Source organism: Equus caballus, chromosome 20, assembly GCF_041296265.1.
Source record: "Equus caballus isolate H_3958 breed thoroughbred chromosome 20, TB-T2T, whole genome shotgun sequence".
NCBI classification, from domain to species: domain Eukaryota; kingdom Metazoa; phylum Chordata; class Mammalia; order Perissodactyla; family Equidae; genus Equus; species Equus caballus.
Window position 1 is genome coordinate 29,928,777 of NC_091703.1, and position 60,948 is coordinate 29,989,724.

General features: G+C 42.3%; 1 protein-coding gene, 2 long non-coding RNA genes and 4 other non-coding genes across 9 annotated transcripts; 3 read left to right on the forward strand and 4 right to left on the reverse strand.

The window, feature by feature from the left end:
- The first annotated feature begins 10,594 nt into the window (after positions 1 to 10,594).
- Positions 10,595 to 10,667, forward strand: TRNAR-CCG (transfer RNA arginine (anticodon CCG)). Its single transcript has one exon. It is a non-coding gene; the product is annotated as a tRNA-Arg (tRNA).
- A 4,474-nt stretch (positions 10,668 to 15,141) lies between these two features.
- Positions 15,142 to 15,244, reverse strand: LOC111769386 (U6 spliceosomal RNA). Its single transcript, XR_002802378.2, has one exon. It is a non-coding gene; the product is annotated as a U6 spliceosomal RNA (small nuclear RNA).
- A 1,846-nt stretch (positions 15,245 to 17,090) lies between these two features.
- Positions 17,091 to 27,321, reverse strand: LOC102149094 (uncharacterized). Of its 2 annotated transcripts, none has more exons than XR_289102.4 (5): positions 27,145 to 27,321; positions 25,455 to 25,599; positions 24,953 to 25,061; positions 21,521 to 21,665; positions 17,091 to 20,919 (listed from the first exon to the last, which is right to left on the reverse strand). It is a non-coding gene; the product is annotated as an uncharacterized lncRNA (long non-coding RNA). The 2 variants fall into 2 exon arrangements; XR_001379187.3 differs by having other exon boundaries at positions 24,933 to 25,061; positions 27,145 to 27,296.
- Positions 27,322 to 33,056: 5,735 nt separating this feature from the next.
- TRNAL-CAA (transfer RNA leucine (anticodon CAA)) lies at positions 33,057 to 33,162 on the reverse strand. The gene is made up of 2 exons: positions 33,125 to 33,162; positions 33,057 to 33,102 (listed from the first exon to the last, which is right to left on the reverse strand). It is a non-coding gene; the product is annotated as a tRNA-Leu (tRNA).
- A 683-nt stretch (positions 33,163 to 33,845) lies between these two features.
- Positions 33,846 to 46,346, forward strand: LOC111769177 (uncharacterized). The gene is made up of 4 exons (XR_002801967.2): positions 33,846 to 34,102; positions 36,987 to 37,224; positions 44,744 to 44,880; positions 46,052 to 46,346. It is a non-coding gene; the product is annotated as an uncharacterized lncRNA (long non-coding RNA).
- TRIM27 (tripartite motif containing 27) lies at positions 39,101 to 57,819 on the reverse strand. 2 transcript variants are annotated; one of them, XM_023624124.2, is made up of 9 exons: positions 57,045 to 57,810; positions 56,737 to 56,805; positions 55,756 to 55,851; positions 52,517 to 52,747; positions 45,966 to 45,988; positions 43,986 to 44,101; positions 43,825 to 43,857; positions 42,834 to 42,860; positions 39,101 to 40,766 (listed from the first exon to the last, which is right to left on the reverse strand). In XM_023624124.2, the coding sequence occupies exons 1-9, from the start codon at positions 57,462 to 57,464 to the stop codon at positions 40,171 to 40,173; spliced, it is 1,611 nt and encodes a 536-aa protein (XP_023479892.2). In that variant the 5' UTR covers positions 57,465 to 57,810; the 3' UTR covers positions 39,101 to 40,170. The 2 variants fall into 2 exon arrangements, with proteins under 2 accessions (XP_023479892.2, XP_023479893.1); XM_023624125.2 differs by lacking the exon at positions 56,737 to 56,805 and having other exon boundaries at positions 57,045 to 57,819.
- On the forward strand, positions 49,907 to 50,013 carry LOC111769387 (U6 spliceosomal RNA). Its single transcript, XR_002802379.2, has one exon. It is a non-coding gene; the product is annotated as a U6 spliceosomal RNA (small nuclear RNA).
- Positions 57,820 to 60,948: the final 3,129 nt, after the last annotated feature.

Below are 60,948 nucleotides of genomic sequence, written 5' to 3' on the forward strand. Positions count from 1 at the left end.
ACTTATCTAAGCAAACTAAAGCAAAGATTCAAAGGAGCTATTGAGTTAATCAGAAGTCATTCAAAGTTACAATACGGTTTCTTTTCTACAGTATGGCTTCCCTTATGTCAATCTTGTGTTGAGCTGGTATCAACAAGAGCTTTGCTTTCTGACAGACTCTTGTCAAGAGTCATTTGAGGCAAAGGTGACTTTGGGGGAAAAAAAAAAGACACCCCTTCCTTGTACTAGGTGCTGCTTAGTAAGTTAGTACCATTTAAACAAACCCCTCCTTGGGCTAGATACTGCTTAGCAAGATAAGCACATATAATATGCAGATTCAAATCTCAGCATTCTTAACTTGCTGGAGAAGAAAATTCCCAAAGCTGAGGTACTCCAAACTTGAAATAACTTCTCCACTTTGACAATTCTGTAACTGGTAGTGGCTCAACACAAGGTTGAAATAAGGGAAGCCAGATCATAGAAAAGAAACCATATTGTAACTCTGAATGACCTCTGATTAACTAACCCAGACATGCTCTGTAATTTTATGGCCACTCCCAGCTGCTGTAAGTTGATAACTTTGTTCTTTTGAGTTCCATAGGAATGTAATGACCCCTAGGCAGAGAGTCTAATCTGACAGCCATCATCAATGACAACTGAAAGATCAAGGTATAGGGCGTTGCTCTGATCTCTGATGCATATCCAGTAAAACAAGACTATGAGGAACTAAGACCAGATGTCTGCCCCCACCGGAGATCAGGCGGATGCCTCCACCCAGAGACTAGATGCCTCCCCCACCCGGAGACCAGCCGCCTATATAACTGGCCTGTAGTCTTTGTTCTCTAAGATGGTCCTTTTGGATGTTAGTTGGCCATCTTCCCCTTTGCTAGCAAGCTGTAATAAATCCCTTTCTCTCCTACCACCTTGCTTCTTGACTATTGGTATTTCTTGCAGCAGGCAGATGACCACCCTTTGGCAGTAACATAACCTCAACTCAGGGAGAAAGTAAGGGTTTTTTGTGGGGTTTTTTTGGTGAGGAAGATTGGCCCTGAGCTAACATCAGTTGCTAATCTCCCTCTTTTTACTTGAGGAAGACTGTTGCTGAACTAACATCTGTGCCAATTCCCCTCCACTTTGTATGTGGGATGCCGTCTCAGCATCGCTTGATGAGTGGCATGTAGATCTGTGCCCAGGATCCAAACCCATGAACCCTGGGCCACTGAAGTGGAGCATGTAAACTTAACCACTATGCCACCGAGCCAGCCCCAGAAAGTAAGTTTGAAATGATTTGTTTTCAGGGACCATGTGCTGCTCCTAATTATCTCCAATTCATTCACTCAGCAGTTTGGGAGTGCCTCACTGACTGTGAGTCAGCAGTTTTGGAGAGTCTCACTGAAGACCAGCTTGTTGGAGTGGTCTCCAGCATCTTTCAGCATCTCACACAGAATCTGAAACATACTCAGGATACAGCAATAATTTCCAGAAATCCTTGAGCAGCTGGTGAAAGAAAAGCAGCATGGTGACCTAAAATGAGGGCAGGCTTTGGAATAACATATGTATACTTCCAATGCCACTTAAACTGTTTTGCAGTTTAAAAAAAAAAAAAAAAAATCTAAGTTTCCCAATTCATTTTTATTTTTTTATTTATTTTATTTAGTTAATTTACTTTTTTGAGGAAGATTAGCCCTGAACTCACTACTGCCAATCCTTCTCTTTTTGCTGAGGAAGCCTGGCCCTGAGCTAACATCCATGCCCATCTTCCTCTACTTGCTATGTGGGACACCTACCACAACATGGTGTGCCAAGCAGTGCCATGTCCGCACCCAGGATCCCAACCGGCAAACCCCAGGCCACCAAAATGGAACGTGGGCACTTAATGGCTGCGCCACCAGGCCGGCCCCTCCCAATTCATTTTAAGAAACTAGTGTAACCTTGACTCCAAAACCTTCCAAAGCTGAATGAAAAAGAAACCAAAGACCAATCTCATTCAAGTGTACTATTGCAAAAATTATTAATAAAATATTGGCGTGTTAAATTAAACACCATATTGACCGAAACAAATTATTTTTCCAGGAGCATGAGAATGATTTATCATCAGAAAGAAAATCTATCATTAAGATGAATTAACAGCTTGAAGGAGAAAATAAAATGATCTCAGTAGATGTCAAAAGGAATTTGGAAAAATTCAAAATCCAGTATAGATTTTAAATTTATATGCTAGTAGAATTGTCACATCTATGTATCCCAAGGAACTCAAGGGTGGGTTTGGAAGCATTTAACTGTTTTTCCAAATTGTTCTTTTTCCTTTTGTTATGTTAAGGAGAAGCAATCACCAATCCCCCTGAACCAACCAAGCCTCACCACAGGAGCTGCACCTATGACCCTGGCCTTATTTTTAATGCTAGGATCTCTCCAGGAGGAGCTTAGGCCTTATTACCATAACCTGCAGTGTGTGTGGAAGCATGTTTTCCAACTGAGCCTGCGCAAGTGAATGCCTACCTCTCCCTTTCGAATATCCATCCCCCACCTGAAATAAAATGTCCCTGCTTCCCTTTGTTCACGGATGCCATGACTTTTGGAAATGACTCTGCATGCTCTCCTGTTTGCCACAAACATATCTTACTTTGTGAGACAATTACTTCTGGTGGAGAATCTATTAACTCACCAGGAGGCAAACCCACTTTGGTTCAGTAACAGAATCATGGAGTAATACACATTTAACTGGCTGGATAACGCTATCCTCTCCATTCTCTCTGTAAATATGCTGAAAGATACCCATAGCACCTGAATGCTTATGCATTCACACCCAAATCCTGTTCCCAAGAATTTAATTGTATACATACCAAGAGCTTATCATGTTTGTTCCAAAACCTACATTTTAGTTGTACTTGTTGCAAATTACACAGTTTAGTTATTTGTCAGGTAAACTGATAAACATAAGTACCCCTCAAAAAAGAATAGCTTTTTGCCAAGTAAAATTTTGAAATGACTTTACAAAAGCAAATTGATGAAAAAGTAGATGCTTTCAAACTAGGTGCAGGAGATATAACTGGAAAAGATACAAGGAATATGAAAGCATCTAAAAGGATGCTGCATTCTAACTAGAGAATGTGTAAACCTCACATCATCTTAAAACAGTGGGAGCTGGTGTGCTTTAGGGAAGAAACACACAATAGACCAATGCACAAGGGGAAAGCTGTCTCAGAAAGATCAACATCTCTGAGGTAATGCATCCCATGAAAGACCAAAGAATGAACTCAAGAACTCTGGTTCAAAAAGTTTAGTGTTGTCTCCTCTTGAAGGTAATTATCAACCTTCCAGTCTTGGCCACTAAATGGTCATGTAAAACTCTTTCCATCTTAGTTCTTTAGTCTGGCTCAAATTTTCTGAATTTGTTTACCAGAAAAGATGTTAATAAAATCTCTGACTCTAGCCAAATCTTAATCTTGCAATTTCTACTTAAAAGGTTTTGTTTCTACTGTTTGGCTTCATTTGATCAAACACCCTGTAGAGAGTAGAGTGCATTGGCATCACCTGAAACAAGAGGTACCTAGCTCACAGAAACAGAAGTCATATCTTCTCATATCTTCCACCCTCAAATAATCCTTAGCAATGATCCTTATGCGGAGCTGCTGGACAGAGTTTAAAGTGATTAAATTAAAATGATTTCCCTACTTAGAATTGTTCTGGGTAGCGGCTGCCCCGTGGCCAAGTGGTTAAGTTTGTGCATTCCGCTTCCGCGGCCCAGGGTTTCCCCGGTTGGAATCCTGGGCACGGACACGGCACCGCTCATCTGGCCATGCTGGGGCGGTGTCCCACGTACCACAACTGGAGGGACTCATAACTAAAAATGCACAACTGGGGCCGGCCGGCGGCACAGTGGTTAAGTTCACACGTTCTGCTTCTCGGTGGCCCGGGGTTCACCGGTTCAGATCCTGGGTGGGGACATGGCCCCACTTGGCACGCCATGCTGTGGTAGGCGTCCCACATATAAAAAAGTAGAGGAAGATGGGCACGGACGTTAGCTCAGGGCCAGGCCTCCTCAGCAAAAAGAGGAGGACTGGCAATATTTAGCTCAGGGCTAATCTTCCTCAAATAAATAAATAAATAAATAAAAATAAAATAAAAATGCACAACTATGTACTGGAGGGCTTTGGGGAGAAAAAGGAAAAATAAAATCTTTTAGAAAAAAAGAATTGTTCATGACTGACAAACATTAATGTACAATTGAAATTTCACAAGATCGTAACCTATCAATAACTCAATAAAAAAAAAAAAGAATTGTTTTGGGCAAAAAATCCACTGTTCCTGTTGCCAGCCCGTGTTGAGAAAGTGAATTCTCTGGAGCGCTGAGCCCGGGGCACCTCCGCAATGCTAATGTCCCACGCCAGCACACACGTTCACAGTCGCTACACCACCCAACAATTGTTGCTTGCTTGTGAATTCATCAACCAAAGAACGATCAGAACAATCCTTAAAATGTCTCCAATTTTTGAAGAAATTAAAATTTGAGGATGTGAAGGACAGAGAAAAAGTAAAAGAGAGTAAGGAAGGCACAGGCTAGGGAAAGAAGGTTGGCAGCTAGGCATGACCTCTCCCCTTCCAAGGACGGATGGAAATGACAGAAAAGACATGTATTCAGAAGAATGTAAACATAACTGCCCTTGAAAAGGAAAGAGGTTTTAGATAAAACGGGCCAAAAGGTAAAAGATCAGAATGAAAGAGTTAGGAGAGAAATAGCTATTCTATCTGTAGGGGATGTGAGGTAAGGATGCTCTTTCTCTCTGAGTATAGGCAGGGCACCTCTCACCTAAGGGTTTTATAAACTTTTTCAGGAGAGAAGGATGAGGGGAAAGTCAGAGTGACCTTCCTGCTTCTACTGCTTTCTCCAACTCCTTCAGCTTAAAGAATTCAATATGCCAAGGTGCCATATTTTGGGGTAGCATGTCCTGAACCCCATCAGTAGCTTAACCTTGATTCTAAAAGCTGTAAAGATTGCATTAAAATGCAGCAATTATTATTATTTTTTTTTTGGAGGAAGATTAGCCCTGAGCTAACTGCTGCTGCCAATCCTCCTATTTTTGCTGAGGAAGACTGGCCCTGAGCTCATATCCATGCCCATCTTCCTCCACTTTATATGTGGGACGTCTACCACAGCACGGCTTTTGCCATCGCGCCAGGGATCCCAACTGGCCAACCCCGGGCCGCTGAAGCAGAACATGCGCACGTAACCCCTCGCCACGGGGCCGGCCCCGAAAATGCAGCAATTATTAATAAAATACAATATCACCATGAACAAATAAGGGAGGAAATGTAAAAATCTAAAAGGATTCTTCACTCAGATTAAAAAAATCTTGAAGTTCTCACTCCTTTTAAGTAAATGGAAACTGGAATCTATACAAGACACATTGTATGTTTATTTAATGAAAGAAATATACAAGGAATTTCCCCTCTCCTTTTTAAAAAAATTGGCGGTGATTCAGTTAAAGCAAAATATTTGAGGTTATATCATTATTTTTAGTTCTCCATTTTTACTCACTCTTAAAAAAACCAATCAATAAAATACCTAGGAATAAATTTAACCAAGGAGATGAAAGACCTATACACTGAAAGCTATAAGACATTGATAAAAGAAAACGAAGAAGACACAGAAAAATGGAAAGATATGCCATGCTCATGGATTGGAAGAATTAATATTGTTAAAATGTCCATACTGGGCCAGCCCAGTGGCACAGCAATTAAATGTGCACATTCCGCTTCGGTGGCCTGGGGTTCACGGGTGTAGACATGGCACCACTTGGCAAGCCATGCTGTGGTAGGTGTCCCACACACAAAGTAGAGGAGGATGGTCACAGATGTTAGCTCAGGGCCAGTCTTCCTCAGCAAAAAAAGAGGAGGATTGGCGGCAGATATTAGCTCAGGGCTAATCTTCCTAAAAAAAAAAAAAAAAAGTCCATACTACCCAAAGCAATCTACAGAGTCAATGCAATTCCTATCAAAATTCCAATGGCATTTTTCACAGGAAAAAAAAACAAACAAACAACCCTAAAATTTGCATGGAAGCACAAAAGATCCTGAATAGCCAAAGCAATCCTGAGAAAGAAGAACAAAGCTAGAGGCATCACACTTCCTGATTTCAAACTATATTACAAAGCTATAGTAACCAAAACAGTATGGTACTGGCATGAAAATAGGCACAATGGAACAGAAAGAGGGACCAGAAATAAACCCACACATATATGGTCAATTAATTTACAACAGAGGAGCCAAAACTATATAATGGGTAAAGGATAGCTCTTGAATAAATGGTATTGGAAAAACAGAACAGGCACATGCAAAAGAATGAAACTGGACCACTATCTTACACCGTACACAAAAATTAACTCTAAATGGATTAAAGATTTGAACGTAGGACCTGAAGCCATAAAACTCCTTGAAGAAAACATAGCGGGTAAGCTCCTAGACATCACTTTTGGCAATAACGTTTTGGATTTGACAGAAAAAGCAAAGGCAACAAAGCAGAAGTAAACAAGTGGGACAAACTGAAAAGCTCCTGCTTAGCAAAGGAAACCATCAACAAAGTGAAAAGGCAACTTACAGAAAGGGAGAAAATATTGGCATATCGCATATCTGATAAGGGGTTAATATCCAAAATATATAAAGAACTTATATAACTTGACAGAAAAAGAAAATAGTCCAATTAAAAAACAGGCAGAGGCTCTGAACAGACATTTTTCCAAAGAAGACATATAAATAGTCAACACATTCATGAAAATGTGCTCATCATCAGGAAAAGAAAAAAAGGGCTCAACATCACTAATCATCAAGGAAATGCAAATCAAAATCACAATGAGATATTACCTCACACCTATTAAAATAACTATTATCAAAAAGACAAGAAATAGGCGTTGGTGAGGATGTGGAGAAAAGGGAACGCTTGTGCATTGTTGGTGGGAATGTAAATTGGTGCAGCCACAATGGAAACATTAAGTAGATTCTTCAAAAAATTAAAAATATAACTATCATATGATCTAGTAATTCCATTCCTAGGTATTTGTCTGAAGAAAATGAAATCACTATCTTGACAAGATATTTGCACCTCCATGTTTACTGCAGCATTATTCACAATAGCCAAGGTACAGAAACAAGCTAAGTGTCCATTGATGGATGAATGGATAAAGAATATGTGGTGTATATATTCAACAGAGTATTATTCAGCCATAAAAAAGAAGGAAATCCTGCCATTTATGACAACACAGATGAATCTTGAGGGCTAAGTGAAATAAGTCAGACAGAGAAAGACAAATATTATATGATCTCACTTGTATGTGGAACCTAAAAAGAAAACAAAAAAACCCCAAACTCATACATACTGAGAACAGGTTGGTGGATGCCAGAGGTCGGGGAGTGGGGAAGTCAAAATGGGTGAAGGTTGTCAAAAGGTACAAACTTCCAGTTATAAGATAACTAAGTCCTGAGGATGTAATATACAGCATGGTAACCAAAAAGAAAAAAAAATCAAAAGCTAACCCCATCAGATTGGAGAAGATTGCTTCTATGTTTCTATTATATCCTAAAACTAAAAAGCAAACATTTTCTTAATGAAATCAAGATCATCCATGTGAATCCAAAGCAAACATCATATTTAACAAATAATCTATAGTCAGTCTAGTCTTATCGAGTACAAGAACAATGAAGGGGAGAAAGAAATTAAAAGCACAAAATTGGGTTAGGGGACACCAGTTTTTATTTGCAAATGATGTGGATGTCAAGATCAAAATCCAAGAGAAGCCATTAAAGAGTTCAGACTTCAAAAGTTTCATGTTACCTCCTCTGGAGTGTAACCACCTATGTCCAAGGAGTGCTACTTAACTGTCATGCAAAATTTATTCCCAGCCTTAGCCCACCCACAAATTTCTGAATTTGTTTGCTAGAGTGTATTAAGATCCTGTTCTGTATTTTCACTCTTTGGCAAAGGATTATTAATAAAATCATGAATTCTAGCATGTTCTTTGTCTTTAAACTATATGTCAAAGTGGTTTCGCTTCCGCAATTTGGTCCATGACAGAACTGGAAGCAGCAGGTCTGTAGTTTGTTAAACTTTATCAGCCCTTCTCCTCTCCCCACCCCTTCAAAGAAACGCTCCCGGATTTGAAACCTAGGTTTCCGTGGAAAGCAGCATTCCCTGGCATGCCTAAGGACTGAGGGGCATGTCAGAGTCAACAACGATGCAGAAACTTTTGCAGCCATGTGATTTATCAGATTGAGATGAGCTAGAGAGATAGCTATAGATGTAAATATTATTACGTAGAATTGCTTTCCTTTTTTTCTTTCTTTTTATTTCCTTTTCTCCTCTCTGAAGTGTAAATTCTAAGATGAATCCTGAAGTTACTTTTAAGGTAGTGCAAATGTGTTGATTTCTATATATATGAATGGGGGAAGGGCTATCTGTTAAGCTGTCAAAGGAGGGGAGGGGTAGAGGAGAGAGAGAGAAAGAGACAAAGAAGTTAGGGTCCAATCGATTTAGAGAGAATGTGTGAAGATTCTTTTCTGTGAGGTTTGGGGTGCAAAGTGGGTGCAACCATTACCTGGGTCCCTGAAAACAGAAGATGCATTTACTCTTCTCCATTAAACCAGCCCTACCCAGGGCTCGAGGGCCTTTCCCTAATCATGACTAGCAGTTTGGGAAGCCCATCCACCAAAACATTGCCTCACGCAAAGAATTCATAAAATGTTCTTGATGAGCAAATTAGTTCAGTCGGCAGAGCACTGGACTGAAGGTTTAAAGTTTGGTGGTTGGATCTTGTGTTTAGTTGAAATTATTTTCCGTGGCCCTATTTTAAAAGAAATTTGATGAAAGGTCTCCACCCTTTGCATAAATAAATCTTTAAGAGTGACAATACATGGTGAACAGGAATTGTAAATCTTTCATGTTTTACCCAGGGGATATAAAGGAGTTCAGGAGATGTTACCCCAAAATATGGCATCTTGGCATATTGAATATTTTAAGCTGATGGAATTTGGAAAACAGCAGAAGCAGGAAGATCACTCTGACTTCCCTGGCACCCTTCTCCCTTGAAACAGGTCATAAAACCCTCAAGGGAGTAGTACCCACCCTATACCCAGAGACAAGGAGCGTCCTCATCTCAGAAGACAAAGGGACACCAAGAAGAATCCTAACAAACAGGCCTTGCTAAGCTTCTCCAGTTTACTACACTTATACTTTTTGACATATCATATTTTTCCATGACTGTCCACTCTTCATCAAACTCAATATAAAAATACTCAGGTTTAACTGTTTCTTAGGGTCTTCATTTTCCTGTGAAGGTTCCCACGTCACATAAAACTTGTATTAAATAAATTTGTATGATTTTCTCCTGTTCATCTGTCCTTGTCATTTTAATTTTCAGAAACAGCCAGAGATCCAAAGAGGGTCCAGGAAAACTTTTTCCTCCCTTAAAATTAGGATTATTTTTGTCCCTTTTTGTGCTCTGCAACAGTTTATGCAATCCTGTATTGGAAGGACAGGGAAGCACACTGTGTTGCTACTCCGAGTCTTGTGCTCATTCTGGGACATGCTCCACTCCACCCCATGGTCTCCCGATCATCAATGACCCCTAAATTCTAGCCCTGAGCTAGACGTCAAAGTCTGCAGTAGGCACTCCAAAAACGTTAACTGAAGGATTCCTAGACAATTTGAATTTTGAGTTAACCCCCAGAAGATACTATAAGAAGAAAATAGTGGAAAAAAATGGGAAAAGTTGCTGAGAAAGACTTTTTGTGGGACAGTGTAGGACGGCGGCAGAGAGAAGTTTTGCTTTGATTTGGTTTCTTTCAAATAACTCCTCATGTTCAAGGAACCAAAACCACTGAGTTAGCAGATGAGTGTTAAGTGCTGTACTTCTAGGCATGTGTTTTGCAGCTTTCCTGTTCCACCCATACATTCGGTGTCCACGAGGCTCTTTCAGAACACCCTATTCCTCTGTGGATTAACCCACAAATAAACCAATGGACATCTTCTTGTCAAGAATAAGTCAAACTTGAGAAGTCTCCAAGTCCAGCATGGAGTCACCAAGTTCAACAACGGCATCCAGTCGCTCTAATCTTTTTAAACCTACAGTATATATGAATTGAAAAACCTACTTTTTTCCAGGTTTAAGCCAACCTTGCACTTCCAGCAGAACCTTTTACAAAGCTTCTAGGCCGTCCCTGCCCTTCCACCAGCCCCGCCACCATTCCTTTCAGACTCCCACCCTCCCTGTGTACCATCTGTCTGCGCTCGCTCTCTCCTCTTTGCTCTTTTCCGTCCGCGTTGCAGCCTCAGCTCCCTATTTAGTCTCCCGCCCTATCCCTTTGATTAAATACCTCTCAAGGTAATTAATCAAAGACTTCGACAGGGTTCACATTGATGAACCATCTAACAGCTCCTAAATTCTATGTATTAGTTTTTGCAAATTTTAGAGGGTGTTGTAAATGGTTTGTAACTGTTGGTGAATTTTAATCTCAAACAGGAAACTATAAAGTTGGATCTTTAGAACTAGCGAGGGGAAAGCCCCTCTCCCCAACTTCTCTGCATACCCTTTGGAGGTTACGTGACAAAAGCTTCCCACCAACTGGCCGCGTGGCCTAATGGATAAGGCGTCTGATTCCGGATCAGAAGATTGAGGGTTCGAGTCCCTTCGTGGTCGTGGTTTTTTTCTTACTAGTCTGATTACCGCCAGCTTGGATAAAGTCCGGAAGATGCTTAAAATTTGATTTGCAGCGTTTTCCTTCTTGTTGCTGTGCTCTGGTTACCACCTCACACATAAAGGTAAAACTCTTATTTAACAAGTATACATGGGATGCCTGCTGTGTGACAAGTACTTTACAAAAGAAGGAGGTGGAAATAGCACGTGTCTTCAAAGAGCTTACTTTCTACTGGACCCGACTGATGAAATCAAGCAAACACAGAAACAAAATGATGAAGATTTGTCTCAAGACTTGTGAAAGAAATAAGCAATGGGCTGAGATCAAGAATAAGGGGTGGGGGCTTCTTTAGGCAGAGTATTCCTGACAGAAGAAATAATAGTGCTAACTCGCTGAGAACCTGAAGGCACTTTTTGATCTTCTCCAGATTTTCCTTAGTACCATAAATGTAACTGCCACTACATCCCAAATAGTGATCTCAGAGAGAAGCATAAAAGGCAGAAGCCACCAAAGGCTTTTATCCCGAACTGAACTGTCCTCTGGAGCAACTTCTATTAAAGTAGTCACGATAGGTTGGGTTTTAGCAAGAGAGTAAATGCGATAAATGGATCTCAAGAGTAGGCAGGTTCCTCAAAAAATTAAAAATAGAACTACCATACCATCCAGCAGTTCCATTTCTGAGTATATGTCCAAAAGAAGTGAAAGCAGGGTCTCAAACAGGTATTTGCACACCTATGGTCACAGAAGCATTACTCACAATAGCCAAGAAGTAGAAGAAACCTGAACATCCTTGGATGGATAAATGGATAAACAAAATGTATGTGTGTGTATAAATACAATGGAATATTATTCAGTCTTAAAAAGGAAAGAAATCCTGTCACATGCTGCAACATGGATAAACCTTGAAGGACATTATGCTAAGTGAAATAAGCCAGTCACAAAAAGACAAATACTATATAATTCCACTTATACAAAGTATCTAAAGTAGTCCAATTCCTAGAAACAGAGAGTAGCATGGTGGTTACCAGTCTGTGGGGGAGGGGGAAATGGGGAGTTTAATGAGTATAGTGTTTCAATTTTGCAAAACAAAGAGAGTTCTGGAGATCTGTTCCACAACTATATGAATATACTTAACAACTGAACAGTACACTCAAAAATAGTTAAGATGGCAAGTTTGATGGGTTTTCCGCCCACAATTAAAAGTATACAGGGGCAGGCCGGCAGGCAGCGGCGTAGAGGTTAAATTCCTTTGCTCAGCCTCTGCGCCCGGGTTGGTAGGTTCGATCCCTGGGTACAGAAATGGCACTGCTAGCCAGGCTATGCTGTGGCAGCATCCCACATAAAATCGAGGAAGATTGGCACAGATAGCTCAGCGCCAATCTTCCTCACACACACAAAAAGCATCAATAGGGGCCGGCCCGGTGGCACAGCAGCTAAGTCCGAAGCTACCACTTCCTGGCAGCCTGGGGTTCGCCAGTTCGGATCCCGGGTGCAGACATGGCACTGCTTGGCACGCCATGCTGTGGTAGGCGTCCCACATATAAAATAGAGGAAGATGGGCATGGATGTTAGCTCAGGGCCAGGCTTCCTCAGCAAAAAAGAGGAGGACTGGCAGTAGTTAGCTCAGGGCTAATCTTCCTCAAAAAAAAAAAAAAAAAAGCATAAATATTCATCTTTTAAAACAATCAGTTGGCCTTAAATGTATGGGTTTATTTCTAGACTCTCAATTTTATTACATTGGTTTATATGTCTATCCTTCCCCAGTACCATACTGCTTTGGTTACTATAGCTTTATACTAAGTTGTTTGTTTGTTTGTTTTCAGATTGGCACCTGAGCTAACAACTGTTGCCAATCTTCATTTTTTTTTAATTTCTTTTTCGCCACAAATCCCCTCAGTACATAGTTGTATATTTTAATTGTGGGTCCTTCTATTTGTGGCATGTGGGATGCTGCCTCAACATGGCCTGATAAGCGGTGCCATGTCTGTGCCCAGGCTCCAAACTGGCGAAACCCTGGGCCGCTAAAGCGGAGCAAGCGAACTTAACCACTCAGCCACGTGGCCAGCCCCTCGATATGAATTTGAGGAGTGGCTTCCCTGCAAAGGCTGTAGGAATTTTCGTAGGAATTATATTGTATCTGTAGATCACTTTGGGTAGTATTAACATCTTAGCATTTAATTAACAACTTAGTATTAAGACTTCCTATTTAGGAACATGGGATATCTTTCCATTTATTTGGGTCGTATTTATTTATTTATTTATTTATCTATTTATTCATTTATTTTTGAGGACGATTAGCTCTGAGCTAACTGCTGCCAATCCTTCTCTTTTTGCTGAGGAAGGCTGGCCCTGAGCTAACATCCATGCCCATCTTTCTCTACTTTCTATGTGGGACGCCTACCACAGCATGGCATGCCATAGCGGTACCATGTCCGCACCCGGCCAGCCCAGGCCGCCAAGCAGAACATGAACACTTAACAGCTGCGCCACCAGGCCGGCCCCTGGGTCCTCTTTAATATCTTGCAGCAATGTTTTATAGATTTCAGTGTACAAGTCTTTCACTTCCTTGGTTAAATTCACTCCCAGGTATTTTATTCTTTTAGATGCTATTATAATTGGAATTGTTTTCTTAATTTTCTTTTCGGATTCTTCATTGCTGGTGTATAGAAACACAAATGAGTTTTGTGTGTTGATCTTACTATACTCTGCAACTTTGCTGAGTTTCTTCATTAGCTCTAGTAGTTTTCTTGTGGATTCTTTGGGATTTTCTATATGTAGGATCGTGTCATCTGTGAACAGAGACAGCATTACTTCTTCCTTTCTAACTTAGATAACTTTTATTGATTTTTCTTGTCTAATTGTTCTGGCTAGAACATCCAGCACAATGTTGAACAGCAGTGGTGAAACAGGCATCTTTGTCTCATTCCTGATCTTAGAAGGAAAGTTTTTAGGTTTTCAACATTGAGGATGATGTCAGCTGTGGGTTTTTCATAAATGCTCTTTAACATGTTGAAGGAGGGCATGATTTTTTTTTTTTTTTTTTTTTGAGGAAGATTAGCCCTGAGCTAACATCTGCTGCCAATCCTCCTCTTTTTGCTGAGGAAGACTGTCCCTGAGCTAACATCCGTGCCCATCTTCCTCTACTTTCTATGTGGGACGCCTACCACAGCATGGCTTGCCAAGCAGTGCTACACCCAGGATCCAAACCGCTGAACCCCGGGCTGCCGAAGCAGGACATGCAAACTTAACCATGGCACCACTGGGCCAGCCCCGGGCATGATGTTTTAAGTGGTGAAGCACAGTCTATTTCTCACCTCATTGTCCATGAAAGGGGGGGAATATCTATAATAAAAATGGATAAAATGGGGGTAAAATTGGGAGTACTGTGGGGCCAGCTTGGTGGCATAGTGGTTAAGTTTGGCTGCTCTGCTTTGGTGGCCTGGGGTTTGCGGGCTTGGATCTCCAGCACAGACCTACACAGTGCTCATTAAACCATGCTGTGGGGGCCGGCTCCGTGGCCGAATGGTTAAGTTCGCATGCTCCACTGCGGCGGCCCAGGGTTCGGATCCTGGGCGCGGACATGGCACTGCTTGTCAGGCCACGTTGAGGTGGCGTCCAACATCCCACAACTAGAAGGACCTGCAACTAAAAATATACAACTATGTATGGGGGGGGGTATGGGAAGATAAAGCAGAAAAGAAAAAAGAAAAAAAGATTGGCAACAGTAGTTAGCTCAGGTGCCAATCTTTCAAAAAAAAAAAAAACCACGCTGTGGTGGCATCCCACGTACAAAATAGAGGAAGATTGGCACAGATGTTAGCTCAGGGACAATCTTCCTCACCAACGAAAAAGAGTATTGTGTGTTAATTCAATAAAATGTCACCCTTTCACATCAAACTTATAAAAAAGTTGAAGGACGCTAGAATAGATGAGTTAAATGAATTCTCTACTAAAGAATACTGGCCTAATGATGTTTCAGAGAGAAATCAGATTTGGAGACTTGCTCTACAGCTTTCCTAGGAGACTTCTGCTGGTGGACCACACGCATCTCATTCACATCCAATCATCAACAGAGATATCAGACCTGTGTTGTAGCGGTTATGGTTTGGTCACCCATCTTCTGAACCTACTTGCTATGCTGGGTATTCTGCATTTTTTAAAAAGTGTCTTCATTTTTTTTCAGCTGGAGCCATCGGTAATTTAGCTGAATTTTACCTTCACTTTTTTTTTAAACTTTTTATTAAGATTATAATAGTTTACAACCTTGTGAAATTTCAGTTGTACATTATTGTTAGTCATGTGCCCTCCCCCTACCTTCACTTTTTAAATCTTAGACATGCTTTACACTGAGGAGTACTGGTTTAGGTCAGTTTTAGGTCAGTTATATGAACTCAATTGCTAGGATGAGATTTACCATTCTAAGGATAGGTTAGTCAAACCCAAATTTATTACTTGATTTTTAAATTTTTTTCTTTTAGAACTATGGAATGCTTCACAAATTTGCGTATCATCCTTGCACATGGCCACACTAATTTCTGTATCATTCCAACTTTAGTGTATGTACTGCCGAAGTGAGCACTATTCTTCATTATTTTACTCACACTTAAAAGGTCAAAAAAGTCAGGTAATCACTTTCTATTACCCTCCAGTTTTTAGCTAGTACATATCCATGTGACCATGGCTAAGTCCATCAGACTCACTTACAAGCAAGTTGCTATTGTGTAAAGACCTAAGGAAAGGTACAGAATCCATCTCCTGGGAATTGAACGTTGGTGGTGAGAACGAAGTAACAACCTTCAGAGAGAACTATGACTATTTCTTTTGCAATCTATGGGTTGTCCTAAAGCCTGGTCTATCTGCTTTCTTTCTAGATTTTGATTCTGCCAAGAGGTCTATTCTTCCTAAAGGATGAGAAAGAAGTGAGATAGAGGTAAGGGTGACCGCACTATCAGCAGGTGACACTGGTTCTTAAATGCAAACGGAAAATGCATGGGATAAACGCTTTCACTTCCCTGTAAGGAAAGGAAAAAAATGCAGACCGTGCAATGAGTCTTCCACAATATTAGATATACTTATTTTTATTCTTTGATCACATACTTTTCAGTTCTGATATTTAAAATGTTTTTCTTTTGATACCTTAGAGCTTAATGATTAATAATAACAAAGGTGTAGTCTCAGACCAAACACTTTATATTCAATTAAAACATATAAAATCCCATTCAAAATAGCTGGTTGCAAAATAGTCTCAGATTATACAGAACAAAAGTCACTCAAAACAAGGGTTATTTGGTGGAAAAGTAAGTCCCTAGCTTTCTGTGTTTTGGGGGTCTTCTCATCAAAAAGAGAGATGATTGCTACTACTGTCAATATTTGGCTTTCCAATATCCACACACAATATTGTGTTTTTTTTGAGGAAGATTAGCCCTGAGCTAACACCTGCGGCCAATCCTCCTCTTTTTGCTGAGGAAGACTGGCCCTGAGCTAACATCCGTGCCCATCTTCCTCCACTTTATATGTAGGGTGCCTACCACAACATGACTTGCCAAGTGGTGCCATGTCCTCACCTAGGACCCGAACCAGCGAGCCCCAGGCCACCAAAGTGGAACGTGTGCACCCAACTGCTGCACCACCAGGCCGGCCCCCGACACAAACTATTTTAAATAAAATATTATATGTAATTATATTTTGCTGCCTACACAACCTTGGGCCTACAATTAGACTGTGAGCTTCTTTGGGGCAGGAAAATTTCATTTGCAATCACTTTGTATTGTATGAAATTGTAATTAAGCTGGGTAGGGGTCAGATTCCAAATAAGCAGGTTAGAATAAATTTCCAAAGATTCAGAATAAATAGGTTGCTAAGGGGACAACACTCTCCCAATGTGCTGGCTTTGTGGAGGTGAAGTGAGGGATAATCAGGTGCAGGAAGTGACAGTGAAAATCAAAGCTAAATAGGAATATTGTGATGCTAATGTAATTCCAGAAAGCACCAAGATGCAAGGGGTAGAGGAAAGAGAATTAAAAAAACCAAGAGAGCAGCCAAAATTCAAGACTACAGAGTTAGATGCAGTGCTTGCATATCCACATTTATTGGTACTCTTTTTCGGGTAGTATGCTTAGCGCTGATAATTGGAAGACGAATTGGAAGTTCCTCCTTCGAGGTGACTGACCTAGAGAGGGAGAGCCAAACAGACAACAGCACAGTGCAGGGCAACTGAAATTATGATAGTAGTACCCACAGGGGAGTATGTTAATAATTGACTAACAACAATCATACAATTAACAACCATCACTGAAGCACGCTTTAACATTCCACAATTATTACAAATCTTGACATCTATACAGACATAACGGTTCTACGTTTCAGGTGAATAAAACAAGTAATATTATCCCTTTACACTTGTTTCAAGATGAACTGAGACACAGTAAAAGTTTTAAGAGTTTATTTGAGCAAAAATCGATTTGAATCGGGCAGCACCAAACCTGAAGGGGTAAGGAGTGCTCCGCCAACAGGAGCTCAGGGAGTGACCTTCACGGAGAAAAGGCAAAAGCAAAGCAACGAAAGCATCGATTGGCTATAGTTTAAAGACTAGCTGGCTGTGATTGGTTGTCCTTAGGTTTCGATTTCATAACCTTGAGGCACTTACAGGCTTAGATTCTGGTTTGCTTATGTAGGCTGCTGCGTGAGGTGGCACCTACCTGCTATGTAAGTGGCTGTACAGCCACCTCAGTCGAATGGCCTCCCCATTTAATTTAACACACTACACGGTTTTCAAAGAAATATGTCACTTTTAATAAAGAAAGTACAGTTTAGTCTTATTTGCAACTTTAGCTTAATTTAATTAACAAACATTCTTTGCTTAGCTCCCTGGCTTGGAAATATTCCATATTTAGTTCACTGTTTTCCAAAAGGGATATTACTGGCATTTTGAATGGAACAATTCTTTCTTTATACTCTACTACAATACACTGTCCTCCATTTTATATAATATATAGCACAATATAGTATATTATACTATAATTTCTGTCTCTACTATATACTATAATGTATAGTATATAATATACTATACTGTTTATAATAATATACTACAGTGTTTATAATTTATGGGCCCCACCCATAAAATATAAGTGGCATGCCCCAGTCATTGTGACAATCAAAAATGTTCCCAAATATATTTCCAAATGTGGATTAGAAGGTAGCAATGCCCTGGCTTGAGAACCACTGCATATTAGCACAGATAAAGAATTAGCACAAAGTTTATTCATTGTTTGAATATATAAAGTATTTTAAGTTTCAAGTGATTTGCTCCATAGTTTCCTTTTAATTAAAAATTGATTCTGGGGGTTGGCCTGGTGGTGTAGTGGTTATGTTCAGCGTGCTTCACTTTGGCAGCCCTGGTTCGCGGGTTCAGATCCCAGGCGTGGACCTACACCATTCATCAAGCCATGCTATGGCAGTGACCCACATACAAAATACAGGAGCATGGGCACAGATGTTAGCCCAGGGCCAATCTTCCAAAGTTGATTCCTTTTTTTGAAAGGAGATTCATTCTTTTAAAAGAAGCATTTATTAGTTTGTTTCCACAGTAGTAAGTGAAGAAAGGCCATTTCACAAATAACACTGTATCATAGTTTTATACATAACAGAATAATTACATTAACAATGTACTTTAAGTACATGTACTTAAAGAATTGATGTTACCTTTTATTTAATTTAAGAGTATAACTTAAAAATAGTCCCATTTGGTCAGGGCTATGGTCCTCCAGTAGTATAAAATGTGGGAGAGAACAGTGCTCTCCCAGACATCAACTCATGGGTTACATATATACTTTCAGAAGATCAGAGACTCCTACTGTAGTCACCCCACTAATATTTCTAAATGTGTTTAAAATATTTTTATTTTCCCTTTATGCCACTTCTGGAAAGCAAATTTTTTTTTAATTTAATTTTTTTTTTGAGGAAGATTAGCCCTGAGGTAACCACTGCCAGTCCTCCTCTTTTTTGCTGAGGAAGCCTGGCCCTGAGCTAACATCCATGCCCATCTTCCTCTATTTTATATGTGGGACGCCTACCACAGCATGGCGTGCCAAGCGGTGCCATGTCTGCACCCGGGATCCGAACTGGTGAACCCCAGGCCGCTGAGAAGTGGAATGTGCACACTTAACTGCTGTGTCACCAGGCCGGCCCCTTGAGAGCAAATTTCAATAACTGTACTATATAACTTTGGGATCTATCACTTGAATTTATTTTAATTTAACTCATTTGAATAAACATTTATGGAACTCAAGTGCCAGGCACTATGCCAGGTACAAGCAAACAAAGATGAGGAACAGTCTGGCTGCCTTTCTCTAGATCTACTCCAACACCTTTAAATCTTTGTGGGAGTTTAGGGACAGGACTACACATAGTGGTCCAGGTTTTGAATAACGATAAGATCACAGAGAGAGGAAACAGAGAGCAGGGAATCATGAACATTACAAAGCACTATTTTCACAAGGGAAGTCTCAGAGTGAAAACCACTTCCAATATTTTACGGACCTTGAACATCAAAGTTTTCAAATATCTATAGGCTCAAATGAAGTGTTCCTCATTGTTGCCTAAGAGTCAGGTTGGAGCTTGGAATTGGTCACTGGGTAAGACTGACTCCTTCCTGAAAGAGTATAACGACTGAAATCTTACATTTATCTCTGCTAAACCAAATTTTAGCCAACCCATTGCTGACATGCACTTGACGGATTTGCTAATGTTAAGTGAGTGTGGTATAATAAGAAATATATTTGGTCTTTGTTCCCAGTTCCTAGTACAAAGCTCCTCAAACCCTTGGGATTCTCCAGTGACCACAGTGTCATTTGTCCGTTACAAGAGCCCCTTTTGATCTTACAGGAATGAGGTGACTTCAAGTACCCTCAGATAGCCTCAGAATAAGGCTGGTCCCCAGAAAGCAAAAATGACTGGAGGGTTGGAACTTTCAGCACCACCCACCTCTGAGAAGGGGATGTGGGGGTGCTCCAGATTAAGCTCTATAAAAACTTTTTTTTTTTTTTTTTTGAGTAAGATTAGCCCTGAGCTAACATCTGCCGCCAATCCTCCTCTTTTTGCTGAGGAAGACTGGCCTTGAGCTAACATCCATGCCCATCTTGCCATGTGGGATCCCTGCCACAGCATGGCTTGACAAGCAGTGCATAGGTCCACACCTGGAATCTGAACCGGCAAACCCCGGGCTGCCAAAGCAGAATGTGCAAACTTAACTGCTGGGCCCCTGGGCTGGCCCTGTGAAAACTCTCGAACAAGATTTCATGAGTTTCCAGGTTGGTGAAGCATCCACATGCCTGAAGGGTGGTGCACCCCAGTTCCACGGAAACAGAAGCTCCGGCGTTCAGGACACTTCTGGACCTCACCTCTATCTACCTCTTCATCTGGCTATTCATTTGCATCCTTCACAATATCCTTTATAATAAAGGGGTAAATGCAAGTAAATGTTCCTCTGAGGTCTGTGAGCTGCTCTAGCAAATGAATTGAACCCCGGGAGAGGGTCATGGGAATCTCCGATCCATAGCCGGTTGGTCAGAAGCACAGGTAACAACCTCAGATTGGTGTCTGAAGGCGGGGATAGGGAGGGGTGCAGTCTTGTGGGACTGAGTCTCTAACCTGTTGGATCTGACACTATCACCAGGTAAATAGTGTCAGGACTGAGTTAATTGCTTGGTGGTGTTGAAAAGAATACTCTAGAGTGAGGTAAGAAGCTATCATTGAAACATTTCACAATTATATTCATGGTATTTCCTCTGAACATCTCTAAAGGTCAATTACAAGGGAAATCTAAAGTTTTACACACATTCATCAGTTATGTCTTTTTCCCTCTCTGATATGTTTTTCTTTTTTAATGTCTAAAAAGGTTTGTGCTGTTGTGGAAAGCTTCCCCACATTCATCATAATTACAAGGTCTCTCTCCAATGTGGATTTTCCGATGTGAAATAAAACCTTTGCTCTCAGTAAAGCATTTCCCACATTCAGCACACTGATAAAGTCGCCCCTCCCTGCCCCCGTCTGAATTCTGGGATGTTTAAGGAGGTGTGAGTTCTCACTGAAGGCTTTCCCAAACTCCTTACACCTATAAGGTCTCTCTCTTGTGTGCAGCCTTTGATGTGATGTCAGACCTGCATTCTGACTTTTATCATATTCTTTACAGTGATAGGGTTTCTCTTCAGCGTGTATTCTCAGATGCTTAATAAAGTGCAGACTCTGAAGCAAAAGCTGGGGAAAAAAAAGAAGTGTGGACTCTGATTAGAAGCTTTCCCCACATACGATATTTGTAGGATTTTTCTCTTGTGTGTACCCTCTGGTGTTTAAGGTCAGAAGTTTAACTGAAGGACTTGTTGCACACATTATATTCATACGGGTTTTCTCCAGTATGAAGTCTCTGATGCTTACTAAGATCTGAGCTCTAGCTGAAGGTCAGACCATACTGATCACATTCATACAGTCTGACTAGGATAGGGACTCTATAATGCAGGGTCAGATTGGAGCTCACGGTGAAGACTCTCCCACACTCATCACATTTACAAGGTTTCTCCCCAGTGTGGATCTTCTGATGGAGACAAAGGTTGGCGCTCCCACTGAAGGCTTTCCCACAAACTTCAAATTTATAGGGTCTCTCCCTAGTACGAATTACTTCATGTCAAATAAAATTTGAAGTCTTAGTGAAGAACTTTCCACATTCATCACATTTATGACATCTCTGTCTCCTAAGTATTTTCTTTGGTATAACCTTCATGACTACTCTGTGATCTCCTTCTTGGGATGAAGATTTTCTCTCCCTCACCAATAAAGGGTTTTTAATGCCTTTCATACCTACCCTTAGGGTCACAAGTGTGTTCAGGTGTAGGCTTCTGGGGATCTTCACCTTTTCATCTTCCCAGGAACAGGGGGGTGACATGCTACTTCTTCAGAACTTTTCTTCTCTTGAGTCAGTTTTAAATTTCTAAACCTACACTCACCTTCTGAAACAAAACAACAACAAAAAAGTATTTAAATTTCACTGCTAATAGAGAAACATGATTTTCCAATAAGGGGAATAAATTCTATTTTCCTTTGTTCAACAGATTTGTAAAACCAGCTATAGATAAAGAATAAAACACATAGAAATTCACACTAAATTCTTTTTTTTTTTTTGAGGAAGATTAGCCCTGAGCTAACTACTGCCCATTCTCCTCTTTTTGCTGAGGAAGACTGGCCCTGAGCTAACATCCAGCATATATAATCTAGGTGACCTTCGCTTTAGTGATGACTTTTTAAATACAACATCAAAAGCATGAGCTGAGAAAGAAAAAGTTGATAAATTTATCAAAATTAACAACTTCTGCTCTGCAGAAGTCACTGCTAAGAGACCGAAAAGACAAGCAACAGCCTGGGAGAAAATCTTTACAAAACTCATTATCTAATAAAGGACTTGTATCCGAATTATACAAAAAACTCTTAAAACTCAACAATCAGAAAACAAACAACCCAATTTAAAAATCAGCATAAGATCTAAACAGACACTTCACCAAAGAAGATATACAGATGGCAAGTAAGCGCATGAAAAAGTGCTCAGCATTTTATACAATTTGAGAATTGCAAATTAAAAGGAGATACCACCACACATCTGTTAGAATGGCTAACATCCAAAACACTGACAATAGCAAATGCTGTCAAGGATGTGGAGCAAAAGGAACTCTCATTCACTGCTTGTACAAATGCAAAACGGCACAGCCACTTTGGAAGAGAGTTTGGAAGTTTCCTACAAAGTTAAATATAATCTTACCATATGATCTAGCAATTGCACTGCTAGATATCTATCCAAATAAGCTGAAAACACAAAACCTGAACATAACCATTTATAGCAGCTTTATTCACAATTGCCAAAACCGGGAAGCAACCAAGAAGTGCCGCAACAGAGGAATGGATAAACAAAGTGTGGCACATCCAGACAACGGAGCATTATTCAGCGAGAAAAAGAAATGAGCTATCAAGCCATGAAAAAGCATGGAGGAAACTTAAATGCATATTGCTAAGTGAAAGAAACCAGTCTGAAAAGGCTGTATGATTCCAACTATATGACATACTGAAAGGCAAAACTATAGACAGTAAAAAGATCAGTGTTGCCATGGGTTCAGATGAGAAGGGGAGAGAGTGAGGCCAGGGGATTTTTAGGGCAGAGAAACTATCCTGTGTGGTACTTTAATGGTGGATACATGACATTCTGCATTGGTCAAAACCAAGAGAATTCTAAGGCACAAAGTGTGAGCCCCAATGTAAACTGTGAACTTTAGTTAATAATGTATCAATATTGGCCTCATAACAAATATACCACAGTAATGCAAGATGTTACTAATAGGGGAAGCTGTACTGGGAAGAGGAGAAGGTTGCTATATGGAACTCTCTGTATTAACTGCTCAATTGTTCTGTAAACCTGTAACTGTTCTAAAATGTAAAGCTTATTAATTAAAAGGAAAAAAACTAATTGGAAACTCTGAGTATATGAATGGGGCTTTTTACCATGGCCTGCACATAGGATCACAATGGGGTGATCTGGCCAAGCTGTTTCATCATTGGTATCTACGTCTTTCACTTAGCATGGTCAGATTCCCCAGAGCAGGCTCTTCCAATCGCCCGCCTAGAGAATAAAGGCATCCTAGGAGCTGACTAAGGAAAGAGGGCTGGAGGGTAGACAGAGGAGGGGGGCAGTCTTAGCATTCATTGTGCATAAATTCACTTAATCCCATTTCAGTACTACACTCCTATCCTTTGCTGTGCCTAACATCTCTCAGTATAGGCATCCTCTCCAGAGAAAATCTCCAATATTCACCTGTGATGGAGAGGCAATCACACCCATCAATGTGGAACAGGCTGGAGACCTCAGAATCTAAGTGCTTCTTAAACAACTTAAAATCACCTCTCCTTCTTTTAGCTCCCACAGCACTCTCATTCCCAGAGATAACTCATGTTGCCTCTGGGGATTCCATCATATGAAACGAGTTTTCTCACTGACAGGGAGTTTGCAAAATCAATTAGCTTTAACCCGTCTGCCATCCTGCTTCCAAAACTTTGTTATTGCCTCTCTCTGTTTCCCTTGTCATTGTGGGTATATGCGTTTTAAAAATCTTTTTACTCTTGTTTGCCAGGGAATTAAATTAGTTGCTGCGGTCACTGTTGTCTTTACCCACATGTTCATACCTCTAGTAATAACAAATAGCATAATGTATGTTTTAAAAATTTACAGGAAGGGGGGCTGGCCCGGTGGTGCAGTGGTTAAGTGTGCACGTTTCACTTTGGTGGCCTGGGGTCCCCCGGTTCGGATCCTGGGTGCAGACATGGCACTGCTCATCAAGCCATGCTGTGGCAGGCGTCCCACATATAAGGTAGAGGAAGATGGGCATGGATGTTAGCTCAGGGCTAGTCTAGCTCAGCAAAAAGAGGAGGACTGGGAGATGTTAGCTCAGGGCTGATCTTCCTAAAAAAAATAAATAATTTACAGGAAGGATACAATACATTCAACTTCCTTTCTTCAGCTAACATTGTGCTTTTGCGCCTTATCCACGTCAATAGCTATAGACATAGTTTACTTCCTTCAACTGCCATATTACTTTCTATTGTATGACTAAAAATTTTATTTTTTCCCATATTTGACATAATTTTTTTTAATATTTTCAGTTTTCATTTTGTATACCAGCACTTGGAGCCCGGTCAGCCTTCCTATACATGCAACAGACATAGAAAAGTACGTGTAAGTGAAAGAACACAGAAAAAGCCAGAGTGAATAGGAAAGAGGTAGTAGGAACAGACAGTAAAAAAAAAGCCTCAAATTGCAGTTAATACAATATGATTTAGGCAAAAAGACAGAATAATTCCCACAGGATCATGAACATTCTATAACTGACTCAAAACCTTATCCTGAAGACAGTTACACGCATTTGTAATCAGACAAGCTGACCAAAACCTGGAATCTAGTCTGATCCCTGCTTTTCTCTTTAAAGTCGTTAAATATGAATGATTTTCTTTCCTCTTTAAGAGTCCTATTAGAGCAATAGGATTCCATCCAAGGGGAATTCAAACTCTGCAATTCCCACTGCCTTCTTAGGTTCCCTTCAGATCCCCTATTAGAGCAAAGCCCACAGCTACCACATATTCCAGTGGCTGCTGTAGAGACGGAGCCACTCAGCAACAGGATCACACTGAGAGCTTTTCTGCTTAGAGCAGACACTGAATGTTCTACTTCAACCACATACCGTAGTAATGCTGGACACACCTGACTCTATGGCTGGGCGAATGCGCTACCATGAACAGCACAAGCAGCATGGCTGTCACAGTCACTTGGTATCCCATGATCCAACATTCAGTATCTGTGATAGGTGGCCCTGAAAGAGAGCAGAATATTTTATCTATATAAGATATAAAATAATTGTAACCAAATTCTCCTGTATGACATATACTATGTGGGAATTTAAAAAGTAGAAAATCAGGGGCTGGCCCAGTGGCATAGCGGTTAAGTGCGCACGTTCCGTTTCAGCAGCCCAGGGTTCGCTCATTCAGATCTTGGCTATGGACCTATGCATCACTTGTCAAGCCATGCTGTGGCAGGCATCCCACATATAACAGAGGAAGATGAGTACAGATGTTAGCCCAGGGCCAATCTTCCTCACAATCAATCAATCAATCAATATTGCTTTCACTTCCAAGAACAGATAAAGGAAAATATCTGTTTTCCTCCCATTCTCTCCCTTCATACTGGATTGAACCCTGGTTCTTACCCTTCTCTTGTAAGGAATGGTTGGATTATGGAGATTCACTTTTTAACTGTGTTGCCAAGGACAGGAGCTTAAAACATGGTGACCTCTGTGCTGTTTCCATGGGTTCCGTCTCCCTCTAGGGTATTTTCTGGGTACTAACAGGAACCTAGGAAAAAGTGTGTAAAGATGGGCCCATGTGGGCATCAATATGAAAACTGGAGTAAAAAATCTTAGAGGTGAGAGAAAAATCTAAGAAAATCCTAACAGAGAGAAGCAAACATTTTCATTTCCAAAGATAAAGACAAAATGAGAAGCTAGTAGCTCTATACTTGTTTAGAGAAAACTGAAATTTGCCCACTCTCCAATTGTTGGATAGATGCCTCCCCACAGACCAGAGATCTAAACCCCTTTCCTGGGGTGAGCTCACATTCTCTCTCCCACCTGTTCTGGCTCAACCAGCTTTCTCTAACTCCCCCAGCAGAGTCACCACCTCTTCCCCACTCTCAGGATGCTGCTCCTGCACCCAGGCTTGCAGCTCCTCGGGTATGATGGTCAAGAGCTGCTCCAGTCTCAGCGGCTCCTGGATCTGCTCCTTAGTGTGTGTCTCGGGCTTCAGCCACTGGTGGCAGAGCTCCCAGAGCCAGAGCCCACTCAGAGCCTCACAGGACTCAGGTATCTCACGGGGCCCAGGGATCTCTCGATAACAAAACTGTCCGAAACGCCGGCAAAAGCCCTCCCTGGTCTGGGGTTGCTTCCTTTGAATGCTGGATTCCTGTTTCGCAACATGTTCTATCTTTCTCCACCGTCAGTATCACAAGCTCCACAGGCTCCCCTGGAACGTGGAGGGAGAAACCTCCAGCTTCGCTTGGCTTCATGGTCTGCTGGCTCGATATAAGCCCCACAAAGAAGGTATTGAACTCTCTCCGTTGAGAGATATTCCCCTTAAAGTTCTTTCCAATGTGGCAAGGAAGTAGGAAACTCAACTGGGACAGATATATTTTGATTTAGAAAACGGCATAAGAAATTACTGTTAGAAAAAAAAAGTAAGCTAAATTTACATGCTACCAAAAGACAATTTCCAGAATAGTTTGTCCATAAGCAAAGAGAGACTGTAAGAGAACACAGATCACAAACCCAGATGCCCAGATAATGAAAGATTCTTGCTTTTCTTGCTTCTCGAAGAAATTAGCTGCCCCTTCCTCTGTGATTCCACAGCATTTGTTTATCTCCTCCATGGTGCTTACCAGGTGATGCTGGTACTAATCGTTTATATGTCTGTCTCCACCAACAGGAGCTGATTTCCCCCCTTCTATATAACAATCTCACATTTATACACTCCCTTACAGTTTAAGAAGTGCTTTCACAGTTTCTTGATGTCCCATCAAAACAGGATGAAAGCTAAAAAAGCCAAATAATATGTACTTCCAAATAACTCTAGGGCTCCGAAAAAGAATAAACAGGAAAACCTTCTCCTGTTTAAACTCCTTTCATGTGACAGATCCTCCCAGACCCTGCGAAAGTGTGCAGCCCAGCGGTGAGGGTAGGTGGTCCGCCAGGACCCGAGTCTGACCCGCGCGGAGGAGCAGCAAGGAGACCCGAGTGTGACACGTGCCAGGGAGCCAGACCAGAAAAGGGGGCCCCGACAGGGCTTCCAATCAGCCCCCATGGCCACGCCCACCGCGGAGCCCAGGGACCCTCACTTCTGACTCACCTCATTCTTCTAGCCAGCGAATGGGACCGTCTCACCCAGAGTCCTAGGTTACGAAGGAAGAGGTAAAAGTTAACTTCTAACTGACCTTAAAGAGGCCTGTCCTAGAGCCAGCCTAGGGTACACATACCAAGGTTACTTCCGGGTCCTCTCTAGGACGCTGGAGGGCTCACCTTCTCACTGTTCCCCACCCCCCCCCCCCACCCCCCCCAGCTCCAATTCCTGCACTGAGGGCAGAAAAGCCGCCAAAGCTTTCAAACTCACTCACCGCCCCCACCAGAATTAACTGGCTGTTTGCTTCTCCCACCAACACTGCATAGAGCATTTACAGACCCCTTTCTTTGTGGTGGGAAGAGTTCTGCACTTTGCACACATTATTTCATTTGAGCCTGGAAATGGGGCATGAGGTAGATGGTTTCCTGATAGTCAAAGAACTTGAAATTAGACCTTAGCCTGTTTCCACAAATCTTCAAAATTGAACTCAGTCACAGTGTTTCTTCCTCTAGCCCTATGATAGGACAATTCTAAGTTTGACGAGTTTTGTTTTTTTTTTAAAGATTTTATTATTTTTTTTCCTTTTTCTCCCCAAAGCCCCCTGGTACATGGTTGTATATTTTTAGTTGTGGGTCCTTCTAGTTGTGGTATGTGGGGTGCCGCCTCCGCATGGCCGTGTTTGAAAAGTCATCATTTGATTGTGTCTAACTCATATTTTACAAGCTCTCTAGACAAGTCTAACTTAGGCTCCAAAACCTGTTAACAAATGTTAATTGTTTTCCCCAACTTTCAGTCCACTCCCTAACCGGGTCGCAGTCTAGTTTTGCTTCTCTATGGATGGAGCAATGGATAAGACTCTCCCAGAAAAGGCTTGTAGAATTTTAAAACTTGTAGGGGAGGAAAACATAATTTTCCCTCTACCCTTCTAAGTTCTTGGCTGGGGGCCCTGTAACAAAAGGCAGATTAACAAAAGAAAAACAGACAAGTTTACTAACATATATATTTCATATATACATGGGAGATACCCAGGGAAAAATGAGTTACTCACAGAGGTGGTTTAGAATTCAGGCTTAACTACCATCTTCAGCTAAAGACAAAAGAAAGAAGGTGTGGGGGAGGACAGTTATGGGGAGTGACCAGGAAAAGCATGATAAACAAGAGTTAAATTTGTATATAGATTTAAGTCACTGCCTTGTTCTTTCTTGTGATTGAGAGTCATCCTTCTCTTCCTGGTGCAGAGAGAGAGAGACACCCTTACAAAAGACTAACTTCTACTCTGTTTTCAGAGTTTTTCCTATGTCTGCTGTTTCTGAAAATAATCCTTATGCCAAAGAGGCATATCTTGGGGTGGCATGTTTTGCTGCCCTTCAAACTTCTGATTCTCTTTCCTTATCATAATCTCTTGATTTGTGACCAGATTTTTTTCTTTTTTTTTTTTTTTGGCTGAGGAAGATTAGTCCTGAGCTCTCATCTATGCCAATCTTCCTCCACTTTATATGTGGGTCGCTGCCACAGCATGGCTGACAAATGGTGTAGGTCCATGCCTGGGATCTGCATCTGCAAACCCAGACCACCAAAGCAGGGTATGCCAAACTTAACCATCATGCCACAGGGCCAGCCCTTGTGACCAGATTTTGAAAGAAAGGAATAACAGTCTTATGTCCTTTCCCTTCATAGCAATGTAAGGACATTTTCCAACTTCCTCCAGCTGTCCAGCTTAAACTCTCCACTCCAAAGAGTTTCTTCAGGTCAAGAACTAAATAGTAAACTTTATCTCTAATTATGCTTCTTGGATTCTTTCAACTGATATAGGCCATAGATGTAGAAGACCACACCCAGCCTCAGCATAGAGACTGAGCTCCTCAGTATTACAAGGTCAAGAGTACAAGGCCAAGCCTTTTGTGATTTAGCCCCTGCTAATCTCCCTAGCTTTCTTTCCCACCACATCCTTGCAGCAAACTCTTTAAAAATATCATTTGGGAGCCTGGCCCAGAGGTGCAGCGGTTAAGTTTGCACGTTCTGCTTCGGTGGCCTGGGGTTCGCCAGTTCGGATCCCGGGTGCAGACATGGCACTGCTTGGCAAGCCATGCTGTGGCAGGCATCCCACATAGAAAGTAGAGGAAGACAGGCACGGATGTTAGCTCAGGGCCAGTCTTCCTCAGCAAAAAATAGGAGGATTGGCAGCAAATGTTAGCTCAGGGCCAATCTTTCTAAAAAAATATGTATATGTATATATGTATTTCATTTGGAACTACTTTGGGTCCCTCTAGGCCTTTGCACATGCTGTTCCCTCTGCTTAAATCAGACTCTCTACCACCCCTGGTCCTTTCCTGGCTTTCCCCTCCCCATACTGAGGCCTTAACTTAGCACTTCAAGGAAGCTTTCTCTTCTGCCTCTTTTAACACTTGTCACACTGAGACTGAGTTAACATGACAGGCTCCATGTCTAAAGCACTGCTCCCCCCCATCTTGTTCTCACAGTGTGCTTTGGAGAAACGCTTAGAACTACACATAGGCAAGCTGATCAGTAGCCAGTCAGTAACCAGTAGAGAGAGTGACGTGTTGGCAGAGGATTTAAGTCCTCTGCCAAAACTGGTCCTTTTCTCCCTGATAAGAAAATAATTAATGTTTTCTTAGATTCCTCAGGAATGTCACATTCCTGGGCCAAGGGTCATTTAGCTCAGAGGCTAATACTTCAAACCATAAATGATTGAATAGATAGAAATTTTAGTCATTTTCCTCTTCTCTTTCTCTTTTTCTTTCTTGTCATCACTATCTTGATGTTAATGAAAATAAAAATACCTGAAAAACTCACATATAAAGCATTTGCATGTAACATAATGTAAATTTCATAGAATTGCTCAATAAATGTCTGCTATTACAGTATTATATACAAAAAGAAGGACACTGATTGGCTGCAGAATTATTTCAAATTGGAGAGTGCTTGCTGAGATGTGTGAAATGGATGCCTATATTCTTCACTTTTTAGTAGATTAAACTCTAAAACCCAATTCTACATGATTGTATTAGCTACATAGGGAAGGATGTGTTCAGTTTTTAAGGTTACAATCACATCCATCTCCCATGTGAGTTTTGTCAGGAAAAAATGAAGTTTCAAATGGGCAAAAAAAAAGATTCCTGGGTACCTTGTCTAGGACAACTATCTTAGTCAGATCAGGCTACTATAACAAAATACCATAAACTGCATGGCTTAAATAACAAATTTATTTCTCGAAGTTCTGGAGGCTGGAAAGTCTAAGATCAGGGTGGTCCAAGAGGTCAGGTTCTAGAGTGGAATCTCTTCTTGGTTGCAGAAGGCTGTCTTCTTGCTGTGTCCTCACTTAGCAGAAAGAGCAGAGAGAGGAAGCAAGTTCTCTCAGGATTCTTATGAGGACGCTAATACCATCATGAGGGTTATACCCTCATGACCTCATCTAATCCTAATTACCTTCCAAAGACCTCATCTCCTAATACCACCACTTTAGGGGGTAAACTTTCAACATATGAATTTTGGGGGGATGCAAACATTCAATCCATAAGAGCTACTTTCATTGATTTTGAGGTGAATTACAACTCTTTAAGTTGTAGAAAACTAATAATTAGTGCAAATGATTTTCATTCACAGAAATGCAAATGAATTGTGTTTAGTGGAATGCAGTTGATCATTGCCCTGGAAATTGACAGGTTTTAAAAAAAACTACTTGTAAATTTATTTCAGCATTCCAGATTATCTTTAAATATGTGGTACTTTGAATTTTCTTTTGAACCAGTTTGAACATCTTACTGATTGTTATACTATTTCATGAATTAAATGGTTTTTGACACATATTCATTTTTATTTGAATGGAAGTCATAATTTTACTTTTGACAAAAGAAAAAATCCTTTAACAATTTGGAACCAATTGAGGCATAAACACCAGTGGCAGAAACAAAATATCAGCTTTGTCACTGGTAAATGTAGACTGAAGAACACGGTTTGGATTTGAAGCTAGAATGAGCTTTCTCCACTCCTTCCCGTGTCTAGACCTGGAACCTAGTGGACACATTCACCCAGCAACTCTGTGAAGACACAAATACCCCTAAAAGCCACCAATGGAAAGGGCTAAGGGAGACCACAGAAGCACAGCTAAACATTAATGTCACCCAAAAGAGAAATGTGGATGGAAGAAAGCAAAAACTCTTACTCAGATTTCTTTTCCTACGGGGAGGGCAAACTACAAGTTCTTCCAGAATCTTCAGAGATACACTTGTCTGCTCCACTGAAAATGATTTTATGAGCGTAGTTGATGTATGTACACGCATATGATATATTCTGCCCTGCACATTTATATATTTAATAATAATAATAAAAACCTTGTGAGAATTAGTTTCATTTATCCTTCTTAAGCTTTTATATTTCATTTCGTATCTCTCCTAACCACAGTTAATGTAAGTACCGCAGAGAGCTGAGTCTGTTTGGTAGTACTGGAGACCATTTGGTTCTAAGCTATCCGAATTCAAAATGTGGTCTTTCCAATGGAGCACTTGGACCTTGTCCCTGATGCACATCTCCTGAAAATTCTATTGTCAAATAAACCAGCCTTCTTTTCACCTGCCCAGTCTCTCATATTTTGACTATTAGGCTAAAATCAATAATCAAATAAGTACAGTCGTGAGTAGTTATACTGACAGAGAAATATATGGTCATGCAGACGTGAATCTTCAATGGCTGGCATTAAACACTGTGTCTCAAGATCCAAGATTTATATTCTTCTCCTGAGAGAAAGGGAAATTTCGGAATGTGGTGTTTCTAAGGCAGAACCAAAGTCATTGAACTGGAATATAAGCAACACGAGGGCAGAAATTTATTTTATTTTCTTATTTTTTAAATTAAATCTAATTTTTTCTCCTATCCTATTCTATTTCATATTTTTATGCCACAGCCCCAGGACTGCATCGCCTGACAAATAATAAGCACTCATTAAATACTTGTTGGATGACCGATAATTAGAAATATCCTAAATGTTCAGCAAAAAAAAAAAAAAAAGTGGATAAATGGAGCAGGATATATCTATCCTGTGGAATGATTTGCGATATTTCCATTGTCAGGAAAAAGATTGTGTTCACATGGAAAGAGCCCAAGATATGTTAAGTAAAAAATGCGTCAGAGAACGTGTGTGGTATGACCACATTACTGTAAAAAATAAACAAAATACTTACTTATAAATACATATATGCAAGTTCAGAGAAAGTAGAATTGTAAGAAATACGATGAAATATTGATGGTGGTTACATTTGGAGGAGGAAAGTATAGCTTTCATATTTTATTCAGGAGTTAAAATGGTACTCAATTTTGACAGAGGAGACAAAACAATAATTATCAGATGCCAACGTGAGTGCGAATGTGCATAATTTACAAAGGAAGTGTTCGAGAACTAGTCCCATGACTTTTGAAAACGCAGAAGAGGGCAGAGGATCTGTGCAGGGTTTATTTAGAGACGGCACTGCCGTGGGCCAGCCGGGGAGCGGGATTGGTGGGACAGTAATACCGGAAGCATTCAGGGAGGGCCCGAGTCCGGGACAAAGCGAGTGACCCGAGTGAAGGAGCAGAGAAGGCACCCGGCCACCGCCCGCATTCTCCTCAAGCACCACAGGAGCGGGAACTACCCAGGTGCACAATTTTGCGGTTTCGAGGTTATCTCCCGATGCCTCAGCGTCACTAGCCTCTAGTAATCTCGGCTCTTAAGTGTCTTTGCCTCAAATCGTGAGGCTTCGAAGAAATATCGCGATGCTTCCGCTTTTAATCTTTTCGACAGCAGTCCCTGTGAGAAAATTTTAAAAGTCAGTTTTTAGCATCATGAGTTGGTAAATTGTTTATGCGTACTGTTCAGGTGGGTACAGTATTTGTTTTGGAAATTAGGGGAGAAAAAAAAAAAAAGGATGTGTCAGAAGTGGGATTCGAACCCACGCCTCCATTCGGAGACCAGAATCCCCAGCGCGGGGAAGCGAAGCTTGAGTCTGGCGCCTTAGACCACTCGGCCATCCTGACACCCTGCGAAAGGCGGGTGATTTTTTCGGTAAAATAGATACCCAGAAGCAGCGGCTCTGTGACGTACGCTCGAGGAAGTGTTGATGTCAGTGTTGCCGGGTAACGGCCGGAGAGGGAAAAAGGCGCCTGTGGATTGAAGAGGAAGAATTTCGCGGGCGGAGAAAAAATGTTTATGCATAAAACTGGACACAGTTCTTTCGGGGGCCTTACAACTGTCATCCCCATCTCGCGAAGGGAGTGCAAACACTTCCTGGGCCCAGACGGCCCATATTTCGGGAAGGAAGGAAAGGAAAGAAAGAACATCGTTTTGCCTGGGTCGCTCCGTCGGTCCTGCAGCCTCTAATCCTCATCGAAATCTTGAGTGTGGTTAGCCTCGCTCTGGGGTTTCTTTCTTTTGGAGATAGTGAGGAACAACAACGAATCTAAAAAAAGACCCCGATTCAGTGGCATGGCCCCCTCGATCTCTATTTAGGTTCCTTTTCGTCCCCAGAACTGCCTTGCCACTCCTTGGGCAGTTTCTTTTGGGCTCCGAAAGCAACAGCTGGGGACAGCCTGGGGAAGTCCGTGTAGGGTCGACGGCTCCCGCCGGGGCGGGCGGGACAAGCCATGTCTGCTCCGGGGGTCTGACCCGTCCCGGGTCCAGAGAACCCCCTGGAGGGACCCGCTGGCCTCCCCACCTTCCCAGTCTCGCTCAGACGTTCCAAATTAAAAGTCTCCGTGGCGTCCATTGCCGGGGCGGGCATGACTGGCAGTTATTTTTAAGGGAGATGGCGGGGTGAGAATCAGGGGGACGAGCTGCATCTTTACAGCTTTCTCAGCTTTGCGCAAAGTAATCTGAGCTGTGGTCTGCAAGGCCCGAGGTCACATATTTCAATGAAGACTTGAGACTAAACAATAAGAACTTATTCCTCCAACGAGACTGAGAGCGTTCAGGGGTCAGGTAAACTGTGCTAAAATAACCTTTGTAGGCCCAGGGCGGCACCCGGCATGCATGGTAGGAGCTCAATAAATGTATTTGACTCGTTTCAACTGTTGGATTTTAGGCTAAGTTTAGAGAGTAGAAACATACACTTGTAAATTTTAAATAGATTTTGTCCAGATAGGTTATTTTCTGTACTTATTAACACACAAAGGTTTTCTTTTTTCTTTCTCTAGGGCAAAGGTTAGAGCTCTTTTCTGCATGAAGAGAAACAATTTGAGTTTCGGTATGCCCTAGCTTAGATTTCCAGACTTCCTTGGTTTCATAGCTTACTTTTGATAGTTAAAGAGAAAACGGGGAGTGAGAAGTACAGGGAACAATGGTTTCCTAATTTCCTTCCCTCCAAGATAGGAGATTTGCTATATTTTCTGTCATATACTATAGTTCTATTTGAAGAAAGTTTCAGAAGTGATTCCTGACATGACAATTGTAACCTCTTCAAAATTTATTTTTTCCCCTAATTGTAAAGTACTGCAGATATCCCATATCAAACAAGTGTTGTTGAACATTAGATTATTTCTAATTTTTCATTTTCATGAGCAATGCTCTAAAGAACATCCTTGTGTAAATATTTTCAAATATCCGTAATTATTTCCTTAAATTTCGGTAAGTGGGATCACTAGATCAAAGTTTATTCAGCTCTTGATATATACTGTCCAACTGCCTACCAAAAAATTTAAAACAATTTAGATATCACAAACCTAACCAATAGAATACGATTAAACCTCAACAACAAAACATTTTAATGGGTGAAAAATGGTAAGGTATTGTTATACAGCTTTATGAGTGAGGATCAACATTCATGTTTAAAGGATTTTTGTCTTTCTTCCTCAGTAAATTGCTTACCAAGTTTTTATTGCAGTGTTTATCTTTCCTCATTGATTTGAAAACATTAAATAAAAGAGAACCCCTTGTGATAGTTTCTATTTACCAAGAACCCAGGCCTATCCTTGACTAACAAGAATCCCACTAAGTCCCTTAAACATTTAGTCAATTTCCATCTCATAGAAACTATGAGCTATAAAGTTAACCAAGTTCCCATATCAATCTTTGAAAACCAAACTGTGGCCCACATTTAGTGTCCTTGGGATGTTTTGTCCCGTTTATGTCTCTTTCTTCCTTTATGGCATGCTAAATTCCTGGCATCTTTATTTTGTTTTAAATGGATTGAACTCCTTTCTCCAAAAGGTTATGTATAATTAAATATGTAAATATTTTTACTATTTACTTACAATATTTATTGTACAATAGGACTCCCCAGAGGCCATTCTACACTTTTATGAAAACATCTTCTACAAAAGGGATTTTTAAAGGTCCAAAAATTTAAGAGTGGAGGCTAAAAAGAAAACAAGCTGACACTGGTGGTCTATCCCAATTTAAAAAACAGGATTTAATTATCAACCTTGAATCTCTTGACTGGTTCATGTGAAGCTCATTAAAACATCTGATTCTCTGATTTCAAGTCCAAGATTTACTTTAGAATACAGGGGTAGGGGTGGAAAATTGAGATGAGGCTATATTTGAAGTGGGATTGACCACTGATAGTTGTTGGGAGATGGTATGAGAGGGTTCACTGTGTATTTTTGTCATTTTTGTGTGTGCTTAGAGGTTTCCATAGTGAAGAGTTCACTACAGAGGGGGAAAATCACTCATAATCTCATCAAAAGCATGTGTTACTATTTTGGTATATCTCTTTCCAGTTCTTAAAAAAAAGCATAGGTTGAAAACCGTGAAATCTCTCTACACTAGAAGTTAATATCTTCTCTTTTTCTATTATATTCTTCTTGTGTATCACAAACCCCAAACTGGGTTTGGCCATCATATCCCATACTATTATCCAGGCAAATTATGTATGCCCTCTGAATGAGAAATCTGGGAAAGAGATATGAGTGTACTTCAAAAAGGTTACCTTCAAATGCCTTGGTTTCATTTCAAACTTCAAATGCAAAATTAAGCAAATTCAGATCTGAGAAATTTAAACTTTCTCTCCAATAAGGAAAAAGGAATGTATCTGGGGCAATACTGTCACAGCGAAGTATTGGTTACACCCTTTGAAATCGAAGCTCCTTCATTAAGATCCTAGCAAAGCCTGTTCCCCTACAATAATCTACACTGGTTTGGTTGGCCTTTCTCATTATTCTTTGCAGACACCTTACACAGGAGGAATTCCTGGGTTAAAGGAGGTGCAAAGGTTTAGTGATTTAATTACACAAGTCAAAATTTATTGCAGGCCTGAGTGAGTGGGTCCCAGCCTTTCAGCTTCAAGAAAAAGGGCACTAAGGAAGAAATGAAGACCTAGGATTTCAGCTTCCTGTCACACCACCGTGGTCCACACGGAGGTCTCCCACAGCAGTGTTTCACTTACCCACAAATCGTCTTTTCTGCTCTCTACTTCTTTTTCATGTTATGTTTTTTCACCTCTTATTTGACTTTATGAACTTTTCCAAGGACAGAAGCTACATTCTCTCAATTCACCTCAGGAGTCAAGTTCAGCTGGGGCACCAACACTAGTTAATTGTATATTTCAAAGAATCATTGTCTTTCATTTGTGAAGAAGAGGCAACCCGCCCACCACCAGTACACTAAGAACTTTTTGAGTTTTGTTTTTTATTTTGCTGGGAGATGTGTGATTTCCATCTATACTCTTTGGCTGGGATCACAGATAACCTAAGGCATTAACAAATGGCTCATTTACTGTATGACAACTATTTGCTCTTAATTTCATAGTGCCTTTAAGTGTTAGGCAGTTATTTATCATGAGTATTCTCTATCTTCTCAATTGTACATCCAGGAGGGCAGAGGCCATGTTCACTTTCTTTTTATTCTTTGAACCTGTCTCTTCCAGTCCTTGTCTACTCTTGGGGAAGATGTTCTTCTTTGCCGGTCAGGCCAGTTTCAGGAAAAAACAGCAGCAAAAGAACTGGAGAATGAGGAGTTGTTGAAGCCTCAATACGTAGTTAAGAACTTCAGATATTCTGAGGAAAGAACCAGAGGAGCCAAAGGAATGCTACTGTGTCCCATGTCTGCTTTAAGGGGTTCAAATCCTGATTTGATGAATTCAAATGTTGCTTACCTTTCTGCAGGTGAGTAAATTTAGCATTGTTTACAAGTTCATGTAACTCATCCAAAATGGCAGGTTTTCAAAAATTTAAATATATATGAACCCACCACCCACAAGAACCAGAAGATAACCAATAACACATATCAACCTATGCCCTCCTCCTCTATCCCATCCTTCCCCACATCCCACTGGTAACCATGATCCTTTTGTTCATATTATGAAAAGGGTATCATAAGGTATATAGTCTTCTGAGACATTTTTCACTCAGCATTGTTAGTAAAATTCACCATGTAATACATCCCCATTCAAATTGGAAGTCGCTTTGTTGATTCCAACAAGGTTGCTTATCATTGCTCCAGCTGCTGCTGCTGTTAATAAAAATGCATTAAGATGGGGGACCAGCCTGGTGGCATAGTGGTTAAGTTCACGTGCTCTGCTTCTATGGCCAGGGGCTCGTAGGTTCGGATCCTGGGCGCAGACCTAGCACCACTCGTCAAGCCATGCTGTGGCGGCATTGTACATAAAATAGAGGATTGGCACAGATGTTAGTTCAGGGACAATCTTTCTCACACAAAAAAAAGCATCCAGAGGCTGCTTGTTCCTAAAGCCCTGGGTCTCCTGGGGATAAAGCAGACCCAGTGTGAGACCCTCTAAGCCTGGAGACAGCTCCATCACTCCAGCAGCAAGGACCAACTGTCCATCCCAGGGGCACATTTTCTTGGACTGTACAGGCAAGGTGCTCTCTTTGTGGGCCCTTATTCTCCTTGCCCCAATGGGCTAAGTTAAGTGAAACTGCAATGTGACTTTGATTGGGATTCTTCACCCAATTTTCTAGTTGCAGATCCTTAAGTCTAGACTAGATAGTTAAAGGTAGGTATCCCAGGTCAATGGACTGGCATTCCAAGACTTCCAGTCTCTGCTCTGCCTTGCCATATGGGAAATCATAAGCCATGTACATTTTGGGGCAGGATATGGTATACGTGGTCAGGTGTTCCACCTCAGTTTGAATCATGGCTCTGCTGCTTCCAAGCTGTGCACTTTGGATAAATCATTTACCTTCTGTGCTTTGGTTCTCTCATCTGTAAAGCAAGGGCACTAGTACCCACTTTGTAGGGTGCTATGAACATTAAATTAAATAAGCTATTGTGCATAAAGCACTTCATACTATGTGCCAAGCACTGCTCTATGTCTGTGTTAGTACTATTTTACGTAATATATGTATGTCATCACATGTATTTATATCTAAGAGTATCCAGCAAAAGCTAACCTAGCCTCAGGGAAGTCCCTCTCTATAGCTCCTGGTTATATTATTCCCCTTAAAACCTAATAAATAAATGAATTAATTCGGACACGATATCACCAATTCATGATTTTCACCACAGAACCTCAATGCCAGGTACAGGACTAAGTATAGATCATAAAATCTCGTCTTCTAAGGCCATGTCCAGAAGCAGAAAAGATCCAAATCCCTGGGAATGGAGCTGTTCTCACAGCCTGATTTTCATTTCTCAGCACGTGGCAACCTCTGTACAACCAAGGGCTTAGGCTGGTGATTCTGGGTTGGGAAGCAAGCTCTGGGCCCTCTGATCTATGCCGAGCATTGCTGCATTACCCCACTGCCAGTTAGAAAAAGGACTTGAGAGAACACTTTCCTAATAAAGTTACAGGATTAATCAATACAGAGCTATAGGCTGTGGACGTCCAACACTACTTTCTTGGCCCCATTAGAAAGTAGTGACATGGTATCGAGAAAGTAGTCTTATTGTCCAGTTGGAAGTAAAATATTGGCCAGAATGGGATTCTCGACCCATGAGGAAATCAAACACCATTAACCATTTCCCCTCTCCTCCAACATCTATGAACCCAAACCTACTAAGACCCGGAAAACAACAACAATGTAAACAACATCCATACTCACTTTATTTTCAAACAGAGGGGCATGTACCCAAAGAGAAGCAGGACTAAGAACCATCACAGGAGCTTGCTCAAAGTAATCTGCCTTAGCCTTCTGACTTCAGAATGCCTAGTGATCCAAAGGCCATGGGAATGGAACTGCCCCTTGATGGTACACGCATTAGGAAGGTCAATTCCCTCATCCTCAAATAAGATGGATTAAAGGAGGCAAAAAGTCAATGAATCCCTGGAATTCTGCCCCAGAATCCTTCCAGGGATGGTGTATGACTGACTGTCAGTCCACAAATGGAGTGGGAGCGTATCTAGGGACAAGGGATGGTGTTGGGCAGAAAATTATCCTGGATGGTATGCATCCAGCACCAAGATACACCTTTCATTAGAATGAAGGGAGCTGACAAAGCCCTCAGCAAAGAGCACATTGATTAGAACATTATCTCATAACAGAGGTGGGGCCATTTCCCACCATTATTGGAAAATAACTGTAACTAATCAAAACACATATAGGCTTCTTTAATGGAGTTAATAAAACTATGGCAGATTGGGAATCAGGGGGGAGGTACTATTCCCAGAAGGAAAAACTGGGATAAAGGGAGCCATGCTGACAGGTCCTTGTAGTTCCACTCTAGGTTCTTAGAAAGAAGCCCCAGTCCAGAAATGACAGCAAATACCCATGATGACTATGTGGGGCTGAACCATAGGAAGCCAGGCTGAACCAAGGTGTTAAGTATCTTGAATGGCTCTCCAAATCCAAAGATTATCCATATTCCTTATCCCCTCCAGTAATGTGTGTAACACCAAAAAGTGTGAAAACACTGGAGGTGGAATCTGGTTTTTATTTCTGGGTAAATCTTGATACTTCTCATTACATCTCACAATTTTCATGGGAAGGGAGAGGATGGCAGAGAACATGGACATCCTGTCTCCACTGTAGTGGCATGGAAAGTGGTAAGGATATCCAGCTGTGACGGACAGGAAGTGGCAGGCAAGGCAACAAGATGCCTTATGCCTGGGGTAGGAGAATGGCCAACAGCCCTTTCGGCCTGAGTTCACCTCCTCAAGGGGAGGTCTCCATGGAGTGACCATGATTTCCAACATGGCCAGAAAACCCATCAATCCCACTCATGGGGCAGATGATCAGAGGAGCTGCGCTCTTCCCTCCCGAGTAACTCAGACTGAAGTAGGGCCGGACAGGCCCACAAAAGGTAGCGTGAGAGAAAGTAAAGGTGTGACACCTCTCTGTCACGTTGTAGAAAGAGACCTCGCCAGCATCATAGTCCAAGAAAATCCCTACCCGCTGGAGAGGGGTCCGCAGGGGAAGGGCAGTCATTGGGGAGGTAAGAGCCCAGTATTCTTTCCCATACCACAAGGACACTGCCCAGAATCCATTCTGGGGGGCTGAGGTTACTCCACCTTTTCTGCACACCGAGTCTTCACAGACACCTATGGTCCACTTGGCTTTATCTCCCACCTCTACCTCCCAATAATGTCTCCCAGCGATGAAGCATGGAGAGCCCAAGACACAGGGAAACAGATTGAACCGCTCAGGGTTGTCGGGCAGGTCTTGCTGGAGGTAACTGTACCGCACTTGGCGCAGATTATCAGAGAGGATCAGGCTGGGGTAGGCCGTGTCTGGGTCCAGAGTCACATCCACTGCAAAGACAAAGAGGGAAAGAGGAGGGAAAGAGGAGGGTCAGCCAAGGGCCAGAAGAGCCCACTCTAGAACATCCAGCTTTTCTCCTACCTCCTTAACAAGAGTAAGAGCTCCCCAATATGGGCTGCATTCATCTTATGATGAAATACATCCTGAAATTGACATTCCAAAAATTACTGTTTGGATTAGCTGGTTACCTTTTTTAGGCAGGATATATTGAAAGTACTGAAATTCTGCCTCTATTTGCTTTCTTTCACATCTTATGCTACAATATCCATTATAAACTGAATTTGAGGTTGTCTTACATGTGTCCAATCCCTTAATCTGAAAGCCTCAGGAGCTGGAAGTTTCACAGAATTCAGACTATCATAGAATTTAGGCAGGCAGGGTGTAGCACAGCACTCTATAATCAAGTATCAATAGATGTGCGGTGAAAACACATGAATGTTCACACAGGATATGTTACATGGGATAAAGACTCTAAACAGTCTCACATAAATTCAGAGTTTTAGGATTTAGGAACTGTAGATAGAGTTTGGGAACATATACCAATTTGACCACCATTCAAATCACTCTTTTATATCCTCCATTCCATGGGATCTTTACTCAACACAACAAACCCTATTCATCTTCTTCTAATGTCCAGTGCAAGACCTACATCTTCCTCAAAAAGTAGTTGTTAACTAGCCCAAGCCATTACACTAGCCCTCTCTTAAATCCAAAACTGTGTATCACCCATGTCATGTATTCCAGTATTTGTATTACAGCAACTAGCAATCACGTGGTGTTTTCCTGCTTTAAAAGCACTGATATATATTCTCTCATTTGCTCTTCACATCTTGTTCATGAGGAAGAGTCCCAAACGTTATCCCTCCAACCCAAAGCTCAGGCAGGCTAAATGACTCCCACCAAAGGTTCACCACAGGCAACTGGTAGAGGTGATGCTCCGTTCTTGGTTCAAAAATCTGTCACAACAGTTGCCCATCTTTTTCTCTTATCAAGATTATATCTCATACCTTCAACCAGACACTAAACTCCAAGGGCAGTACAGTGTCTTACGCTCTTTTCTTCCCCCTACACTACCCTGTACACTGTTAGACAGTGAGGACATAAGCAAGATATTCAATTAGCATTTGTTGAAAGAATTAAATATGGATTACAGCCAGTGGACACCAATGAAAGAAGACCTGTTGTGGGGCCAGCCCCGTGGCCTAGCGGTTAAAGTTCTGTGCGCTCCGCTTCGGCGGCCCGGGTTTGCAGGTTCGGATCCCGGGTGAAGACCTACTCCACTCATCAGTCATGCTGTGGAGGCATCCCACATACAAAGTAGAGGAAGATTGGCACAGATGTTAGCTCAGGGCTAATGTTCCTCAAGCAAAAAAAAAAAGAGGAGGATTGGCAATGGATGTTAGCTCAGGATGAATCTTCTTCACACACACACAAAAAAAGACCTGTTGTATGTAGAATCTCTCTCTTCATGAAGAGGACTCCATGCAACAGAAGGTGGTCATGTGACTATGGAAAGTACACATCTCAGATTCAAGTACCTCTGGGATCACAGACTTACCCAGTGTCTCTGAACCTTAGGTGAAGGTGAGGGTCAAGGAGTAGGGGAGTTTCAGGTCTCGCCCTGAGGCACAGAGATGCAATGACACAAGATTCCCAGACTCTCCCTGGCACTCAGCAAAAGACTTGAGTTCAATCAATCTTTTTGGAAGGATGACTCTTTCTGAAAACCACACACTGCCCCCACGGCAGAGCTGTGTACTAACAGTGTTGTACTTTTTGGGAACTGCTGTTTCCACTCTATAAACCTTCACAGCACCTGAGCTTGATTTCCTCCTATTTCAAAGGTCCATGGCTCCAACTCTGAGGCATTTTAAGAGGCAAAGATATTATAAACACACAGAAAGAACCAATGTTTTTTCTGGGTTGCTGTTTATCATTTTTACACATGTAACCTAAAGGATCCAAATTTAGGCAATATCCAAAATCATTCACAGTGGTAGCTAGTTCATAAGGATTTTTACACCTTTTCCCATACGTTTTTGTCTCTTATCACCTACCTGAGTATAATTGAGCCTCTCTCAATTCTGAAAGAACAAAAGAGAAAAGAAGTTATGGAAATCATATGAGTATTTCCAGGAAATACCTAACTGAGGGAGCTTTAGTTAGAGTCATCATAAAACAGAGATCTCCATTAGACACCCCAGAACCCGTCATCAGCCATGCACTGATTTCTTCATACAGTGTATCATGCCATCATCCAGGCAAGAGCTTTAAGGGAAGAGGAATTGGGAACTTTGGGTAGAAGGATAACCACATGTCTGAGATTGGTAGCATATGACATCAAATGGAGCCAAAATCAAGGATTCCACCCTTCAGTGGGCCAGCTGGCTCTGCAGGAGGAAACACGGTTCCAAGTCTACATCATACACAACTCTTGGCTTCTGTAAGCCACCTCTATTGTAGGGACTGGGTGGCTCAAGTGACACCCACTACCATGCTAGGGCAAACAAGACCATTCACTTAAAAGGCACTTTACGGTCGACAGAGCATTTTCACAGATATGTTCTCAGTGAGCCTTTTCAGTGGCAGGAGAAGAGAAGGAAAATAAATGAGCGCCAGATCAAGGAAATTCATGTCTGAACTAACACTTCTGGTATTATCCATGGCATTAAGTGGAGCTTCTCTCTACTTGTTCTGCTTGTGTAGGACATGTGAGTGTCCCCTAAATATGTTGCTAAATGCCAAGAAAAGTATGTATCTGAAAAAATACAATGCAAATACAGTTTTAGCATACATACCACAGAAAATTATCAGAGATTATCCCCATAATCAGACTAAGAACTGAGTGCCTTTAGTTAAAAAGACTTCAAATTGAAACAACAGGCTCTTAATTGAAAAAATGAACAAAACAAAAAGGAAGATATAAACTATGAGGGAAGGCTGGCCAGGGGGTACCACCCTTTTCCCATTTTCCCACACTTTTAATGCAGATGTTCATCTTCCCAGGAAAACTTCAACATCAAAAACCCATTAAGCAGATAAATTTACCTTGGATTTTCTCCATATCTGACTGCATTTTTTCTAAGGGGAGAAAAGAAGATATTCAGTTTGCATCCCACTATCTGCCTGGAAAATATATTCTCTCAGGCAATACACAGATATTCAGAGTATAATCCATTCCCCCTCATGGATCCCTCTTTTCACATTACCTGTGAACTGCTTCAGACTCTCGGTCAAGAACAGACACTTTTGGGCAAAAATGTGGATTTTCTCTTGCAGATCTGGAGGTGTGATCCAGGGCTCAGGGATCCTGATTCTTTCAGCTCTAAGTTTAAAAAAAAAACATGAGTGAATCCGTCTCCCAACTCTACCACCTTCCAGGGGCCAGGACAAAGCCTGGGCTAAACTGGCCAATACAGGTAGACAGTCTTTAAAAGCAGCCACTACAGCTTTTACCCTATTCTCCTCCTGGACTAGGATTCTCTAGACTAGAACAAAGGAGACATCTTACTCATTTTCATATCCCCCACAGCACCTAGCTCATGGCTTTCCAAATGGTATGTCCTCAAAAAGGTTTACTGAATTAAATTGACTATAAGGCTGACCTTGCCAGAAAGCAAGATTCCATGACAAAGTCCTTGATATTTATGGTGGGCAACGACCCAGAATCCTCGGGTTCCCAAAATGGTGAGAACGATATCTTCAGACAGATAGGTACTCTCTGGACAATACCCAATTACCTACCCCTGTCATGCAGTCAATGGCAAAAACAGATTGCTAGTTGCCTACCCAACACCCCTTCTCCCATCTTCCAAATTTTACTGGGTTCATGGCTGCCCAGTCTAGATGTGACCCTGTGACTGAGTTATGGCCAATGAGAAGAAAGAAGTATCTCATAGTAATTGGGAAATCTGCTTAAAAAGGAATGTGATGTGACTTATCTCCTTGTTGCTGGTGGGCATTCTAGCAACTACCTTGGACTCTAAGAAGGAGGACCATATCTCAGAGACGGCAGAAGAGTGAACGGAAAGAAACCTGAGAGGCTGATGACCACTGGAGCCCCCATACCAGTCCTGGGCTACCTACTTACACATTTCTTATATGGTGATAAAAATTTTTATTATGTTTAAGCCTGAAGCCAATGTAGTTTTGGGTTTCCCATATCATATAGCCAAACCCAACCCTTAATGACACAAAATGCTAGGATCTGCAGGATCTATCTCCTGATGTTAGGTCAGACCAGACTAGTGTCAAAAAGTAAAAGCAGCAAGTAAAGGCAGCAACTGCTGGGGTCATCTGGTGGGACTAGCACAAGCTCCAATTCATTTCCCTCCCAGGGGCACTCAACACAAGAATTGTGTCAACACAGTTCTATCCACATAGCCCTCCTAGCCAACCCACCCCATGTAAGAGGGCCCCCTCATCTCCTCAAATGTTCCCACATAGTCAAGCTGTATTTCCTCTAGCAGGTTTTCACCATTCAGGATTTTAATCAGCTTCAAAGTTTAGCTCCCTCAAAGTCAGTCTCCACGCCGGTGGGCACTCCTGGACCAAACATGTTCCCAAGGCTTATTCCGTTTGCCTTTGCCATCTGCCCTGCAAACACAACTTAGCCTTGGCTTCTTGCCCACTCTGAGCTCTCCCTGCTCTGCCAGGTCCCAACTCCCAGGGAACTCTTCCTCACTTTCTATCTGATGATACAGTAGAGAAATAAAGAGAACAGCCAGGATCCAGGTAACTCATCGCTAATTCTACAACTCTAAGCTGGTCACACTTCTCTTAGGCCATGCTTTCCCCATTACAGAAAAAGAGAGAGAGAGAGAAGAGAGAAAGGATTCCGAAATGCTTTAGAAGCAATAACCCTAAGATACCCTTGCACTTTGCCCAAGTCCCTGTAAGTCTCCACCTTCTCCATAGAAGTGTCCTCGTAAATCACCAGCATCCTCCCAAATGAGGCCCCTACTCCACCCCCTCATCCTCACACTGTTAAGTAACTCCTGAGTTTTACTGAGAAGAGCTGTGGTCTGTCTAGCTCTTTGCACACTAGTGACTCAGTTCAGGGACAGGCAGATATGTGTCAATCTGTTAAGATGTCCATCTCAAGCTGTGGGCTGCTTTCAGGATTTATAAGTATGAGAGAAATAGTCTTCCCGTGCTTGATTTAACACTGAGGAGAGAGAAAACTGTACCTGCTCAATGTGTCCCCGATATCCTACAAGAGAGAGGAAAAGGATAACCATGAGATGTCATTCATAACTTCAGTTTTCTTTCACAGAAGTTGGCAGAAAACCCAACTATGGGCTGGCCCTCCTGGGAGAAACTAGGGAGACAAGGAACACAACTCACAGTCAAGGAGCTAAAAATCAGACAGAGGAACTGGGATGCACACTGTTTGGTACATGAGCACTTCCTATGTCCTCCTGGACTATTAAGTCAAGGATCTCGTGACTTCAAGTTTACTAGCTCAAGCATCCCACCGTTGGAACACAACTGCATATTTGTCTAGCTTGCTTTCTTTGACTTTTTACTGTGAAATAATTTCAAATACACAGAAAATCTGCTAGTACAAAGAGCTCCTGTATACTCTTTTCCCAGACTTACCAGACGATTATAAACACATTGATCTTCAGAATCATGAGAGATCCTTGTTTACATTATATTCCTTTACCCCTTTAGACTTCTGTGTGGGTTTCCTAAGAACAAGTACATTTTCTTACATAACTACAGTGCAGTTATCAAACTCAGGAAGTTAAACATTGATACATTTATCTAACCCACAGTCCAGATTCCAATTTAATCAACTGTCTTAATAATGTTCTTTACAGCTAGTCCCCTCCCTCCTCAGGTAATCCAGGATCCTTCACTGCAGTTAGTTATCATGACATGTATCTTTAATCTGCCACAGTTCCTTAGCATTGATTTGTCTTTCGTGACACTGATATTGGCTTAATACAGGCTAGTTATTTTATAGAATGTCCCTCCATTTGGGTTTGTCAGATATTCCCCTCAAGCCCTCCTGATTAAATTCAGGCTGTATCATCTTTGACTAGTTTATGTTGTGTCCTCCTAAAGGTACATGATATTCCCCTGCCACTTAGTGGTGATATTTTGATCACTATATAGCTACTATTTTTTTTTTTTTTTTAAAGATTTTATTTTTTCCTTTTTCTCCCCAAAGCCCCCCGGTACAGAGTTGTGTATTCTTCGTTGTGGGTTCCTCTAGTTGTGGCATGTGGGATGCTGCCTCAGCGTGGTCTGATGAGCAATGCCATGTCCACTCCGCGCCCAGGATTCAAACCGACGAAACACTGGGCCGCCTGCAGCGGAGCGCGCGAACTTAACCACTCGGCCACGGGGCCAGCCCCTATAGCTACTATTTTTCCTTTTATAATTAATAATTAGCCTAAAAGTGATACTTTGAAATTATGTTAATATTCTAATTGTTATCAAACTTCCCCCCTTAGATTTCACATCCATCGATAATTATTGTCGGAATTAATTTTTACAATAATGGTTGCCAAATGGTTATTTTTATTTATTTATTTTTTTAAATTATTTTTCCTTTTTCTCCCAAAGCCCCCCAGTACATAGTTGTCTATTATTTTTTTTAGTTGTGGGTCCTTCTAGTTGTGGCATGTGGGATGCCACCTCAGCATGGCTTGATGAGCAGTGCCACGTCTGCACCCAGGATTTGAACTGGCAAAACCCTTGGCTGCCGAAGCAGAGCATGCAAACTTAACCACTCAGCCATGGAGGCAGCTCCTTAAATGGTTATTTTCTAACTTCAAAATTCCTCCCATATTACTTAGTCAACATTCTATTAGAAGGACAAATTCTGTCTTCTTACTTACTATTTGTATGGACTCATGGATTCTTATTCAATGAATTGTAATTTTCTGGTTTATACTTGCAGTGTTGCCTTTGGAAAAATAAGCAGATACATGTATTTTCCAACTATCTCTTTTCTTACACAGAAAGTAGTATACTTTATATTTTGCGCTTCGGTTTTTTCACTTAACAATATATCCTGCAAACCACGCTATATCCTTTCATAAGTATCTTCCTTATTCTTTTTTACAGTTGCATAGCATTCCATTCCATGTGGGTGCACGTGCATAACTGATTTAACTAATCTTCTAGGTTTGGAAGTTGAGTTGTTTCCAATATTTTGCAATTATAAACAAACGTTACATTTGTAATATCAAGTAACCTTGTGCATAGCTATTTTTGTACATATTTTCATACTCAGGAATTATCTTCAAGGTAAATTCCTAGAAGGATTCTTGGTCAAAGTCTAACTGCATATGTAGTTTTGTTAAATACTGCCAAATGATTTGCATTCTCACTAAGTTTGTCTCTTCCATATCTTTGCTAACAGTGCATTGAATTAAGAAAATTTTGCTATTTTCTTAGACAGGATATTTTAGTGTGCTTTTAACTTGCATCTCTTATTATTAAAAGGAGATAAGTACAATAGAACTTTTTTCACAAGTTCATGGTCCAATTTTATATTTCTTTTGCAACTTGTTTGTTCATGTCTTTTTTTTTTTTTTTTTTAGGAAGATCAGCCCTGAGCTAACATCTGCTGCCAATCCTCCTCTTTTTGCTGAAGCAGACTGGCCCTGAGCTAACATCTGTGCCCATCTTCCTCCACCTTATATGTGGGACGCCTGCCACAGCACGGCTTGATGAGTGGTGCCATGTCTGCACTCGGGATCCAAATCGGCAGACCCTGGGCCACCAAGGCAGAAATGTGCAAATTCAACCGCTGCACCACCAGGCTGGCCCCAGTGTTCATGTCTTTTGATCGTTTGTCTACAGAATGTCTTTTCCCTCCTCTCAATTTTTAAAAGTTCTTGATATATTATTTCTATTAGCGATATTTGTTGCACTATGTTCTTTGAATTTGACAGTGGTCTTCTGACCGGTTACAATGTGGTTGTGTTCTTTCCTTTAACTGCTTTAATTATACAAGCTTTGTAATATGTTTTAACATCTAATAGGGCCAGTTCCTACCTCATAGCTCTTCTTTCTCAGTGTTGCCTAGCTATTCTTATGTGCTTATTTTTCTATCTGAACTTTACTATCAATTTGTCTGGCTCCAGAAAAAAAATGTGTTGTATTTTTAATTGGGATTGCATTTAAGTTTATAAATTAACTTATGAAGAACTGACACCCTGACGATGTTGAGATGTCTAAGAACAAGGGATGTCTTTTTCTTAGCTCAAGCCTATTTTGTATCTTTCAGAAGCGTTTTATAATTGTCTCCTCACAGACTTTCATACATTTCTTATAAGTTTATTTAAGTTTCCTAGGCATTTTATCTTTTTTTTTTTTTTTGTAACTGGAAATGAGGTATTCTTTTCTAATATGTCTTCCAGTGGCTGTTATCTGTGCAAACAAAGGCTGCTCATCTCTGTATGCTAATCTTATATCCTACTGCCTTGCTGAATTCTTTAATTACTTTCATCACTGATGCTTTATTTTACAATTATGTATCATATCTTCTCCAAATAAGATCAACTTCTTTTCTAACTCTTATGCTTGTAATCGTTTTCTCGTATCTAACTAAATTGGTTAAACCTCCAATACAATGTAAACAGAGGTAGACAATAGTGGGCATCGTGGCCTGATCCTCATCTCAGTGAGAATGCCTCCAATATTTCCCCAGTAAGTAAGATTCAGCTTGCTTTTCGAATGACTTCCACCATAACCACTCTTTGATAATGATCAAGACCCTCTCCCCCATGGAGTCAATGAGCTCTCTTCCTTTCCCCACTTTCCTCATCATCCAGTTTTGATTTCATTGTCCACCTGCTCAAACGTACTCTTGCAAATACTTTCTACCTTAAAAAAAAATGTTTTGGGGCCAGCCTGGTGGTGCAGTGGTTAAGTTCGCACATTCCGCTTCGGCAGCCCGGGTTTGGATCCTTGGTATTGACCTATGCAATGCTTGTCAAGCCATGCTGTGGTAGGCATCCCACATACAAAGTAGAGGAAGATGGGCACAGATGTTAGCTCAGGGCCAGCCTTCCTTAGCAAAAAGAGGAGGATTGGCGGCAGATGTCAACTCAGGGCTAATCTTCCTCAAAAAAAAAAAAAAATCAAATAATAAGTTTTAAAACCTCTACTACTCACTTTGGCAACAGATATTCTCAAATTGGAACCATGTATGGATGTTTAGCACGGCCCCTGCACACAGATAATGCATCAATTGGTGAAGCATTTCATATTGTTAATGGTCTTAGCCGCGCTATTTACAAAATAGCCAAAAGGTAGAAACAAACCAAATGTCCATCAACCCATGAATGTATAAACAAAATGTGGTATATATCCACACAATGGAGTATTATTCAGCCGTAAAAAAATGAAGTTCCGATATCTGCTACAACAAGGATAAACCTTGAAAAAAGTATGCCAAGTGAAAGCAGCCAGACACAAAAAGGCCACATATTGTATAAGTCCACTTATATCAAATATCCAGAACAGGTAAACCCAGAGACACATAGCAGATTAGTGATTGCCAGCAGGTAGAAAAGAATAAAGAGTGACTGTTAATGGGTCTGAAGTCTCCTTTTGAGGTGATGAAAGTGTTCTGGAACTACATAGCTATGATGGTTGCACTGAGTTGCACACTTCGAAATGGTTGAAATGGTGAATGTATGTTATGTATATTTTATCACAATAAAAAAAACAAGAAATGAAACAAAAACATCAAGTCCATCTTGCAAAGCCCTAATCCTGGATGAGCCCAACTACCTGTTTTCCCTGTGCCTGCACCAGAGCACTCATGGCCTGAGAAAACAAAGCAGATGTGAAAGTCACACAACAGGGCAGACCGGTCCCAGTGTAAACTGACATTCACTGACCATTCCTACTATGTCTCACGAACCAACTGGCTTTCCCACACTCTTTGAAACAATAATGTCAGAACTTTCCCATGTTCTTCAAAGCTCATATTTTCCCTAACCCCTGCTCAAAGGCAGCAGACGATCCTGCTTTCCAACTTTAAACGAGAACAAAAGCCAGGAGGTTTTGCTACCACACCTCACAACCTGCCTGCATCTACCTTCCCCCACCCTCCTTTCTTCCCATACAACAGAGGATCTTCCAAAAGTAACTCCAGCACACATGCCTTAGTTCCCTTTCCTTCTGCCTTCTCAGGAACAGCACGTTAGTGATTAGCTCAACATTCTTACAGCTTCAGTGATTTTCCTCACCTGGATCTTTACAACACAGGCTCTCCTCCCACATAGTCTTATAAAATATGTTTAGCCAGTTTCTTTAAGCATCCCCTCCCCATGAAGGCCCACAATGCTACCTCATCTCCAAGGATTTTCTTACATCTCCTCCACAGACTTACTTCTTGAAATAGTTATCTACTCTTGAAATCTCCATTCACCCTACCCAGTCACAACTCTCACCAACGTGGCTTCTGCCTGAATTGTTCCACTGTGGCCATTCTACTTAAGGTCATCAATGATGCCCATGTTTTAAACTAAATGGATATCAGCCCTCATATTATTTCATCGCAACTGCATAAGACTCTGTTGTCTACTCCCTTCTTCCTGAAACATTCTTCCTTCCTGCTCACATTCTGCCTCTCTGGTCAACTGTTCCTTTTGCAAGCTCTTCCTTCTCTCCTTGGCAATTAAATATTGGCGTTCATTAAGGCTTAAAACTAGGCCTTCTTCTCATTAGTCTAAAGCAGGAGTCGGTAAACTTTTTCTCAAAAGGCCAGACAGTAAATATTTTCAGTGTTATGGGCCAGACAGTTGCTGTTGTAACTACTCAACTCTGCTGTCATAGTGGAGACGTAACGATAGGTAATATATAACGAATGAGCATGGCTATGTTCCAACAAAAATGTATGGACAACGAAATTTGAATTTTATATAATTTCATGTATCATGAAATAACATTCTTCTGAATGTTAACATTTTTTCCTAACCATTTAAAACTGTAAAAACCATACTTAGCTCACAAGACCCACAGAAAAAGGTGGTGGGCCATAACTTGCTGACTCTTGCCCTATCCCATCTTCCCTTTTTTAATGGTACTTATACTTGTTTGTCCACTTCTTTATTGTCTGATCTTGACATTAGGAGATAAATTTCAGGAGAGCTTATTCACCACTTAATCCCAGTGCCTAGAATGGTGCCTGACCCAGAACACACAATTCATATGCACCGAATGAACAAATGACAGACAGGCCATAGCTCATTCCCTGTGGTCTTGCCGGGTGAGATCTACTGCAGCTTAACCACCTGCACTAGCAAGGTGAAATCACAGGACTGCTTGGGCTGACAGCTCCTGCTCAGTGCTTGCTGTTTCGTGGCTATGGTAAAGCACATGTATGTGTTAAAGCTACAGTATCCTGAAGTGAAGAGCGTCTTTAAATGGCATGTGGGCCAAATTCCTCATTTCATAATGAGCAAATGAGGCCCAGAGAGGTCAAGAGCCTTGCCTGTGATCACACCATTTGGCAGTGCAGGACAGGCCTGGACATTAGGTTTTCCCTTTGCCCTTTCCATGAGTCAACACAACTGACTGATCCAAGTCATGTCAACCAGAGCTTCTAGTGTACATGTTTTCCCTCCAAATTGCCAAATAGAGAGCTTGGCAAGTCCCTGGTTCTCCCACAGAGTTAACAAGGGAGTAGGGCCCTGGACACTTCCTGGCAAACAGAGAAAGGAGGCTTTTTAGCAGAAGCATCCTGACAGGACACTCTAAGCCTTACCTGCAGGAGCTCCCTGGTGGGCTGCTGCTGCTTCTCTTCTAGCTGGGCAATCAGGCTGCTGAGGTGGGAGATGTTGCAGGAGAACTGGGTGATGGCGCCATTGATGCTGTTGTAGATGGCCAAGTCCAGCTCCTCCAGGCGGGCCAGGAGGCGATACTCATGCTCCTTCAAGGAGTGATACAGCTGCTCAAACTCCCAAACAATCTTCTCCCTCTCCATCTGGGTCAGGCTCTGTGCAGATGACAGGGAAGGGCAGTGAAACGAGGAGACTCACTTCTAGAGCCTTTCACATCCCCTCCCCTGACTACCCACCAAAAGACTTCATCATTTCACCCCAGTGTACTCAAACAAGCACCTTTTCCACTCACTCATTTTTTCCAGTCATTAGTGACTAGATATATAATGGCCAGGAACTGAATTACCCCAGCGATAATTAAGACACGGTCTCCGCCTTCAAAGAACTCAGTCAAAGTGAGAGGTTCATGTGATACATGTAATCATGGATGGATAATTAAGGATAAGGTGACAGCCTGCAGAGGGAGAAGCTGGTACATCCTTCACAGAAGCAATGTTCAGAGTCTTGCAGGATGAACAGGAGTTCACCATGACTTCAAAGAGCAGGTCAGCTTTCCAAGCAGAAGAAATGTCATGGGCAAAGGAGTGGGGAGACAAGACAAACGGTTCTGTTTGGCTACAGCACATGAGTGCTGAGGGAAGTGGCCAGAAAAGGTAAGAAGAGATCAGAGCAGATCTTGCCTGGCAGGCTAATGGGCAAGGACTTTATTGCAACTGGGAGCAACAAAAGACTGTCACACACAGAAGTGACACGGTCAGGTCAGCTATGTGCTCTGTGGAGGATGGTCTGGAACACTTAAGCAGAATTTCTACAGCAATCCTCGCGTAATAACTTTCACCAGTTCCCTTAGGCAATTCACATGTAACCCACAGCCTCTATCTGGCCTTCAAAGGTGTTCATCAACTGCCCTATCCCACTGGCTTTGGGCGTGGTTCCCTCTTGGAGCAGATTTGCTTGCCAAAGCTTGTCTGCCCCTTCCTTCTGTACCCCACCTCCCACTGACCGGATTCTATTAACACTTTGTACTAAACAAAGGGTCAGCAAACTCCCTTGGAGTAAAGCTTTATTGGGACATAGCCACACCTATCATTTACACATTGTTCCTCGCTGCTTTTGAGCTACAAGAGCAGAGTTGAGTAATTGTGACAGAGATGATATGGGCCAAAAAACCAAAAATATTTACTATCTGGTCCTTTATAGAAAGTTTGCTGACACTTGTTCCAAACTCATCTCCTCCTGAGAACCTTCCCCAACTAACCATCCCTCTAACCACCCTTCTTAAGCGTTTACTGTGCAACATAGTGATGCACACATACCTTGATTTGTAAATCCTTTTCATAAAGCTCATACTTCTCAGCTGGGTAAGTCTTTCAAAGGTATAAACGATACAATATAATCTTAGAAATGGAAAATTAAAGCTGAAAGAGATCTTAAACATCAACTAATTTGGTGTTTCTCAATGGCGGTGCTGCTGGCACCCTGGTAGGGAGAATTCTGCCTGGCATGGGACTGTTTCTTGCATTGCAGGACATTCAGCAGCCCTGCCCCACCCTCCCCAATCAATTGATTCCTCAAGTGACAACCAAAGAAACACCCACACACCATTGGAGGGGAGGAGAGAGTGGTGCTAGCCTTGCTGAAGAACCACAAATTTAGTCCAACCTACCCACTTCGCAGATGAGGAAACCGAGGCCCAGAGAGGCTGTATTACCCTCTCTATCTATCCAAGTGGCTAGTGTCAGAGCCAAGAAGTATGTCAGGTGCCCTGATTCTGAGAGAAAGGCTGTCTCCCTTCTTTGACAATCTTCCCACAGAGGATACAGTTGTGCATAATGGTCTGAGTCCATTCAGGGTCACTGAGAAGATTCTCCATCCATCAGATCTATTTTCAAGCAAGGGGATCTGACGTCACAGCAGGTTGTGTGAGCAGAACAAGTGGTGGGATCTGAGGGCATCACGGGAATAAGTTCCACGTCCCAAAGTTCTTGACTACACTCTGGCCAGAACTGAGAAAATTTCTCACAAGACAATGCTAGTCTAAGAGTTTGCTTTTTAGATGCAAATACCTCTAATGGGTAGGAATTTGTAGTATTTTATTTATTGTTCAAAAAATGATGCTTAAAAACCTAGGTGGTGAAGATATAAGTATTATGTTATAAAAGCCTCTGCGCTTTTTGGTTTTTTGAAACAAAACTCCCAAATGTACCTATCATAAATTAGTACATCAGCCACTTGCTAAGGCCTTAGGAAACTAGAGGAAGGGAACAAAGCAAGAAGTTCAGAACTAGGGGCCGGCCCCATGGCCAAGTGGTTAAGTTTTTTGTTTTTTTTTGAGGAAGATTAGCCCTGAGCTAACTGCTGCCAATCTTCCTCTTTTTGCTAAGTAAGACTGGCCCTGAGCTAACATCCGTGCCCATCTTCCTCTATTTTATATATGTGGGATGCCTACCACAGCATGGCTTTTTGCCAAGCAGTGCCATGTCCGCACCCAGGATCCGAACTGGCAAACCCTGGGCCACCGAAGTGAAATGTGCGCACTTAACAGCTGCACCACCAGGCCGGCCCCCAAGTCGTTAAGTTTGTACGCTCTGCTTCGACAGCCCAGGGTTTCACCAGTTTGAGTCCTGGGCAGGGACATGGCACCGCTCATCAGGCCATGCTGAGGTGGCATCCCACATGCCACAACTAGAAGGACCCACAACTAAAAATACACAACTATGTATGGGGGGCTTTGAGAGAAAAAGGAAAAATAAAAAAGACAAAAAAAAAAGTTCAGAACTCAAGTGTCGTTAAGAAAGCTAACACTCCACTGAGAAGCAACAGCAGGACTTATGCAAAGCCACTGTCAGCAACTGTCTGCAGAATGGTACCAAAGGAGGCTAACTGTATCCAAGAATTATACCTATATCAGCTCTGATCTACACAAAGCTAGCAGGTTAAATTTTTGATAGGTCAGATCTCCAGGGGTTCCAATCGTGATCTTCTATCCTCTCCCCAAAAATGTGGGAATCCCTTCGTTCTCCAAGTGAGTTCCCAACTGCCATATGGGGTTGTTCTACCTGCCCCAAGAAGTTCTAGGTGACCTGGCTGGAGAAGGTTAAGGGAAGTAACAGCCTCATAAAGAAGGAGTGACCAGCAATCTGTGAATTCCAATGACCCTTACCAAGAGTTCAGCTCGTGCCTGCTCCCCCTGTGCCCGACGCCTCTTCTTTAAGTCTTTCACTCGTTTTAGGTGGTCCAGCTGGTTATGGATTTGCTCCTGAGAACAAAAACAGTTAAGCAGTTCAAGATTAGGCAGACCCTAACATTAGCATGGCTATTCTGCTTATCACACATGCAACTCACATGTCAAGTCGGTGGTTAGAGCTTGTCCCTGGACCACACTGTTATCACCAGAGCACAGGGGCCACTACACCTCTCCTTTGGCAGTTAGTGTGTATCTTAAACAGTGGGTCACCTACTTGCCCTTGGAAGGATACTGTGCGGCTTAGTGGAAAGATGATTGGACTAGGAAGCTTAAAGCTAAGTTGTAGCTCTTCCACAGAGGCATAGTGAAAAACTGACTTATTTTCCTCATATGTGACATGGGCAAACACCACCTTCCCAACTCCTCAAGGATTATCATCAGTGTGAGTAAACTAATACATGAGAAAGCATGGTAAAAGTTAAGTTTACTAATTAGGCATGAATGTACTCACACTTAAACATGTACATATTCCCGCAGCCCTCAAATATCTAAATAGCACCACATCACGCACTCTTTGAATGTTGCCTTACAACTGTTTCATATTGAATACTTTGTTTCCACGTTATTGCTTAGCTGGGCGAGTCTGTTGGTCCAACAGTTCACAAAGAGCTCCACACATTTTATTTCACTTAATCTTCACAATAACTATTTTATCTCCTATGAGTTTCAGAGCGGTTAAATGACTCAAACAGGAAAGAGCTCTGTTCTTTCCGTGAGCTTCCAGAACAGGATGGAGAACAGGGAAGTACCGAGGAAATGCTTATAGACTAGGTGATGAGCATCTGCTTGATGTGTATACAGACAGTTGCGGTGCGAGTGTGTTTTGTCTGAGATCTAGGAGCCAACAGGAGTAAGAGAGTCTCTGTATCTTGTCGATGTGTACGTGGTTTTACTCACATCTTTTATACAGTCAAAGGGGTCTCCAGGGGCCGTCTTTATGCATAATGTGCTCGAGAGCCGGCAAACCTAGGGGCACATAAGGAGAGTGGGGGTGGGGAGACTTCTGGCTTCCTCATCAGCTACAGGTTTTCCTCCCAAATCTGAGTGCCGAGGCTCTGGAGCGGACAGAGAGGAAATGACGGCTGGGAACCACACGTCCGGCTCAGCCATTTTCTAGGCGGAAAAAAGGAAGCCCCTTTGGCTCGCTCTTCCCTTTGTCCGACTCGCGCTCCTGCCCCTCCCCGGCCCGCGCGCCCGGCCCTCACCTTGAAGCCCTCCACCGCCTCCTCGAGCGGCAGCACGCTGTGGCCGCGGTGCTCGCGGGAGCGGTCGCACACCACGCAGATGGGCATCTGGTCCTCCTCGCAGTACAGCTTCAGGGGCTCGCGGTGTTTCTCGCACACGCCCATCTCGCCTCCGGGCCCCGACGGCCGCTCGGTGCGCAACTGCTTCACCAGCTGGGTCACGTTGGCCAGGTGCCGGTTGGGCCGCATGTGCCGCTGCGGGAAGGTCTCCCGGCACTGCGGGCACGACACGTTGGTCTCCGCCGCGCCCCAGCAGCGGGCGAGGCAAGCGCAACAGATGTTGTGGCCGCAGTCAAGCATCATGGGCTCGGCAAAGTACTGCAGGCACACGGGGCAGGTGGTCTCCTGCTGCAAGCACTCGGCCACGCTCCCAGAGGCCATGGCGCGGGCCCGCGGGGGCGCACGGGCATGGGCCCCGACGCCCAGCTCTGAGCGGAGCCCAACTCTGCCGCGCTCCCTCCCGTTCGCTGCTTCCGGGCGGCGCCGGGAGGCGAGCGGCGCTGACGGAGGGAGGCGCCTCCCGGGCCCGGATCCCAGACGCGCCCGCGCGCTCGAACCGGGCAGCGGGGCCCGGCCGAGGGAGCGTGGGGACCCCGCGGCCCCGCCGAGCGCAGCGGCTGCGCGAAGGAGGCTCCGCCGCTCGGGCTCGCGGAGCCGGGCGCTCGGGGCGCGCAAGACAACGTGGCCGCCGCCGAGCGGATCCCGGCGGCCGCGCGGACCCCACCCCGGCGCGAGCGGAAGGGGCGGCTCGGGGGGCGGGGCTTGGCCCGGGCCTCCCGCGCGCCGCCGGGTTTACTGGCTTCTGGTCCCTTAGTGTTTCCTCCCCCGGAGGACGGTGGCGGCCCGGTCATCCGCCCTTGGGCAGAATGCTCGGAGCACGAGCCGCGGGAGCGGTGTAGGAGGCAGGCGGTGTCCGCGGGGCGCGGCGGTGACAGGGTAGCCCCTGCCTGCGCGCTCCCAGCCCACCGCCGAGTTTCGGCGGCCCTGGACCGCTAGTCTTTTGTTGGGTTTCCTGTCAGGTGCCTAGGCCTTGGCCAGACGAGAGAAAGGTGGCTTTGTGTTGCTATGGGAGGAGACATCTGGCCTCTCCAGGAGGCTGGAGGGATGGGGGTGGCCGACGGAGCCCCATCCGGTCAGTGAGGCGCTTTATTAAACCCCATTTACAGACAGTCGCAATTTTGTTTCAAAAAGGAAAGGCTTTGTTATCAGACTGCAACATTTCTGTAGGACAGAAACTAAGTGAGACAAGCCCTACTTGATACTTCCTACTGTGCCGAAGCAAATTGGTTTCCCATTCTGAGCCTCAGTTTACTCTCTGGTGAAATGGGAATAATTATACTCCAGCAAGGAGGGAGATTTCATTACATCTTTTACTTTTTTAACCATAAGGAAATTATCCATTAAATAATAAAATACCCAGTGCATAGAGTTGTACTGAATAGGACCTAAACATGCTTGCTCCCTCCCCAAGTGTAGGGAGATTGGTAATCTTACCGGTGTCTTGGGCTCTTTTTATTATCCAGTAAATTTGCAAATCTTTTGCCTTGCTCCCTCATCCCTACCTCGGTGTTTCCTAGTTTCCTTTGCTGTTTTCTCAGTATTGCCCTTCATCCTCTAGATTTAATTGAATTTGGACAGCCTTGCTTTGCTTTCTCTCTCAACTTGCCTGTGTTCATTTTAATTTCCATTAATACAATTTGATCTAAATTATTTAAACAATGTCAGTTTGCGAATGTTTATTAAATGAATTAGTAACTGGATGAATGCGAGCAGTTCCACTAGTTTGCCTATTTCTAGTCTCCTCTAACCTATTTACATAACTTGTTAAGGGAGAGAATCATCCTTAAAACCTCTGTCAAATGCTTCTTTCATTCTGTCACTTCTCACTCAGAAATCTTCAAAGCTTCCTTTTTGCCTCCAGGACATTGACCAAACCCTTGAGAATGGGGTCCAGTCTGAGCATTTCTGGCTGACGTGTTCACTGTCATCTCAGAATGCTGCTAGCCCAGCCTCTGGCTCGGACTGTGCTCCCCACAATCCTCCACAAGGCTCACTCCTGAATCGTACCCCTTCCTTAGAGCTTAACCTAAACAAACAGGCCACATGGCTCTCTCGCCTTTCCCGTTGTGGGGGACTGGAATTGGCCACCCCAAGATATGTCTCTTTGGCATCAGGATTATTTGAGGTTGATTGCTTTTGATACACTGGGACAGGGAAGGAGGATCTGAGGAATGGAACTTGCCCTTTGTTAGGACACATTTACATTTGTAAGGTAAATCTCTATCTGTAAAAGGTGCCTCCCTCTCTGTACCAGGAAGAAGAAAGGAGATGACCTTCTCTCTAGAAACTCTTAATCAATGCCAAAGGCAAGGACTTAAATCTGCATTTTATTGTGCTTGTCTGGTAACCTCCTATAACTGACTTCCCTCCCCCTCCCAACGTTGGCATTTCTTTAAGGATTAAGCATCTTTCCTTAGGCTAGGAACTGATTGCTGCGCTCACCTGTGACCACCCAGCTCCAGACAATAGACTTGCCTCCTGCTATGCCCACCGAGATAGCAGACCCACTGCCTGCTGTGTCCATCAAGTGCTGTGCCAACAGGGCAATCTTGTGACTATTGTGGGAGGGACATTTCAATCATGTGAAATATCCTGTTTGGGGGTATATAACCACTCTGTGCACCCCACTTCTTCGGTGCCCTTTCTTCCTTTGGGAAGAAAGGCCCTGGGCCATGGTTCCTCATAAAGCTTTGTTTAATTTTCTCTTGCTATTCTGTTTCATGTGAATTTAATTCGTTCTCCGGTCAGACGAACCCACATTTGGGAAGAGGAAATGTCTTCCTCCCCTACACTGTCAGCCTCCCATGTTCACATAGATCCTCCAATCCAGGTACTTGGTTATTTTCTGGAGACTTTCCCTTGTATGGAACCCTTAACCTGTCTACCAAGGTTCCAAATAAGGGCATAAATAGAATAGGAAGTGATTTGTGCTCTCCTATAGTCCAACATACCTTAGAAATAAGGAAACTGAGATCAGATACTTAAGTAACTCCATGAAGATAGACTCCTCTCCAGACCTCCTATGCTTTCCATTACACCTTGCACATAGCTCTAATCATATTGAAAGTACTTAAATACCTGAATTTTTGAGTTATTAGACTAATAATTAACTTGATGATTCCACTGTCACATTTTATGCACTTCTTTATAACAGTTATTATTTATTCATTTGTAAAGTGACAGGGGTGCAAACACAAATGCCTGTTGGAGACAAGAAGGTAACTTATGAGTAGACCAGACCAGAGACACAACAGGGAAAGACGAAGACAGTGACTAATGGGAGGACAGAGGTCCTTCCTGAGACGCAGCTATTTCTTGTCTCTAGCTGAAGAGGACTACTGAGATGTAGACCCAGCATATTGCCTAAGTTTTAGATTTCCATGAGAAGGCATATATAGTGACAGATGACAGCTAGACTTTTGGTGGCAAACACGAGGTAGTAGTCAAAATATAATGACGTACACCTGAATTTTATGTACTGTTATAAACCAATGTTATTGCAATAAAAAAATAAAGCCACCATGAGCACACACAAACAAAAGAGAAGGCAGAAATCTGGAGTTTTATGTGAAATTTATTGACTTTTAAGTGCTGGAAACTAACCAAAAATTGTAACTTCTTCTCTGCAAGATGAAATTGGCTTCCTGACCTCCAGTTCAGGACTTCTGGTACAGCTACTTATTTTAATAATAACTTTTCAATCTTAGCACAATGTGGAAGGGACTGTTGTTGACTATTTTATAGCCAATTTCCACCCCTTCCTTAAAATTTTATTCCAGGTAGCAATCTGCCCAACTAAAAGATA

What these genes read in the sequence shown, in the direction of transcription:
- TRIM27 (XM_023624124.2), bottom strand. Translation starts at nt 57,464, where the DNA reads ATGGCCTCTGGGAGCGTGGCCGAGTGCTTGCAGCAGGAGACCACCTGC. An exon ending in GAGTCTGAAGCAGTTCACAG is followed by an intron (nt 43,858 to 43,985) that starts GTAATGTGAAAA and finishes TTCTCCCCTTAG; the next exon opens with AAAAAATGCAGTCAGATATG. An exon ending in AGAGGCTCAATTATACTCAG is followed by an intron (nt 40,767 to 42,833) that starts GTAGGTGATAAG and finishes TTGTCTTTGCAG; the next exon opens with TGGATGTGACTCTGGACCCA.